Here is a 72,089-nt window from a genome sequence, read left to right on the forward strand (position 1 = left end):
ATATGACTTCTCCTGAAGAGGTTAGTGACACACCTAAAGTGGTGGAATGGGTTGGTGATAGTGGTGCTTTTGCCCATATGACCAAGTAGGCCCATATCTTGGAGGACTACCAGATTCTCTCTTCTTCAGTTTAAATCGGTGACAACTCTTCACTTCTCATCACCGGTGTTGGTAATGTTTTTTTGGGTTCCTCTACCACCTCACATGATGTTCTACATGTCCCATGGATTTCTAAAATTCTATTTTCAATATACAAATTTTCTCCAAAGGGACTTGGTGTGTACTTTGATGATGAGGTTATCGAAGTAATCGATAGGAAGACTCTCTCAGTTGTTGGGTTGCCAATAGAGTCCATGATGGGGGTATCTACAAGATCACCAAATTTTCTTCCCAGATCCCTCACACGGATTCCCATATTCATTAGTTTTTCTCCCCCTTGATGGGTTTGGCTTTTGAGGCAGATACTTCTCTATGGCATTCTCGCTTCGGTCATGTACCCATTGCTACCTTACAGAAGTTCCATTCTAAGCAGGTTGTAAGCGGACTACCTTAACTTAGGTCTCTCTCTCACATCTGTTCATCCTAAATGATGGGCAAGCATGGAGGCCACTTATCGAGCAACCCGAAGACTGGAGCTTATATATGCAGACCTTGTAGGACCTATGGAGGTTGAGTCTCTTGGAGGGGCTTGATATTTTCTTCTTCTTGTGGATGATTTCACTCGCAAAGTTTGGGTATGTTTTCTAGCTCGCAAGTAAGATGCTTTTGCCAGTTTTAGGACTTGAATCGCGATGGTGGAAAATCAATCTGTGGGTAGAGTTTCATTCCTCCGGACTGATAATGGTGGCGAGTTTTTATCATTTGATGACTTCCTCGCTTCGAAGGGCATTCATTGATAGACTACAGTTCCTCCTACTGCCCATGCCAAATATTTCTTAACTGGCACATAATCCAGTGCCCATTTATCAAAACCCTATACTGAGGTATATAAAAACCACCACCACTGCCATTTATCATTTTAACTGGTCCCTTCTCAAAGCCCATCATTACAATAGTACTTGGTGACTTTTCCTATGGACTCCGAGAATCTAGAACATGAGAGATATGAGTCATATGAGTAGTACGATTCATATAGATATCCAGAATAATTCCCATCCATTGACTATGCAAAATAGTTCCCCTTATGGGCCATCACAAGGATCTAGACCAAGACCAAGGTAGGTTTCAAGGCAGCTAAGAAGTATAAAGCTTAGGCTTTAACCTTGAAGCCAGTATAGCCAAAGAGCCTGAGGTGCATGCTCCAAAGGCTACAACAGTACCCCTTGAAAAGGCTTAAGGTCCGGAACTAGAGGTCTAGAGAAGAAGAAAAAGTGCACATAGAAATGAAATGCATGATAATTTGCAAAGGGAAACGACATCGTTCGTGACCCCATTGAAATTGGTTTAACGACAGCTCTAAATTTACCTCCCTCTCTGGGAGAAAATGAGCGATCTCCCACTCAAACTAACTCCCAAAGAGAAGAAACCCATTGACTACACAAACCTTCCGACAAAACTTAGAGTACCCCCAACCCATGTGGAGAAGGAGCGAATGAAACAAGATCAAGAGCTTATAAGGAAGGTGCATGGTGGAGGTGCAAGTTGACCTTCCATGGATCATCATAGTCACCACAATAACCCCATCAGAGGCATCACCTCCTAGGGAAGGATGTAGACTATTTATCCATTGTCACAAGTGACAACTTCGACCCCATCAGAGGCACCGCCTCTCCAAGCCCACCTTCGAGTGAGTACCAACAACAAGTGAACGTGCATATTGCATGAGGGACAGAGAAGGCCTTACAAACTTCTCGATTAGTTCTTTTAAATAAGGAAATTCTCAACGTTGGAGAGATTTATCTGACTGGATGATTGGGAACTTAAGAGTCCACACTTTTGAACTTGAAGAGGAGGAGGATGAGCCATGCCACATTGAGTACTCTTCTTCCATACCCAAGGCAAAATGACAACTAAAAGTGCCCATGAACAAGTTGAGGCACTACTTTGAAAATGATGAAATGAATGTCGCACTACGTGTCATTTATAGAGGCACGACAATTCCAACAATCTTGGATGGTGGCACTGATGTCAGCATAATCACTAAGGATTACTGAGATATGGGAAAGCCAAACACTTGTATAGGCACAAGCCTCGTTGGTCAAGATTACTGAAGGAAACACATCTAAACCTTTGGGCATCCTTTAGGGTGAAAAGATTAAGACCTTCAGGCTAAGTTTCCCACCACACATTCATGGTGATGGACTTTCAAAGAGAAAAGGGCCATACACCATGATCCTCGAAAAGCCTTACATAAGAGATGCAAGGCTGGTTCATGATTGGAAAACCAACCACATTGCATACGTAAAGGTAACCATTCCTTGAAAATAAACTTAAAAACATGGAAGACTCATCCCATGGGTCAAGGCATTCTTGCCAAAGAATCTAACACAACCACTTGGACCATGTTAATTGATATCTATAGAGCTTGTAAAACAAGAATGTTGGATGGTGGCTTTTGACTTCCACACATGATTGGATTCACGTTTTGGTGACCATGTACACTCTTCTATAGAATTTTGGGACAAGGTTTGCATGATTGAACGGTGCCAAAATCACATCCCTATTTGTGCTCGGATGCCTTTGAAATGGAACCAGTGGTGGATGAACATGCTCGCCTTGAGCTAGAGTTCCCTTAGAAAGACCAGCTAGCTACATGGCCCACCTTGGTTGACATCGGGGCTACCCATGACATATTTTCTTGGGAGATGTGGACCTCATACCCACTTGTCGCACCATCCACATTAAACCACTACCACGGTAAAGAATTCCTAATCCATGATCGTCGGTTTTTTTGAAGCTAAATTTTATGTTGGAACTAAACTTTGCATCTTGAAAGTTTTATGTGATCCCCATAGGTACAATATAAGAGAGCATCATCCTTGGGAGGGAATGGATTGCAACCACTAATTGTGTAGTCAGTTGACAGAAAAGAACCGTAACACTTGAGCTCCCCCATGGAATGGTTACCGTACCCTTGGTGGTTGATGCTTGGTGGATGAGGGCACCCCACACCTATCACAACATACCAAGCCTCGTTAACTTATAAACACGATCACCTCACACGTAACCCCTAACACTCAACACTCCTCTCGCCTCGTTGTGTCGACCAACCCCTCAACCGATTGTGGGAAGATGAAGGCCACCCCCTAAACAAAACCACAATAACCCTTTAGGGAGGTCACTAAGAAGGAGTGGGTACCTAAGAGTACCCTGGCTACCCTTGGTGAATGCTTGGTGGATGAGGGCTATCACAACAAAACCTCGCCCATGAAGACTAAGACCACGCCCTAAACGACGACTGCAAGAACCCTTTAAGGAGGTCACCAAGAAGGAGTGGGTAGCTAAGAGTGCCCTAGCTATCCTTGGTGTGGATGCTTGGTGGATGAGGGCACCCCGCACCTATCACAACATCCCAAGCAACTTATTACAAGTGATCACCTCAAGTAACCTCTCATATTCAACACTCCTCTAGCCTCGTCATGTGACCACCCCCTCAACCCATTATGAAGATCTTAAAACTCACCAACGAAGACGAAGACCACCCCCTTAAAGGACAATCGTAAGAACCCTTTAGGAAGGTCTCACTAAGAAGGAGTGGTCACCTAGGGAAACACTGGCTAGCCAAGGAAAGTTTGATGCTTAAGAAAAGACCTCTACTAGCCACCATTTGGCAAGAGGCCTACTCATAAGCAGAGATCTGCCAAGCGGCAACCCCATCATGCAATCGAGTTTTACCCAAACCTGGAGTCCCATTCGATCCCTATCAAGATGTTAGAGGCTCAAGGCTTCTATAATGGAAACCCTTCCGTTTGGGTTTCAAAAACCTTGTGGGACAACACCCTAATCTCCACAACTTAAAGAGAGTCAGTAGGTGGTGGCCTTGAATGCCTGTTTGAGCCTCATAACTGACATTGCATTGGGTCCCAACCAAGATACTAGAAGCTCAAGGGTTCTATGAAGGAAACCCATACATTTGGGGTCTAAAGTCAAGAAAATCCATGCCATAAGCATCTCTGACCATGCTATCAAATGAAGGGAAAACCTACATTTGGGGTCTAAAGTCAAGAAAACCAACACCACAAGCCTTTGAACCGTGCCATCAAATGCTAAAAGCCATGCCTTCGATGCCAACCCAAAGCTTTGATAGAAATGGAGGGCAGTTGGGTTCCACCTCAACTCATATAATGCTGACACCAACTTCAAAGAAGTCGAAGGAGTTTGTGGATGCCAAGCAATAAGAGGCAATACCTTGTCTATGTGTGCAGTGGCCTAAAATGGAGGGCAGTGGGTTCCACTTCGACTCATGCCGACACCAAATTTAGAGAAGTCGGAGGAGTTTATGGATGCCAAGAAATAAGAGGCAATACCTTGTCCATGTGCAGTGGCCTTACCCATCTATGTTCCCATTAAAGAAGAGTGATTAAAAAAGAGCCACCTATGGTGCCAAACGCCAAAGAAAACCATGCACGTACTTTCGTGGCACCGCCAAGGCTCAAACAGTTCACCACGACCCCACAACACCCATGTGTGTGCCATGTCGTAACACCAACTCGCTAAATGAAACTGGAAAGACAAATCTCTCAAGTACACCAACAAAGCTGGTGGTAGTGATGTGAAGGCTTTCATTGTGGATGGGTAAAACGACTCTCCACCCTCACTCAATGAAGCCACACGATAAGTGAAAACCTTAAAACCATGTTGTACACATGTAGCGTAGCACTTCCTATTAATTGTACATACACATAATTGGTAACAGATTAAAAACACCTACATGCACCTTTGTGACACACACCCACGCCCGTATGTGCACACAAACGCACACCCACGCCTGTACGTGCATACATATGGTAACATACACACATACATGCACGCACACATACCTCCCTCTACCACACACCCCCCCACACGCCCCCACACGCCCCCATAAAAGTGTCCCATCATGTAGGCTCTTTAAATTTCCTCACCCTAAAGTTTTGAAACATATCTTCCCTTGGAAAAAATCTCCACACACACACACACACACACACACACACAAAACATACATACATAAAAAAAACTTGAAAATAAAGGTTAAAAACTTGAAAAAAACAAAAACTTAGATAAAAAATATTGGAAAAAAATTAGAGTTACGTGTGCTACATGGCAACATAGGTGCACATGTGCCACGTGGCACATCACCCAAAAAAAAAACTTGAAAGGAAAAAGTGCCACATAGTAATGCAAGCCAACGGGTGCCATGTAGCATCGGGTGCTATGTCACTCAAAAAAAGTTAATTTCTTTAAGGGTTACAAGTGCCATGTGGCAACGTAGGCCCACAAGTGCCACATCACCCAAAAAATGATATTTTTAAAATTATTTATTAATATATTTTAGAGGAGAAATAAAGAAAGAAAGTTATATTGAATGTCTTCAAAAGACCCAATAAGACCATATTAGGGAGTTTGGGAAATCCCAATTCCCATTTTGCAAGATCAAAAGGGGGGGGGGGGCTCTCGGTGAATCCTTTTAAGATTTTATCATATCAAAACTCCCTCATGTGACACATCGTTGGAACGCTCTTGAAGATTAGGTTTTAAATCCACATTTTTTGACAAGTTTATGCTCAAGATACACCAAAAAGTAGATTGAAAAGAAAATTCCCAAAGTAATGGGATTTTTGCAACTCCCTAATATGGTCTTCAATTGGTCTATGAGACCAAAGCTGATAGAATAGTGTCCATGTAATCTTATCATGGTACAAAAGAAAACAAAGACCAGAGCTATGAGTTGGGAATGTCAAATTCGAGCCATATGTTATAGCCTATGAAGCTAACTCCCTAGTAGGAGGAGGGGTCCATCAAGGATATCAAGCATGGGGTAGCTTGTAGAAGGCTCTATAGATCCACCATATGAGAGTGCAATCTCCTCCTCCCCAATAGGAGGAGGGGTCCATCAAGGATATCAAGCATGGGGGTAGCCTATAGAAGGCTCTATAGATCCGCCATATGAGTGTGCAATCTCCACTTGGCTACCCATGTAGGTGAAACTCAATCAAGATATGAAAAGAGGGGATGTGTTGAAGACCATGGGATCTCTAGCTTTATGGATGGGTGTTATGATATGGGCTATCCAAGTGGGTGGGAAGTCGTCTGAAAGAACTACATTGAACATATGCACTAGGAGGGGTGTTGAGTTTCTCCCGCATAAAAAATGTGTTCTGCAAAGAGGCTCTTGTGGTCCTATGATATACTATTTTTGAGTCTCCGGATGGCTCAAGCCACCTTGGCGGCTGTGAAAATGGTGGATTTGATGGTGGGATGGGGGGTTGATCTGGTACTTCATACGGGGATCATGCATATGCCATTATGGATGGTGATGTGATGGGTGTAGGTGCACATTTCTTATGGATTTTCATCCAGCCCTCATAACAGTTCTTCACTCTTGGTATAAGTCCTTGTATTGGCCCTTAACATGTGCTCGTTTCTTACGTCTAGTTGTGTATTGGTTAATCCTTTGAGAATCTTGCTCTCGATTTGGCCAGTTGTAACCTTACATAGGAGATGCTCACGTGTTCTGTGGCATTCCTCATCATACCAATCGTTCTAGGGCATGGGGCCGGTAGGGGGTCTGCTAGTGGATGGAAATGTAGCTATGGGCAAAGGTGTGTAAGATTGTGGTGAGCTAAGAGGTGAGGCTGGCTAGTGGGAGACTAGGGTCTACATATGTTAGATGTCGATAGAGATGGTCCGAGTATGTCGAGTCCCCGTCATGGTGGACGTGAATCTACGTCCAAGCTAAGAGGTGAGGTTGGCTACTGGGAGATTAGGGTCTACATATGTTAGATGTCGACAGCAGAGATGGTTCGAGTACGTCGAGTCCCCATCATGGTGGAAGTGAATCTGGGTGTAGTGGGAGGTGGTGGTGAGGATGGTCGAGAAAAGCTAAGGCTAAAGGAGAGATAGGCATGGTCGGCTTTGAGGGGGCACGTGGTAATGGTGGAGCCATGTATGGATGTGGATAAAGCCGGAGATCCCATTAGGGAATCCACTCTACTCAAGCCTCTGCTACCATGTGGAAAGCATGTGAGATGGCTAAGCCGTGTGATCCCCAATAGCAAGAGGAGCTGATGCTGTAATGCCCCTCTATTTTGTGATGCTTGTTGCTAAATGATGCCAATCTCCTCTGAGTCTATCTCCTCCTCATGGTCATATACAAATGCCTACTCGCTCCAAGTCCTCGTATTGAAGTATTGAAGTCCCCTAATTAAAAGGAGAACTTCACCCAAGCATGAGAACTCAATGATATTTGCATGGAGGGGATACAATAGATCTCCCTCCTGCGGAATAGCATATGACTCCCTAGGTGGGAAGTAACATACTGCAATGTATATACATAAGAGAGAGAGACAAAGAGAGAGAGAGAGAGAGAGAGAGAGAGAGAGAGAGAGAGAGAGAGCATGCAAACCTCCCCCACAAAGAGAGAGAAGAGCCGTCACATAACGAAAGCTAACAAAAGCCTAAGAATCAATTGAGCTCTGCCTCTCCCTCAAAGATGAAAACCATTCCTACAACCATGCTAAAATCAAGCAAGGTAGGGATGCCCTAGAGGTTAATGCAAAGCCGCATGTCAAGGTCTGCATTGTTTGAGAGTTTGAAATTTCATGTCAAAGCCGAACAAGCTTTGTAATGCTTCACTTATTTCCCGTGCCATCACCATACTTCAAGCAAGCAGGTTGAGTAGCCACCAATTTTTGAAATATAGAGGGTCAAGAAGTGCCACGATCCATTCGACCATATCTGGCAAGTCACTCATAGCTTTCAGTTTACCAACAAACATTTCATACTGGGTGTCCTAAACATTCCATACTAGGTGTCCTAAATTCTTTCATTCTCATGGAAAACCTGACCTCATTCACACATGCCTTATCGGCTAGCCTCCTTACACATTAACACTCAATTCCCTATCTCAAACAATCTCATAGTCAAAGAGAAAGCAAACAAATAAGTGTCAAAGAATTCCCTATCTTGGAGTTTTCATTGAAAAGGCGTTTCTATACATAGGCACCCCTTTTGTCCAATGCCTAGGAATGACACCTGCAAATACATAGACACGGGCTCTACATCTAGTATACACATCAATAGGCACCAAGATCTCAAGCACCTACACTAAACCTCATTGTCGATAACCATCCAAGTACGTTTTTGGATGGGGGAACCATGGTTGGTGGGCACAAGCCTCGCCCATAGTATGACCTATCGCCCATACATATGCACACCTTTTGTCTAATGCCTAGGCATGACACCTGCAAATACATAGACACGGGCTCTATATCTAGTATACACATCAATAGGCACCAAGATCTCAAGCACCTACACTAAGCCTCATCGTCGATAACCATCCAAGTACGTTTTTGGATGGGGCAACCATGGTTGGTGGGCACAAGCCTCACCCATAGTACGACCTATTGCCTGGACTTCCCTCAAAGAAATAGAAACCTTCCATAGCCTCATCTTTGGCCCCATCACCCATTGATCCCCACATTTCCTCCATTCCCATTACTCATTAATCTCTTGAGGCATAGAGTTCCACCAAGCTCTATTGTAGCTATCGGCAAACTCCCTTGCCAAGCCTCAACAATCTAATAATCTTGACTCCAAAGAAAATGGATGTCAAGTAAATGTTTAAAAAAAGTAGTAAAGAGAGTCGACTAAAATAATTGAGTTGGAGAAATCTTCACGTTGGAGGAGTACACACATAGGAGCACACTTTCGGCCCACCATTTCCCATGCATATCACCTACATATTTCACTTCGGGCATCATAACTTTTTTTCGCATCTCACACCTCATAGTATGCATGCGCACACATGCACCTACTACAAGTAACTGTGTGAATGCCAACCCTCTAGGTACATATCTAGATGGGGAGAACATGGCAGTAGAGGCAAGACTAGCTCATGGTATGACTCATCACCTGGAGAACCATCATCGAGACCTTGTAAATACCTCTAAAGCGCTTCAATGTATGCTACCTTTGTTTCTAGTCCAATTTAACACCAACACAACCTCTCCTTGGTCGACGTGTTTGCCACACGAAGATCTAGGCATCATGCTATGAAGTTCAAAACTACCATCTACCCATGCAAATCATTCCATAGTAGTCCCTGTGCTCATTTTGCCGCAAGGCATGGGTTGCTTTTACCAACCGCTTCTGAATTTCAAGGGCCTAGGCCATTTCTACAACAGAAGGAGGTCTTGCATGACAAACTTCTACTTCGCATCTACCTTCCATGCCGCCTCGACAAGTTGCCTATCTCTAAAAATTTTATCACCAATGTGTCTTGCATCCGTTTATGGATCGTTCCCGAACCATACCACTTAACCTCACATGCCAACTTCATGGCGTATCCTGAACCATCCACACCTTTTTACCCCAGTAGCAACTTCACCACACCGACTTGGTGACGGGAGGATATAGTCACCCCATTAGAAGAAGGGAGATATGTTAACTACTCTCTAGGTTAACATGGTTTTACCCGCCCAACCTACCATGAGGCGTTTTGTCATCTTACCACCACTCGAACGGGCACTATCTTTTATAAGATGGTGCTAAGTGGCCTTACCTTGAGCTTAATGTCAAATAGGAAAAGTCTAAGGACTTCATATACATACTTGTTTAAGACTAGTAATAGAGGCTATACTATTTTTAAGTTTGATAGGCCTGGTGTGAAAACTAGTCACTTGTATGTTAGTCATTTTTGACACTAAACAAGAACATATAGAGTGGCCTTACCTTGAGCAATAGGAAAAGTGTAAGGACTTTATATACATACTTGTTTAAGACTAGTAATAGAGGCCATACTATTTTTAAGTTTGATAGGCCTGGTGTGAAAACTAGTCACTTGTATGTTAGTCATTTTTGACACTAAGCAATATACAATTATTCCCTTGTTATAGAATACTTATGAGCTCCCCTTCTCTACTCTTGCTTGCTTGTATGCTATTGAACATTGCTTGCTTGCTTGATGGATGCATGCTAGATATGCTTGTTTGTAGAATTCCCTCTTGCATTAGCTTCTTCTTTTTTCCCTGCCTTTTGTGAGAGAGAACCACCACAAAAGAAGAATCTCTTTTTGCCTCCATATAAGTATAAAGAGCTCTTTCTTTATCCCATTGGCAAGGAGCATTCTGGTATAAAACTAGAGTGAGGGTGCGACAGATGAGCTAGCATACCTATATTGGGAAGTTGCATTTGCAACGTGAAGGCAGACCAAGGACACATGCTTCGGCAAGGCTAAGGGATAAGCCTTGGCTTGAACAGTGAACTTAATGAAAATTTACACCTTGTGAACGATGTCTTTGTAGTGAATTGGCCTTTAGTATGGGGTTTATAAAATAAGCAGCTGTGATGTCTGGACTGCGATCGCCTTTACGAATTGCTTGTTGTCTTGAACTTCTTCCTCGCTGTTGATAGCATTGATCTTTGCGTGCTTTTTCTTGGTGTTGGTCGCTTCTTTATAAATGCTTGCACCCTGTAGTGTGCATGAAACAATTTGGGCATGAGTTGATTGGATAAGGAAATGGTGGTGTTGCCTGTCATGTGTGATGCATGCTCTCTTCCTCTTCAAATAGAGGGATGGTTATTGTAACTTCATTTTGGGGTTAAATAGGGCTTTCATATCTTGTAGACCAAGATTCTCTCTCGATTAATTGAACATTTTTTTTGTGCATAATGGGATCATAGGCGTAGGACTGGTATAAAATCTAGGTAGTGTGGTTTGTGTCCTATGTGATCCCATGTGTCTTCCGAGAGAGAGAGAGAGAGAGAGAGAGAGAGAGAGAGAGAGTTTAACATCTTCAAAAGACCCAATGGATCTTTGAGACCAAAATTAGTATAACATATCTGAGAAATATTAAGTCACATAAAAGACTTGAAGACGACTTTTAAACAAAGAGCTATTTGTCTATCTTAGCATTATAGTGATCATGTGGATACATGTGAATAAAATATATATGAGTACATAAGACAAACTAATCTTCGACTGATATAGGATAATAGAAGCTAGCTGTAGCAAGGAGACATTCTCCTTATTCATCTAGAATATCTAAAATAGGGGAGAGAGGCTTGCCATGTCCACTACTTGTGTAGGGGCATCCTTGTATCCATAAAAAATCTCCCAAATATCAAGCTACTACGTGGAGGACTATCGTGAACCAAGGGCCATTAAACATCAGGTGTACTACAACTTGTGGCTCTATCTAGGGTGCTCCAAGGGGAAATGATGGGTCGTGTATCGACTTGGTGTGATATATGGTTTTGGGGGGGGGGGGGGGGGGATCCTTAGAATCAGTGCTTCTCAAGGTTGTCATTTGATGCTGCCCTCCAGTACTTGGGAAAAACTCATATGAACAACTATGAGGTCTTAAAGCTTGGATGGAGCTTTGGCTCTGTTTTCTTTGACGAGGGAGTCTCTATGTTTAGAGAGCTCCATCAAGTAATGTATGAGACAATGTTAGTAAAAGAAATTAATAATCTTATATAGTGGACCAAATCCCTCTCTAAAAAGACAACGAAATCTCCCTCGAATCTCGTAGGCATTTGCAAATGTAATGCTTCTTTATGCTTTCCGTACTACTAAGTTTACAAATCATATCTTCCATGTCAATACCCTTTGCTCTCCCTATCTCTACTGCTATATGGATAAATTAAAATGGATAACCCTTTTGAAGAAATTACAAAGGTTAATTGTAAGGTCTTATAAATGTAGTTAATTTCATGCGACATAACATCATTCGCTTAAGCTTCTCAATCCTCATCCCCAAGATCTGATCTCGAGAAAGGGACTCCTTACAACGTTGTTGGAGTAACTAAGGTGTCAAAAAGTTATTCCTTAGTATTGAGTTCCTCTACGTGTTCAGAAGCATTGTCTCTTTAAGAGGGCTAGAGTTACATAGCCCTTAGTCAATTTGGCTTGGACTATCGGATGAAGGGTAAAAATCAAAGAAAAAAAAACAAGGGTAAGATGCAACTATACTTATTGAATCTCATACGTAGGTGAAGCGATGCTTAGAAGTCATTGAATGTGGTGTTAAAAATCATCACCTTGGTTTTGCCAAGGTTTGCTATGATGTCTTGCTGCTCACACAAAACATGTGTAATGTCTCCAGATGTCCTCCACTCAGTCCCAAACAAACACTATCATTTGTATAACAATCAAAGTGCTTGCCCCAAAGGGAAGCTTGTGCCACCTACTTTGTCAATGGCATCAAAGACATCATCAATGTAGAGCCCAAAAAGAGTCTAGGAGAGATGGTATCCTTGTTTCAACCTGATCCTACTAGAGATATATGGCATACCTCTGAAAACTTTGACACGACCAATAATTGACTCATAGAGTACTATGATGGCCCAATCAAATGTGAAGGCATAACTAGATCCTATAAGCGTCTAAGGAGAGGTGTTCAAAGTACAATGTCAAAAGCTTTGAGGAAGTCCACAAAGTAGAGGTATAGGCATTGTTTCTATAGTTTGGGCTTATTAATTATATGATCCAAAGGGCAATATGTCCTCCATAAACTTGCTTACCTATGACCTTGTATCCATGTCTCTTAGTGTGGGAGATAAGTTCCAACTCCAATACATCCATAAAGTTTGCCCAACATAGTGATAGCTCTATAGTTGTTTGGACCCAATGGGTCCTTGACCTTGTGTATAGGAGTAATGGTGTTATTGAACAATAATTTGATCCAATGGATCCTCAACCCCGTAGATAGAAGTATTGGTGTTATTGGACAATGTGGTAGAGAGTACTAACACGAGAACTTAGAAATATGAGTATGCCACATTTGTGATATGGATGAGATGAGGGCAAATTATCATTATCCTTTTGTATTTCTAGCTTTCATTGAATTCAATTTTAGGAAAGTATAATCTCTCCTCTCCCTCCATGAATAAAAAAGTAAGAGGTTTTCTAGATCAAGACACCACCCATTCTTGTTTTTAATTCCCAAATTATTTTTTCATGCACCAACTGCAAGTGTGTTTCATTCAAGAGAGTTCAATTTGCAAATGTTGAGCAACTCTTACTCAAAAACGTGCTGAAATTCCCATGGGCTTGATACATCATTAGGAGAGATTGAGGTTAGGGAAGTGTGTTTCATTCACGAGAGTATCAACTCTGCAATTTGCAAATGTTGAGCAACTCTTACTCAAAAACTTGCTGAAATTCCCATGGGCTTGATACATCATTAAGAGAGATTGAGGTTAGGGATGGTCGTGACGGTGTGTATGGGTATAAGAGAGAGAGAGCGCGTGCGAACGCGGGCGTGCATGTGTGCGTGTGTGTGTGTGTGTGTGTGTGTGAGAGAGAGAGAGAGAGAGAGAGAGAGAGAGAGAGATTAATGTCTCAAAAAAACCCAATGGGTCTATGAGACCAAACAAAATTACAATCTAGCTGAATCATGGATAGATTTTAAAAAAAGAAACTAGCTGCCTATGCTATAAACATGTGTAAACATATTCAATGAGAGTACATACAAGTAGCCACGTGGATGATACAAGGTACCAATGTGTAATAAGATCATCCACCAGCCTCCTCTAGAACAAAGCGTATGTCACCATGCTGTGATGGGGGCTCTCCACAGCATAAAAGGATGTGCTGATGGTGGAGGGTGCTCTGGTAACACCTTGGGTATGTGTGGCCAGAGGATTGTGTGCTTGTGTATGTGGCCAGTGGCCTGCTTGATCCCGCTGCTCCTGTCGAACCTGAGTAACCACCCCTATGGTGGGTAAAATGAGTGAGTGAGAGAGAGAGAGAAAGCAAGCAAGAAATATTACTGTCTACAAAAGACCCCAAGGTCTACGAGGAGGAGTAGGCTTAACATCATAGCAAAGCTAGTGGACCATATATGATCCATATGACAGCACTGAAGATCTCTCGATTGAGAGGCTGATACGTAAACTGCTACACCAGCACGAGAGAGAGAGAGAGAGAGAGAGAGAGAGAGAGAGAGAGAGAGAACACTATGTGGCTCTAAAAACTTTCATAATTGAAGGCTTGTATTTTTATGATCATAATCCCCCAGGAACAAGCTTCCGTATGTACGCATCGTCTCACTGCTCAAATGGCAAAGATCCTAAATGGCTACAACTCTCCAGAAGACATGCTCTGAGCTTATTGTTGTTCCTTAGCAGAAGGGAGTGGCATATGAGAAGAGTTAGTTTGGGGTATCCACCTCACATGAATTGTCTCTTGGCCATGTGATGGTTGGCTTACTGAGACAAATGATGACCTCCCCACCTATCAACCATATTTGTCAACCCCTCATTTCTATCCTTCACCCTGATCTGGGCAGCATAGCTCAGAGTTTTGAGAATCGAAATCGAGACCTGCCACAACAAGGGGTTGGTCAAGGAAGTGAGAGTTCCGTGCTAAGTAGGAGGGCTAGTGATTTGTTAGTATCAAGGTGGATAGTTGAGGGAGTAGAAGCAGGGTGTGCAAGCCATTCCTCTTAATAGCACTAGTGATAAGAACACAATATATACAGGAGGAAAACCTCCACTTCGTAGTGATTAGCCTGGACAACAGGGGTTTTCTATGTAAAAAGATAAGATCAGGTTATAATACACTCCCTTGAATTGATTTGCTCATCTTCTTCGTCTTCATCTGACCCTTCATCAGCACCCCTGTAAAGAACCATCAAGTAGTCATCAACTACACTCTCATCGTTGTCACTAGCGTCGTTAGCTTCTTCACCAGAATGCACATTCCTTTCACTCTCTCTGCGTGAATACCATCTAGCCAGCGCAGGCTGCACATGCCGTCTTTGAAGTCGCAAGACATGCATAATATCTGATAGATATGGAGAGCCTTCTTCTCTACCCCATTGGTTCGACTTCATGATCTGCATCAACCCACTGTGTTACAAACTGAAGCTTCGCAAATCGATCTCGCCCCCTACACGTTTATTTTTATTTTTTTAAAAATTACCTTGTCAGCATCCTCTGGAAGGGGCACATAATCCTCAGCAATGGGAGCCCAAACCTTTGCAGTATTCTCAATTCCACTTGTCGCAAGGACTGTGGCGTGTGGATGTGGTTCTAGACAATTTACCACTTGGGCATCACCTTTGAAAAGAGCGACCAGCTCTGCCCCCTTCTTCTTCCAAATGAAGATATTTCCACAGTCAGATCCACTCACAACATATTCCGAGTTGGGACCAAGAAAGCTTACACCCTTCACAGTACGTGTATTCCGATGCCCTTTATAAACTTGCAGCTCATTTGCTGGTATACCCTCCCTTTCATCCTCTGCTGATTTGCGAGTTGACCCCAACTCCATGTGCTTTTCAAAGAGATATATTTGTTCGTTATTATAGGAGACGAGCAGCTCTTCCTGATGCGAATAATCAAGCGCAGTCACATGCATGGGACCTTTGCCTTTCAGGTGTGCCGGAAAAAAGGTATCAACCGGAGTATCATTACCATTTTGCTCACCCCAATGAACTTTTCTGATATCGTAGACCCTTGCATACTTGTCTGAGCCACCGACAGCAAAGTAATTGGCATTTCTCGAGTTTATCACTATGGCTTTGAGACGAACTGGCTGCCTTCTGATCTTTGAAGAGCCTGCCAATGTGTAGCACTGAAAAGTTGTCTTGTTGCTTCCATCTCGCAAATCAAACTGCATAACAACAAAGCTGCAATTTACTCTCTCTCTCTCTCTCTCTCTCTCTCTCTCTCTCTCTCTCTCGTTGGGTTCTTTCAGATGACTGGGCCACGTAGGCAAAGCCCTGCCTAGCCATCCAGCTCCTCTCCCTTCATGCCTCAGAAAATAGATGCCTGCTGGATGGAGGGAGCAAGCTTACTTTCAATTCATACTTGGGTAGAGTACTTTCATCTTTGCATACGTGATTATTATCCCTTTTGTACGTGTCTTTCCAAGCACTCATGGCACACATAAGGGGTGAGGACACTGCTCCAACACTCCTCTTTGGTCGAAACCCAGAATTAACTTGGTCAGGCCTTTTTGTTAGTACTATGGCTGCCGATGACACACACTGGTCCCCACTGGAATAATTTTTTTGTTGCCCATGACACACATGGAGCCATGTGTCTTGACCATCATCATTACGGAAAGGAGGGGATTAAGGAACTTTAGTGGCCAAGACACCTGTATAGAAGGTTAAAATGTTTCTTCAAGATGAGGATGCCTAATACATGAGGAAATTTCAGCGCATATCATCACGGAAAGGCAATGGTGCATGCATATTGAGCATGAGCATGTTTCAGTTTCTAGAACAAAAATCAGCATGCTTCTTTGAAGACTCAAATCATCTGGAAGCCACATTGAGGCACTCTTCCATATACAAACCAGCCCCTAGTTATCTCTTCAATATCCCACCTCCTATTACTTTCTGTTTCTCCAACCATGACATGATTATCCTTGGGAGAAGGAAACCCATTGAACCCACATAATACCCCACTAACACAGTTGAGTCAAGATCTATAGAGCTCCACTAAAAGCCATATTTGAATGATTGGGACAAGAGCAAATAGTCGGTCAGGCAAAAAGACCACTCCACACTGGACCATATTTCTAGCCAAATACAGGGGGCAGAGGGCAGAAGTGTAGCCAGAGGTTAAGGGCTGTGAGTCAGGGAGCGGAGGCCCCGAGTAGTTGTAACTCCTTCAGGCAGTAAGACCAAGCTGCCTCTGGGTGGGTGCCAACTTGGGACCACAGAAGGATCTAGATCCTACTCAAGGGCAGAAATCATATCGCTGCTTTGTTCATTTCAGTAAAGCCTTTCCCATGAGCTGGATTACTCATAGAGCGAGGAGCTACTAACATGGCTTCTTCCTTCCCGGGACCCGGGACAACAGCCCACAAGACCACCTACTCATTGAGACCAACCCACAGTGGGATTTGTCTCGAAACATCTCCCAAAATTACAGCATCACAATTAATGAAACTACAACCATTATCCAAAGGATATCAGGATAATCCAGAGGATGTAAGGATGAATTATGGACAAGTGGGCTCTTTAAACTAATTTGAAGCACAAAACAAAGAATAAACAGAGATGAGGAAGAGAGGAAACAAAAATAGGCACCAAGGACTCGATTCTCTCAAGCTTCTCCATTGCATATTGCTGAACCAAATAAAGTTTTCAAACTTTAACAGAGTTGTCACGAACCTGTGTTTTTCTCTGGACAGTATGCAGGTGTGCACGGGGACATGGTGGATAGTGTGAATGGCATTAGTTTGGAATTAAAAAGGAAACCCATGTGTGGACAACCCCAGTGTGAAGGGGACAAAGAGATTTTAATTTAAAAGGTTTTAAAACCTTTGGTGGCCCTTGGAGGGGTTACGCTATTTTTGGGGGAGACCCTTTTTATGAGGAAGTTGGGCTGCAGCATGGAGGTGGCTTTTCCTGGTGGGCAGGGCACGCGTGTGCTTTTTTTGAAGGAGGGCTGGCGGGCTGAAGCGACAGCACATGTTCTCTCTCTCTCTCCCTCTTTCGCTTCGCACACAGAGGACTGGACTGCATGCTGAGGCGGCACACATGCCTATGGAGGGGCTGGCGGCTGAAAAGACACACCTCCTTCTGAACAGCACATGGGGCTTTCTTTCTCTGGCCAGAGTCGACTATACGCTGGGGGCCTCCACACGCCTTTGGAAGGCTGGTCGGGGAGTTTACAGGCGGCTGGCTGCAAAAAAACGGGGGGGAGCAGGGAGCGTTGTGTCCAGCTGGAAAGCAGCAGGCAAGGGCTGGACTGTAGGCGCAGGACCTTTTTTTTATTATCTCCCTCTCTCTCTCCCATAGAAGGCGGCCAGGACTGCAGGCCGTCTCAGGAGGGGAGGTGCTGGGCTGAACACAGGAGGCGCAGGACTGTTTTATCTCCCTTTTTCTCTCCCATAGAAGGCGGCCAGGACTGCAGACCATTGCAGGAAAGAGGCGCAGGCTGAGCAGGTCTCTCTCTTGGAAGGAGCGGGCTGAAGGAGGCGCACAGCCAGGACTGTTTTGAGATTGTTTATGGGATGTTTTGGTTGGCTGCAAGTACAGGTCACTTGAATGTGTTCCTTGGCATGGGAGTGATGCAAGCTCGCACGGCTGCATGCTCATGGAGCAGATTGTTTTCTTCCTGCTGGAAAGGAATAGAGGGACCTACAGTCATGGGCATCTCTATGTTTCCAGATGTTTCATGAGGGAACAGGTAACTAGATGTATGTCGTTGTTGGCACTGTTGTTGAATGGTGCTGTGAATGGTTCTGTATGGAAACAGGACAAAGGTTTCAAAGGGAAACAGGCCTAAGGGTTTCGCGGGAAACAGGTCGTAAGTTTTTCGAGGAAACATGTTTATGGTTCTCTAGGAGATAGGTCACATGCAGGCAGAAGGTACAAGAATGGACACATGTTTGGTACACCTTGCTACTGATTGGACAGGGGGACAGGGAATCCATGACAGAGATGGATAGTACCCTTGTAAGGTAGGTAGGGTTGGTACAAGTGTGTCGACTGTATGGTATGCTGTGTTGCATAGTTGCCTCCGGTTCACGAACCACCACATAAATTCGATTCGAACAGTTCGGTTCAATTCAGTTTGATCTGGTTCGTTCAGTTCGGTTTAGAGGTTATCGTTTTTTTTTCACCATTTTTGCCCGTTTTTTCCGCCGTTTTCTAGCCGTTTTATCGGCGTTTTTTGGGGCTCTTGCTTGCTTGCCTTGGCCCTTGAGGCTTGAGGCTTCGCAAGTTGGCAACTTGGCCCTTTGGTTGCCAACTTGCCTTTGCTTGAGGCTTGAGTCTCTTAGCTCTAGGCTCTCCCTATTATCTAGATTCTATATAATAGGCCCTCCCCAACCCCATCCTCACAAGTTCTAAGTCTATGATCTATCCTCTCCCTTGAGTCCCGTCTAGGCTCTCTCCCTCTTCCTCAAGGGCCAAGGCTCAAGCCTCCCCCTCAAGGCTCAAGCCTCTCCCTCTTCCTCAACTTTCAAGCCTCTAGGCTCTCCCTCTTGAGTCTTGCGTCTTCCTCAAGCCTCTCCCTCTCTCTCCCTCTTCCTCTTCCTCTTCCTCTTCCTCAAGCCTCTCCCTACCTCTCCCTTTCCTTTTCCCGGGACCCTTCTCTCCTCTTTCACCATGAGAGAAAAGCATGAAGCCTTTACTTTGCATGCCCTTACCCATGAGAAGAACGAGGGGAAGTCAGGGGCATGGAAGTGGACTGGCAAGGCCTACACTAGTAGTGCCACTAGGCTTCTTGCACATCTCTCCAAGATGGGGGGGCAAATTGCACCTTGCAAGATGATCCCTCAAGACATTTCCAATAGCATTGTCAAGAAGTACTCCTTGCTTGGCAAAGCAAGTGATAGTGGAAGATGTCGAAGTGCGCAGCGGAATATGAGACACACAACTGAGAGCAAACACGTGCAGGACTCCACACTAACCAGAGGCCCACATAGAAGACAAGCGCAAGCCTGCAACAAACTGAACTGGGAGCAGGAGGAGGAAAAAAAGCAGACAAGAGAGTGGCTGGGTATGAACTCTGTATATACGCAGGAAGACACATATAGAGACTATATATAAAAGCCAAAATCATGACTAAGTGTCAGTGTAAAGCCAAGGACTTGTATATGAATGATACAATGACATGGGGGCTATGGGGCCATTTTATATGGCCCCAAGTCGGCCAAGGCTGAAGGCACCTGACTGCCTCATGATTAGTGTCATCCAGCCGGCCAACATGAGTGGGGTACACGACTTGTATAAGCCAGTCGGCCAACCTCTATCAAAGGTCACATCCACATGTGTGATAGTCGGCCTGAACCTGGAGCATCCTGCCAGCATAGGGCAGCCACCCAAGCCATGGAAAAAATGGGAAAAAATATGGAGTGGGGAAAAATGAGAAAACACCTAATAAGGGCGGGCACACCCACAACAGAGGCCCTGGTGTATATGTATAGACAAGAGATGACTTCTAACACCCCCTCTCAGCTCCTGGCTGTGAAACCAACCACAGGGAGCTGGGGTGCCACCTGAGCAAATCCTGAGATAGCGACTTCGTGAAGAGGTCCACCGTACTGTTCTTCGTCCAACAGAACTCTAGCAAGATATCATCAGCAACGATCTGTTCACAAACAAAGTGCCTCTGGATGACCATGGGTTCCTCCAGTGGAAGCCCAATCCTGCAATGCAACCTCTGCAACCTCACCACCTCACAAGCAGCATCACACGGTACTCTGCCTCTGTCAACGACAAGGCAAAAGATGACTACCTCTTACTGCTCCATAAAACTGCTCCTGGGCCTGAAGTAGATCTCCTCGTGTCTGGATCTCCTCCCCAATCTTACTGCTCCATAAAACTGCTCCTGGGCCTGAAGTAGATCTCCTCGTGTCTGGATCTCCTCCCCAATCTGAGTCACTCCAACCATGAAGTCAGACTCCATCCATCAATCCCCCTCCTGTGTAAAGGAGTCCATGATCCTTCGCATGCCGCAGAAACCACAGGATATGCAATCCTGCCTCCCAAAGAGTCATCTGCAACCATGAGCTCAACTGCCTCATCCGAGAGCTCACGTCCAATCTGGTGTCCATCAACTAAATCAATGAACCATTCTGCTTCCGAGTCAAAAGAGGCATCAAATTGCTCACAAGGATCAACACCTGTTACGGTGCAAAGCCAAGCCTTGGAAACTTGCTCAAGACCACGCAAGGCCTTCTAAAACCTATCAACCACCCCCTCTGAATCCGGAACCACACAGCCTAGAGTATGCACCTCCTTCTATAAGTAATCAACTGCCACCTGCCTGGCTTTCCGAGAGGTACCCTGTGGAAAGAACATCCTCATCTACAAGAGTTTCTTTGTCCCGAATATTGCGAGACATCAGAGCATAAGTTACCTGTTTAGTTTCCTCTAACTGACGAACACAAGAACCACCAACTTCAGTACTGAAAAGTTCCTGCCAACTGCTGCCATCAACTGGCAAGCTATCCACCATCTGGTCTTGGAAAGCCTGCACTTGCAGCGTATCCACACTTAAGTGGCCATTACTAGACTGCCACTCATCACAAAACTAAGGACCTGGGAGAGAGAGTACGGAAAGCTTGTAAACTCCATTCTCCACTCCGTCTTCCCAAACCACCTGGCCTGTTGCTTTGTCCCGGAGAGCAACAAAATGCTCATCAAACTCCACCCGTACGCCAATCTTGCAAACCTGATGCACTGGCAACAGATGAAAACCAAGTGACGGAACATACAACACCTGGGAGGACTGTTTACCCCCTCTTGCCATCGAGAACTATCTCCAACCTACCTTCACTGTGAACTGGGATAGTGGATGTATCCCCAGTAAGAATGTGACCAGAATACCTGCAGAGATCCTGTAAATCTGAACAGGAAGGAGTAATATGCCTGTAAATCTGAACAGGAAGGAGTAATATGCCTGGAAGCACCACTGTCTAGAATCCACTCCCGAGTATCCGTTGTTGCAGAGAATCCTCCAACCTCCTCCTTGCCTGAAGAAAATGAAACATCGGTGTCTATCACCTCCAGGTGCACAAAAGCCGGAGTCTTCATGATTGCTGCTGAGGAATCTTCACCCTTCTCAGTCTTCCGCTTGGAACACTACCTCCAATAGTGGCCTTTCTCGCCACAATCATTACAGGTCCTCTCTGCCTTTAGTTTCTCGCGGTCAACGACGGACTTCTTCTCAGGAGACTTCTCCGATGAAGCCTTCTGTCACTATTTGGGCATTCTCTGCGCTTCAGGCCTATGGACGAGTTCTGTAGGATGGACTGGCATCTTATGGTTGGGGACTTATGTCTACACCGAGAGCCAGTAGGCTGGATATATGGGTTGGGATTGTGTATCTGCGCCCAAATCCAGAGTGTGGTACCACGGACTACAAGCTAAATGAATAGGGAGACTGTTCAATGCATCCTTGCATAACATGTTTGCAAGTTAAAAATCCTGTCTTTGCATGAACTATTTGATTGCATGCAAGATTTGTTTGTGTAGTTCACATGTAGGGGACGCCCTCTTGTGAACCGTGCGAGTGAATCTGTATTCTGACCTCGTTTGTGGGCTGTAGACAGGTGGTAAGTACACCACTTTACTCTTTTATGAGTTAAAGCAATGTATTCTTTGTTTTGCAGGTCCACACTTTAATAAGTGTGTCCGCCCAAGTTATAAGTGAGATTGGGCGTCCACACTTCATTAAAGCTCGGGCGGACAAACTATAAGTAAGAATAGACTAGAATTCCCTTCCGGTCGGCTAGGCGAGTGTCCAGGCACCCTTCCCACTAAATTTGTGTGGAAAAGGGATGGTTATGGACTGGGTGGCAGTATGAGGACCTGCCACCATGCTATTACTCATTTTGAAAATTACCTCTCTCTACACTCTCTCTCTAGAAATAGGCGCCCCCCTTCAAGAGAGCCTATTTTTGTTATTCTCTCTAACTTTTTGCTTGGTGAGAGTGCTGATTTTCATTCCCTCTTGCTCCCAGCTCCAATGGAAAGCTTGAAGATTCTTCCTTTCACAGTTAAGCCTCCAGTTGCTCACCTTTTCACTCTATCTCTCTCTTCTAAATGAATATGGAGTCTCCTAACCATTCTACCGCCCCCAAATTCTGCTGAAACCCTAATTTTCAGAAACCCTAATTCTGCAGAAACCCTAATTTCAGAAACCCTAATTTTGGAGGAAACCATACCAAGCTGTGCCCCTTACTCATAGGCATCTAAAGAGCCCAAAATGCCCAATTTTGGACTCATATAACCTGCTTAAAACCCTAAAAATCAGAAACCCTAATTTCAGCCGGAAGTGGAAAACGGTCACATTCAAGCTGTAGTTCGTCCGCACGGAGGTGGAGCTCGACATTGATCGTCCAATACTTGGTAAGAGCATTTTGCAAGCAACTTTCAATTTGAGATTCGAATGCTTTGTCAATATGGTCTCCTATGTCTCGGTCCTGGCACACACATGTGTATGTGTATGGATGCCAGTGGAGCATAGCTGCGTTTGACAAGCTTCAAGGAATCAAGGAACGAAGCTACTCTCAAGTGAAGCTATGGATTCCATCGTCTACGACAAATTTGTTTGCAATGCTGTTTTCATGATCATGGATGCACTTGAACAGTTTGGCATGTGAATGCCCGTGAGGCTTGTAACAGTTTTTCCTTGATAATAAAATCTATTACAAGGGGGGTCGGCCCTTTCCGGCCCTAGTGCAGTGTGCAAAATAAAATTCAGTTTCTTACTCTATTGTGTTGCGCCCTTTAAAATTGTTTAATTATGTTAATAGCTTAAGTGTTTGCCAAGATTGTGCTCAACCCCGACCGGGGGAATCTCATTGGTATCAGAGCCTAGGATCTTCCTCCTTTCTGTGTGGAAGACGGTCCTAATCTAGCTTACACTAGCTGTTAGCATTCTTAAGCATTATGGCGAGCCAAACAGGTACTTCACGGGATGTAAATCCAAGGAAGAGTACATATGTGAAGCCAAGAGGAGACAATGTGCATGATGATACTCAAATGCATGAACAATACACTGCTGAAAATGTTTTTCTTGGGTCACATGATGGTATTGCACATGCCGGACAGCCATCTTATGTTAGAAGGGAAGGAAATGCAACTCATGTATATATGGGACAGCCATCCCGAGGTAAGGAGAAGGCTATACAGAGTGATGCACATGATGCTATGCAGGCTGAAATTGCAGACCTCAAAAGGCAATTATGTATGATGCAAAAACAACTCAAGGATATGCATGAAGACTCACAGTCAAGGCATGTATCTCGTGTGTCAAAGCATTCTCCTTTTGTGAATGATGCATTGGAAAATGTTGCCATGGAATTGGGGGTTCAACCAAGAGATATGGCTGTCTCTTACCTCATGGGACAAGGTGATGTAGTTACTCGAAAGGAAGGAGGGCTTAGGTTTAAAAAGCCTCCTCTTATGAATCAACATGCAGCTGAAACATCAAAGCTTAAATCTATTGTGCGACCGGAAAGAGAAGAGGCGTCTGCTACCTCTCATCATGCCTCTACCGCACATGTTTCTCCTCCCCACAGGTCATCTATTAAAGCTCATGAAAGTCTTCTCAAGGAACCGACTCATAAATCAGCCCCTCCTCATGATGGAATTGAGCGATATGTTCCTACTAATGAAGCAAATAAGCAACCAATCGAGAGAGATGAAGAGGAAACGCATCAACATAAGAAGAAGAAGACTAAAGAGTTTACTGCAAGTGACAAAACAGTTAAGTTTGAGTATTTTCATGGAGAATATGATTCTACCAAAGCTCTATCTTTTATCTCCCAATTTGAAATTGCTTTTCATGAGGGAGAATTTTCAGAATCATCAAAACTCAGACATGTGGGCATGTACATGAAAGGCACTGCTGCTCATTGGTGGTTGGCCGAGAAGCTTTCCGGCAACACCATTTCTACATGGGCTGAATTCAAACAAAAGTTTTATGATCAATTTTTGCCTCCAAATTTTACTCAAGATATATGCAGGAAGTGGGACAGGTTGGAGCAAAAAGAAGGGCAGTCCATTACCTCTTACGTCTCCAAATTTTGGGAGGTATTAATGGAAGTGTTACCCTTCATGACCGTTACTGAAGAAGAAAAGAAGAGGAAATTTGAGTCAGGATTGCAACCCATCTTCCAAAGAGGACTACAAATCTATCCAAACCAAACTCTTCGTCAACTCATAAACTCGGTCTTGGCTTCCGAAGAGCTTAATGTCAAATGGGTGCAATCTAGAATTGACCAAAGCTTGGGCAAGGGTAAGGAGAAAGCTGGTTTTAATGTACAAAAGGGTGGACAGCCCTTTAGAAGAGATTTCAAAGCCATGCACAAAGCTGAAAATTCAGATTTGAAGGATGTAAAGCCCCCTCAAAGAGCTGAAAATGCAAAAGAAAAGAAACCGTGGCAGAAAAAGGGTGTTTATGGCTTGACTCCTCAACAAAGGGTACAATACATTCGTGAAGGCAAATGCTTTAAATGTGGTAGTAAAGATCACATCTCTCCACAATGCCCTAACAAGAATAAGAAGCCAGAAGAGCCTAAAGTGCATGTCAATATGGTATATGATGTACAGGGCAATACGGGACATGCAAACATGCATAGAATGGTATGCAAAGCATGGGGACAACTAAAAGACCAGCCAGCTTTATTCATGTTTGATGACTGCTCCACTGACAACTTCATCTCCACTGATATGGCTACTGCCTTGGGGATTGAAGTAGGTGACATGGGACCCGAAATTCATGCATGTTCAGCTTTTCTGGAAAAAGATGTGAAGGTTACACCCCTTATTGGAAAGCTGCGAATGCATATCCAAGGATACCTCGACCACGAGAACTTTCTCGTTGCCCCTCTTAGTGGATGTGATGTATTACTGGGAAAACCTTGGCATGCACGCCTTGAGCCTACCAAGAATTACAAGACCAACAAAATCACTTTTATGTATAAAGGTAGAGAGCATCATTTAGATGCAGGTGTGTCGGGTGATACTATCCCCGTTGTATCTCATATACAAATCAATAAAGCAATGAAAAAGAGTGTTTCTTCGTACTTGGTTTTTGTACGTGATAATGTGGAACACAGTAATGTACATGTGGACACTCTTACTAAAGAGAGGCTGAAATTTTTAAGCGAATTCGGGGATTGTTTTGCTGACTCTTTACCTAATGTAATGCCTCCTTCACGGCCAGAAGATCACCGCATTGAATTAGTTCCAGGGAATTCACCTCCAAATAGGCCAACATATCGTGTTAGTGCTTGCCAACAAGAAGAGATTATGAAACAAGTGGGTGAACTACTTGAGAAAGGCTTGGTGCGGCCTAGTTCTTCGCCATTTTGTTCACCCGTTCTTCTTGTACAAAAGAAAGACGGTTCATTCCGTATGTGTGTGGATTACAGGGCATTAAATAAGATTACCATCAAGAATCGGTTTCCCATACCGAGGATTGATGATATCTTGGACAAGCTGGATGGATCATCTTGTTTTAGTCGCATTGATCTTAAAAGCGGCTATCATCAAGTGCGAGTGATGCCACAGGATGTACATAAGACAGCATTTCGCACTTCTTTTGGTCTCTATGAGTATTTGGTTATGCCATTCGGTCTTACAAATGCCCCGGCTACTTTCAATCGCATGATGGACCGAATTTTCAGAAATCATAGAACTTTTACAGGTGTGTTCTTTGATGACATTCTTGTATTCTCCAAGAATGAGGAGGATCACAAAAAGCACTTAAGAGTGGTCTTTGAAGAACTAAGGCAGCATAAGCTTATGATCAACGCCAAAAAGAGTGAATTTTTCCTTTCAGAGATTCACTACTTGGGACACATAGTATCAAAGGATGGTGTACGAATGGATCCTGCAAAGATCCAAACCATCAAAGATTGGCCAGAACTTAAATCTATTCATGAAGTCCGAAGCTTTCTTGGTCTATGTTCATATTACAGGAGATTTATCTTTCACTTTGCAATGATTGCTTCGCCATTGCATGAACTCACCAAGAAACGTACTATGTTTAAATGGACAGAGGTTGAGATTAATGCTTTCAATAAGCTCAAAAATGCCATTATCACAGGGCCAGTCTTAATCATTCCAGACTTGCAAAAGCCATTTGTGGTAGAATGTGATGCTTGTGGCAATTGCATTGGAGCCGTCTTAAATCAAGAAGGACATGCCATTGCATTTGAAAGCAGGAGATTGCAAAATGCTGAACTTACTCTTGATGTTTATCAGAAGGAATTATTGGCCGTCATTCATGCTCTCACAGTATGGAAACATTACTTATTGGGAGCTGAATTTGTTGTCAAAACTGATCACCAAAGTTTGCGGTACTTTCTTACGCAAACTAAACTCTCTGAGAAACAAATGAGAATGGCCAATTTTCTCTCAATGTTTCATTTTCAGATTTTGCATACTCCTGGCAAGAAAAATGTGGTAGCAGATGCATTGTCCAGAAAACCATATGTGGCTGCAATTTCGGTTGCTTCTCATCAAGACTTGTCTACTATGCGAGAAATGTACCATTTGGATGCTGATTTTTCAGATTTATGGGCTGATTTAATTACTGGTCATACACATGCTTCTTATGTGGTCAAAGATGGTTATATCATGAAGGATAACTGCTTATGTGTGGTTTCAAACATGAGACAAAAAGTTTTGCATGAATGTCATGCACCACCCTATGCAGGGCATAGAGGGATACTCCCTACTACTCAAATGATTGAGAGATACTTCTTTTGGCCAGGTATGAGGAAAGATATAGAAGCCTATGTACGTGCATGTGTCACCTGCCAAAAGGTAAAATTTGATAGGCAAAAGACTCCTGGTTTGCTTCAGCCTTTGCCTATTCCGGACCAGCCATGGGAAAGCATTGCAATGGATTTTATTATGGATTTGCCCCGCACCCCAAATGGCAATGATGCAATATGGACAATTGTGGACAGGTTTAGTAAACAAGCACATTTTCTACCTGTCAAAAAGACCATAAAACCAGAACATATGGTCAAAATTTTTGTGTCACAGGTATTTAAACACCATGGTATGCCCAAATCAATTGTGGGAGACAGGGATCCCCGAACAACAAGCCTCTTTTGGAGAGCTCTTTTTGATAACATGGGCACAAAGCTGAATTTTTCTTCAGCTTATCATCCTCAAACGGATGGACAAAGTGAAGCTGCAAATTCAGCTGTGTTGGATTTGCTTAAATGCTATGTGACAGATCAGAAATCTTCTTGGGAAAAGTATCTACCGCTTGTAGAATTTGCATACAATAATACGGTACATGCTTCTACAGGCAAGGCCCCATTTGAGATCATTTATGGCAAAGTGGTATTACCACCTATCTTACGCACAAAAGATGAGATATTTGCTGCTGATGACTTTGTCAGGGACCTTGATATTGCCTTTTCACAAGTTCGGACAGCCATTGCACGCTCTCAAGCAAAGCATAAGAAAGCTGCCGACAAGCATAGAAGGCAATTGGACATTAAAGAGAATGACTTGGTATTGCTAAAATTTGAGAAAGCTAGACTCAGGAAGAGGTCTGGCAAGGAGAGAGCATGCCCAAAACTCTCTACCAGGTATTATGGACCCTTCAAGGTGATCAAGAAGATCAATGATGTGGCTTTTCGACTTGCTTTACCGGATCATTGGAAGATTCATAATGCATTCCATGTCAGCCTCTTGCGCAAATATGTGGGACCGGAACCTTTGGAACCGGTTATGGAAGATCCACCAGAGGTGGAAGAGCTGGAAGAGGTATTGCAGCCAGAGCAAATTGTGTTTCATAAGGAGCGAAAGTTTGCAGATGGCAAACTCCAGAGGCGCTACCTTGTGAAATTCAAGAACTATTCTCCTATGGATGCAAAATGGATGGATGAAACATACTTCCAGGACTATCCGCAGCTCCTTCAAGCATATTTGGAAGCATTTCAGTTGCGGTCAACTGTTTAGAAGCAGGGGAGGATGTCACTATTTGGGCATTCTCTGCGCTTCAGGCCTATGGACGAGTTCTGTAGGATGGACTGGCATCTTATGGTTGGGGACTTATGTCTACACCGAGAGCCAGTAGGCTGGATATATGGGTTGGGATTGTGTATCTGCGCCCAAATCCAGAGTGTGGTACCACGGACTACAAGCTAAATGAATAGGGAGACTGTTCAATGCATCCTTGCATAACATGTTTGCAAGTTAAAAATCCTGTCTTTGCATGAACTATTTGATTGCATGCAAGATTTGTTTGTGTAGTTCACATGTAGGGGACGCCCTCTTGTGAACCGTGCGAGTGAATCTGTATTCTGACCTCGTTTGTGGGCTGTAGACAGGTGGTAAGTACACCACTTTACTCTTTTATGAGTTAAAGCAATGTATTCTTTGTTTTGCAGGTCCACACTTTAATAAGTGTGTCCGCCCAAGTTATAAGTGAGATTGGGCGTCCACACTTCATTAAAGCTCGGGCGGACAAACTATAAGTAAGAATAGACTAGAATTCCCTTCCGGTCGGCTAGGCGAGTGTCCAGGCACCCTTCCCACTAAATTTGTGTGGAAAAGGGATGGTTATGGACTGGGTGGCAGTATGAGGACCTGCCACCATGCTATTACTCATTTTGAAAATTACCTCTCTCTACACTCTCTCTCTAGAAATAGGCGCCCCCCTTCAAGAGAGCCTATTTTTGTTATTCTCTCTAACTTTTTGCTTGGTGAGAGTGCTGATTTTCATTCCCTCTTGCTCCCAGCTCCAATGGAAAGCTTGAAGATTCTTCCTTTCACAGTTAAGCCTCCAGTTGCTCACCTTTTCACTCTATCTCTCTCTTCTAAATGAATATGGAGTCTCCTAACCATTCTACCGCCCCCAAATTCTGCTGAAACCCTAATTTTCAGAAACCCTAATTCTGCAGAAACCCTAATTTCAGAAACCCTAATTTTGGAGGAAACCATACCAAGCTGTGCCCCTTACTCATAGGCATCTAAAGAGCCCAAAATGCCCAATTTTGGACTCATATAACCTGCTTAAAACCCTAAAAATCAGAAACCCTAATTTCAGCCGGAAGTGGAAAACGGTCACATTCAAGCTGTAGTTCGTCCGCACGGAGGTGGAGCTCGACATTGATCGTCCAATACTTGGTAAGAGCATTTTGCAAGCAACTTTCAATTTGAGATTCGAATGCTTTGTCAATATGGTCTCCTATGTCTCGGTCCTGGCACACACATGTGTATGTGTATGGATGCCAGTGGAGCATAGCTGCGTTTGACAAGCTTCAAGGAATCAAGGAACGAAGCTACTCTCAAGTGAAGCTATGGATTCCATCGTCTACGACAAATTTGTTTGCAATGCTGTTTTCATGATCATGGATGCACTTGAACAGTTTGGCATGTGAATGCCCGTGAGGCTTGTAACAGTTTTTCCTTGATAATAAAATCTATTACAAGGGGGGTCGGCTCTTTCCGGCCCTAGTGCAGTGTGCAAAATAAAATTCAGTTTCTTACTCTATTGTGTTGCGCCCTTTAAAATTGTTTAATTATGTTAATAGCTTAAGTGTTTGCCAAGATTGTGCTCAACCCCGACCGGGGGAATCTCACCTTCTCTTTGCCCGTGTTACAGCCTTTAAACCGTTGGCCAGTTAAGGCCTCCGAACCTCCACCCTGAGGAGGGTTCGTGAATCGTTTCTCCTGGTCCAAGACCATGGGCACAAGCTCCTCCCACGTAATGGTGCTGAGCCTACCACTGGTAATCAAATACGAGTAAAATGCTGAGTACTGAGAGGGCAAATGCGACAGCAACGTTATGGCCATGTCCTCTGACGATATCTCCTTCCCAGCCTGAAGAACTTCCTGCTGAACAGCCTGCAGCTTGTTAATATGCTCCCGCATCGTCAACGACTTTGCAGGGCTCATAACCCGCATCTGTACTTCCAAGGAAATCCTCTTCATGGGCAATACCCTGTTGTAAAGAGAAGCCAAATGCTGTCATATACCTCTGGCCAGCGTCATATGCTTTACATGATTGATTACCTGCGGTGTGCAATTGAGGAAGATAAACGAACGGACCCTAGCGTTGACACGATTCCACATCTGTGCTTGTGTCTCCCGGTCCTTTCGGATCGACGGTACCTCCCCTTCCTCTACTTCCGGCCATGAAACCCCAACAACGATGAAATCAGCGAGGTCGTAAGACTCCAGAACAGATTCCATCATAACCTTCCATACGCCGTAGTTGTTCCCGTCCAACTGACGGTCCACCGAGAACGTGGGGAGTGTCGGGATCTTGACATGCCTCTCAGCCATCTCGAACAAATCTGCCACACCTTGACCATGTAGAGATTCAAGGATACGATTCATAGGTAAGACCTAGTCCTATCCCGCAGGGGGAGCGTGATCTTCTAAAAATCAAATCACCCATAGGGTAATTGATCATAAATTGGGCAACTACTAGACTTGATTTCTAGAGGCAACGCTTTTTTCCTCATCCATGCAAGGCATAGCCGTTGGCCTAGTCTTCTAGAATAGAGTTGCCCAAGAACCTATTTATCTAGCGTAGGGCTTTCACTTAATCTGTTGGAACGCTACCTGACTAATCGGGTCCACCCATCCGTAGGATGGTGCCGTCGTCTCCGGGCATTCCATCCTCCCACTTTCCACCCTACTCATGCGTGAACTTTAGTCGTGTGAATGGGGAGGGTGAGTGGGAACAAAACCTGAAGACGAAGCTGGACTTGCTGCTCCCTGCTTCGCCACGTCCCAAACGGCCCACAAGGGTCCCTAAATAGCACTAAAAACACGAACAGTCCCGCTCCTCCGAGAGAGGGGGGGGGGGGGGGGAGTGAACTTGGTCTTCTGAAGGGAGGATGGGTGGGAAACACAATGAAGATGAGGCTTGAAGTGCTTACTCCTCGCTTCTCCACGTCCCGCACGGTCCACCGATGCCTTCAATCAGCACCAATCACGAACAGTCCAGAATCTCCAAGTCTTCCGCAAGCTCTTCCAAGGTCTTCAAGGTCTTCAACAGTCCCGCAAGCTCTCCATGTCTCCAGGATCTTCAAGCAGCCTTGTGCTCTAATACCATGTCGGAGTGCGCAGTGGAATACGAGACACACAACCGAGAGCAAACACGTGCAGGACTCCACGCTGAACAGAGGCCCACGTAGAAGACAAGCGCCAGCTTGCAACAAACTGAACTGGGAGCAGAAGGAGAAAAAAGCGCAGACAAGAGAGTGGCTGGGTATGAACCTGTATATACACAGGAATCCCGAATGAATGATACAATGGCATGGGGGCTATGGAGCCATTTTATATGGCCCCAAATACCCAGTCGGCCAGGGCTGAAGGCACCCGACTGCCTCACGACTAGTGTCATCCAGTCGGCCAACATGAGTGGGGTACACGACTTGTATAAGCCAGTCGGCCAACCTCTATCAAAGGTCACATCCACACATGTGATAGTCGGCCTGAACCTGGAGCATCCTACCAGCACAGGGCAACCACCCAAGCCATGGAAAAAATGGGAAAAAATATGGAGTGGGGAAAAATGAGAAAACACCTAATAAGGGCGGGCACACCCACCCTGGTGTATATGTATAGACAAGAGATGACTTCTAACAGAAGAGCCCCCTCCCCCCTCCCCCTCGCCGTTGGCGCCGCTTAAGACAAAGTCATCCTGTCGGCAAGGGATACATCCTCTTCATCATTCTCCGCATCCTTCTCTCCGTTCACCAACTCCAACCCCTCATCAAAGAGGCCAAGTGAGTTTGAGGTTCCACACGAGGCAAGCCACTCTTGGAGGCTCCATTGGAGCAAACGTGGCCTCTCTCTCTTGGGTCCGAGCAAAGCAACAAGACGCAAATGTGGAGATTGCACGCACGATCGTTGAGTGCAATCTCACATTTCGTGTCCTCAAAACTCCTCAATGGCAAAGGATGGTGAGAGCCATTGCCGAAGTAGGACCATGCCATGGCCCTTGGCATGGTATCACCTACAACGACATGCGCACGAAGGCACTTGATGAAAAGGAGAGAAACAACAAGACCCTCGAGCCCGTCCGAGCAGGATGGGTGAAGTATGGGTGTTCCATCCTCTCCGACGGATGGACCGATAGAAAGAAGAGAGGCATCCTCAACATTCTAGTATCTTGCCTTCTTGGCATGTACTTCTTGCAGGCTATGGATGCCGGAAAGGCAGGGAAGAAAACCTCAAGCAAGGTCATCTATCGCGCCACATTCGACAAGCCGTAATCGAGGTAAGATACAATTTAAATTTTTGAGTTTGAAGCTTGAAAGTTTAGCCTTTTGCCTTTTACTCAACTTGAAAGTTTAGCCTTTGCCTTTTACTCAAGCCGTAATCGAGGTAAGATACAAATTAAATTTTTGAGTTTGAAGCTTGAAAGTTTAGCCTTTGCCTTTTACTCAACTTTCAAGTCTTATTTATTTTCTTTTTTCATGCATCATGCATGATTGCATCCATGATCCATGATTCATCATCCTCGTAGGTTGGCCCCGAAAATGTAGTTCAAGTGGTTACGGACAATGCGTCCAATTGCCGCAAGATGGGCTCCTTGCTTGAGGAGGAATTTAAGTCCATAGTATGGACTCCTTGTGCCTCTCATTGCCTTGACTTGCTTATGGAGGACATAGGCAAGTGGGTGAAGAGTGTGGTGACACAAGCCACTCAAATTGTCACTTTTTTCAGTCAAAAAGTCAAGGCCCTTGCTATCTTCCGCCATCACAGCGACTTGGAGATGAAGAAGCCATCCTCAACGCGCTTTGCCTACATGTGGCTTCTTCTAGAGCGCCTTTATGATGTCATACCTAAGCTCCGAGTAACAATGGTTTCACCGGAGTGGCAGGAATAGATGCAAGGTGAGATACCTTTGCGTGTCGATGAGGCAAAAGCCATTCAACGGCTATGCTTGACAGAGGAGTTCTGGCGCCAGGTCCGCGCCCTAGTCATTGCGGTTACTCCCTTGTATAGGTTTTACGCATGACAGACATGGAGGGGGCTACTATGGAGCTTCTCACTCACTTTATGACAGAGGCCATTGCCGAGATTACCACGGTCCTCTCGATGAGCTTGATCTAGAGTATATGCTAACAAGGTAAATAAGATTCAACTTTTCAAGAATAATTAATAAACTAAAATAGAATGTTGAATCTAAATACTTGTTCTTTCGTTTTTCTCATATAAGATATTCTCCCCTTTATTTTAAAATTCACAGTGATCCCCTTGAGGCTACTCCTCGACGCGATGCTATCTTGGCACTCGTGGAGAAGAGATGGAAGTGGATGAAGAGCCCTATCCATGGCCTTGCTGCTTTGTTGCATCCTGCCTACAAAACACTCCCACTTTTCATTGATCAAGAGTTGCTTTCAGCTAGGGATGCTTTCTTACCGAAAGCATTACCCGATGATGAGAATGGGCAATTTTAGTTCTTACAGGAGCTCATCAACTATAATGATCAGAGAGGCCCAGCATTCGCCAATGTGGTATGTTAGAGGAGGGATTCTATGGTGAAGCCTCTCTTTTGGTGGGAGTCATTTGCTACCAACAACCTCACCTACAAAGAGTGGCTTTGAGGATTCTAGTGCAGGTAACCACTAACCACTTGGCACTAAGTTACTAAATTATGTGTAGATACTAGAATCCTGAACATTGTTTATTTTTATTGTGGATTAGGATTGCTCTTCGGATGCATGTGAGAGGAACTGGAGTTTCTACTCACTTATACACACGAAGTTACGCAATCGACTGAACACGAGACAGTTAGAGCGGCTGGTCTATTGCCGCAATAACTTGCGCATGGTGCGTGCAATGCACAATATGAGTCAAGCTAGACAGGTATATTGTTATGTAACATGTTAAGACTTACATAACTTTCAATGTTTTATTATTTAGCCCCTAATTAATTATAAAACTTGTAGATAAACGTTGACAAATTCAACTTGACGGTGGACACTCTTAAAAGTGTCCACAAGGAGCGTAATGGAGAGGAGGAGGCCATATATATCAAAAGACTGCATGGGAGAAGTATCTTCCACTTGCTGAGTTTGCCTACAACAATACGATCCATGCTTCCACGGGAAAGGCTCCGTTTGAGATTATTTATGGCAGAGTGGTATTGCCACCCATCCTTCGTACTAAGGATGAGATATTTGCAGCTGATGAATATGTTCGTGACTTGGATGTAGCCTTTGGTCAGGTGCGGACAGCCATTGCAAGATCTCAGGATAAGCATAAAATGGCTGCTGACAAGCACAGAAGGGACATGGAAGTCAAAGAAGGTGATTGGGTTTTGCTGAAATTTGAGAAGGCTCGGCTTCGGAAGAGGCCAGGACGAGAAGGATCATATCCTAAGCTTTCTCCTCGCTATTATGGACCCTTCAAGGTGATTCACAAGATCAATGAAGTGTCCTACAGGCTTGCTTTACCTAGTCACTAGAAGATTCACAATGCTTTTCATGTGAGTCTATTTCGGAAATATGTGGGACCAGATCCTGATGAGCCTGTCACAGAAGATCCGCCACAGATTGAAGAGCTTGAGGAGATCCTCCAGCCAGAACAGATTGTTTTTCACAAGGAGCGAAAGCTACCTGCCGGAAAGCTTTCCGGGAGATACCTTGTGAAGTTTAAGAATTATCTGCCTATTGATGCCAAGTGGGTAAATGAGGATTATTTTGTTGATTACCCACAATTGTTGCAGGCATATCTTGAGGCTTTTCAGTTGAGGACAACTCTTTAGAAGCCCGGGGGGATGTCACCAATTGGCCGACCATTTAGTCCATCTCCAGTTTTTGCGTCTCGTTCACTTGAGGCCAGGCCGGTGTCTCATGTGAAGAGACCAGTATTTTGCTGACACTGACGTGTTACTTACTAAGCGGGGACACCTGCCAGTGAGTCGTGAAGTCTGCTCTGTATTCTGACGAGTTTTGGTGCATGTGAACAGGTGGTAAGTATATGGTACATGTTATTTTAATATTTCATATTCTAACCTTTTATTTTATAAGGTCACTTGTTCACACTCACTTAAAAAGTGGGCACCCACTTAGGGGCCAAGGTGGGGAGCCCCACTTAAGTGAGTGTGGGAGTGGGCATGGTCACCTACCACATCCCTTTGGAACTGGCCACCCACATGCAAGCGTGGGGGGACCAGCCAAATCAAAGTGTTAACTCCACCTTAATTTTTATAAAAAAAGGGCTTTCACCTTCAGCGTAGAACAACCCGGCGATTGGCTTCCATCACCTTTCGAAAAAGAGAAACCACGGGCGTTCATCTTTTCGCCTCTTACAGGTTGCGCCAACTTCTCTCCCTCAAGCTGACGGCGGCGCTCACAGTTGTACAGGCTGCGCATGCTTCCTTCTCCATCGTTGCTGGCGACTCCACAGGCTACAGGCTGCTGTGTATCCTCCTATCTATACAGGCTGCGCATCACCACCTGCAGGCGGCTGTGCACACCATCACCACCTGCAGGCGGCTGTGCTCACCATCTCCAGTAAGGCAGGTGGCTGTGCGCTCCATATCCAGCGAGCTACTCATTCTCTCCACGCTGCAGCCAGGCATCTCCTCCCTTGCAAGTGGGTGTTTCTTCTCCCACAGTTGTGCCCTTTGCGGTGGTTCTTGTCTTGGTGGCTGCGCTAAGTTCTCTACAAGGGGCTGTGCCATCCCAACAAGGTGGCTGCTTCTTCAGCAAGGTGTTACCTCTCCTAAGGCTGCCTCTCTATTTCCTTCTTTGAAAGAGGTTGCACGTCTTCTCCACTGGCGACTACAAGAGGACTTCACATCTCCTGGGTGGCTACACCTTCTACACAAATACCACGGGTTTTGGTCCTCTATCTGCCATCCACAAGTAACTGAATTTCAGATTTAAGTAAAGTATTTTGTGTTAAATTTGATAAGGGATTCCCGACTCCCTATACGGCCAACACCTGTTCGGTGCCGGGTAGTCCAAGCTCTATTGGAGAACCTCGGTCCAAAGGTGCTGAGATCGGGAGAGCCAGGCGTTAGTACGAGAGCGCCTGTTTGTGCGTGGTCTCGGAACACCAGTGAGGCGCTCTCCGCGGAGTCCAGTGAAAGCACAGGACCGTAGAGACTGGACCACGCTAGTGGTCGTTCTGCTTCGAGCATCTACATCGAATTTCGACTTCGAGCCTATTTGTTTGGTACTGTTTTCATATGTACATGGACATCATCTGGTTCTTGGAACCCATGGAGCATTGTATTTGTTAAATACTCCCAAAAAATATATCATATATTGAGGGGGGGGTCGGCCAGTGCTGGTGTCCATCTTTCCATTTCATTTTCATTTCAATTTCAAGTTGTATTAAGTTGTCCATTTCAAATTGTGGTTTTAAAGTTGTGCTATTAAGCGTGTGGGTGTCCAACGGAGTCTTCCCACTTGACGGGATCGGTTTCAGGTTCTACTGTGACGGCTTAGTTTCCAGGCTTATTGTAATCAAAGCTCTCTTATAATCAATTAAAGAAATACTACGCCACGGCATTTTTGGGGCCAATGGGTGTCCGTGTACTGTTTGCAAGAGCACTCTAGCTCCCCCTATTTGTTTTCCTTTTCTTGGTCCTCAAAGGTGTTGAAGTGTTTTGTGTGCAAGTTTGTTTTTGCACCGCCCTTTGGTTTTGTATGAAGACCGAGGCTGGTTTACAGAGTACTACTATATCTGTTAAGAACTGGTTACTGAACTATCTACTAAACAAAAAGAGCATGACTGCGAAGCAGAGTCGAAAAAATTCCGTAATCCTTACCAAAATCTTTAATCTGCCATAGTAGGTGTCACACCATAGTATAGCCATCTAGGGCCGACCTAAGCACCCCAAATTTTTACTGTTCCCACAAAAACATCCGCCTGAAAAGGTATCACCACAAAAGCCTATCTCCATGCCCAACACTTGGCCCTAAGGTGAAGGCCCTGGGCATGTCCTCCAATGGGTGACCCCCAATTGCGTGTGATAGAAGTCCTCGTTCAACTGCCAAAAAAGATGGGTCTACTCCCCCTTTCTAAGGATAAAGAGTACCCTAAACAAGAACCAGGTGGAAACGATACTAACATTGATCACAAGAGGGCCTGAATGCCACAATCCCCCTTGTCCACATATCTGCATGACTAGCTCCTTTAAGCACCCCAAATTTTTACTGTTCCCACACAAACATCCACCTAAAAAGGTATCACCGCAAAAGCCTACCTCCGTGCCCAACACTTGGCCCTAAGGTGAACCCCTAATTGCGTGTGATACAAGTCCTCATTCAACTACCAAAACAGATGGGTCTACTCCCCCTTTCAAAGGATAGTAGTACCCTAAAGAAACAAGAACCAGGTGGAAATGATACTAACACTGGTCACAAGAGGGCCTAACATGCCACAATCCCCCTTGTCCACATCTCTGCATGACTAGCTCCTTAAGCACCTCAAATTTTACTGTTCCCACACAAACATCCGCTTGAAAAGGTATCACCATAAAAGCCTACCTCCATGCCCAACACTTTGCCCTAAGGTGAAGCCCCGGGCATGTTTCCGAGTGGGTGACCACCAATTGCGTGTGATACAAGTCCTCGTTCAACCGCCAAAAAAGATGTCTCAACTCTCTTGCACATCAAGGATGTCATCAACATGCCTAACCAATGGCGGCCTGGCCAAATGATGAGGATGGAGTTGGACTACTCTAGTCATAGCACGCTTGATGGCTCCTACCATGTGGAGACAAGGAAGGATCATCTTTGTCACCATTTGGCAACCCAATTGGTCCACCCGTGCTTTCTCATCATGAATGTACACTCGACTGGTGTCCATGGCAGTTGTATATGCCGGGGATTGATGCCACTCATGTGATACTGTGGACTTGGCTTTCCGTTGGGACTTGTGCCTCTGTGTACATGCCGGGAAATGCCTGGTGGATTGGTGTTTCATTGGATCTGATACCTCGTGTACTTGCTTGGAGCACGTCTATTTTGGTTTAGTCTCATGAGCGGGGATTGTCCATACCAATGCTACATTGCATAGCATCTTTATGTGCTTGCTTGGAATTGAAATTGCATGTTGTTTTCATGCTTGCTTGACCAATGTGTAGTTCCGGGTAAGGAGACGTCCGCCCGTGAACTATGCGTGTGAAACTGTCTGTTGACATGGTTATGTGGCATGTGACAGGTGGTAAGTATTGGTCATAAACCTAGCCTTAGGAGTTAACACTAATTTATAAGTGAGTGTGTCCACACTTCATTAAGTTTTGGGCAACCAAAACTCACTTATAAATTATGACCAACCTGATGTTCACACACACTGATGTCCCGAGGTGAACAAAACCCAATTCCCAACGCCCAGACCTTATCCCCTTTGTACAAAGGGAGTAACCAGCCATGTGTCCTTTCTAGCTTGCTCCACAAAGCACCTGCCTGCCACCTAGAGTGGGCAACTCACCACCTCACTCTTCCCTCTCTCTCTAGAAGAAGGTGCCTCCTTCATGAGGGCTTTTGGGCTGTATTTTCTATACTTCTCCTTCCCAACTCCATATCCAAGCTTGCTAAGGTGTTTCCCAAGCTTCCAAGAGTGGTTCTGGATACTAATCACTCTCCTACACACTCCCAATGACTGAAATTCAACAAAACAACTCTCTTTCTTCCTGTGATTTTTGGTCTTTTTGCTGAAAACCCTAATTTCAGCCCTCCTTTCTCAAGTTGAACAATAGGGGAAGCTTTCCCAAGGTTCCCTTTATCCTCTTGAAGACTTTTGTCGTGAAGAATTGCGACAAATCGAAGATTTCATCACTCCAAGCACTTCCATCGCAAAGACTTCCGCTGTCATCGACTCTACTTGCAATTGGTAAGCTTTTATGCTTAAATATGGAAGCAAGTAACAGGAGGGAGGAACCGGATTACAAGATCACATACCCTGTGTAGTGTGCTCTTGTCCTACGTGCTCTCTTGCAAATTGTTGCTACCATGTGTTGGTGGAACAATAGAGAGCAGATGATATGAAACATGGCCACTTGAGAGGGTAGTGTGAGTTGCAAGTCTACACCGACAACCACTTGTTTGCAATACTATATTCATATGCATTGGTATGGAAATCTGGTCAAAAATTCCCATGACACTATGTACTTGATTCTCCCAAGATCAATATACTTTATTTGAGGGAGGAGTCGGCCGTTCCAGCTCATTGTGTGTCTCTTGTCAATTCAGCAAATTACTTCTTATATTGAGCATGTGTCCATTAAATCTTAGTGTATTTAAGTATATTAATTAGCATTGTATTCAACCAAGTTACATTGGTATCAAAGCATACGGTTCTCTTTCACTTCTATCGTGAAAGACGATTACCGTGAACACTAGCTATCTCTACACTTAGAATACTATGGACAGCCATACAGTGAATGTTGGAGATGCTAACACAAGAGATGTTGGAGATGCTAACACAAGAGGCGGGGACAATGAAATGCATGCCTCCAATGCTTTACAGGATAAGCAAACTCATGTAGTGCACAATGGGGAACATGATTATGTGGGACAGCCGTGCCGTGGCAAAGAGAAGATGCAAGAAGAAGAGTCCATAGTCTTGAGGGTTGAACTTACTCGTATGCAGGCTCTTCTCCATGCACAACAAGAAGAATTAAATCTTTACTGCCGTGAGAATCTATTGGTACGTGACCGTTTGAAAGCTGAATCTTATATGGATCATGCAATGGCAATGATTGCTCAAGAGTTGCACATGCAACCGAGGGATGTAGCACGTGCATACTTGGCTCGTACCGAGGATGCCTATGCAAAAAAGGCAACCATCCCATATGTCTTGGAATCCCTACAGGTGCCCGAACAAGAACTATGCCTAAGAGGATGAATCTCCATGCTATGGGAGAGGAACCATTGGCGACTTCACGCCATGCAAGAGTACCTTATGTAGCCCGTGAAGGATACAATGTTTACGGCAGTGGTCAAAATATATGTCAAATGCCATTGTCGGTTGAAAATGTGCATGCACAACACATGCAACATGGGCTGCAAGTTTCTGTTGGTGCAAGTATTCTATGTATCTCTCATGCCACTCATGCCTTCGAGTGTGCTCGTGAGGGAGAAGCTATGGCTGAAAATGCACCAATGCATGTTGAGGAGCCAGCCATGCCTCATGCTTACAAGACACATGTATCTATGCCTTATGCATCACCTTTTGCTCCTAAAATGATGCCAGTCTCATAGGGACTGTCCCAATGGACAAACATGGGGGAAAACATGTTGAGATGCAGGCACATGCATCAAAGTCTCGTGACTTCAAAGCCGAAGACAAATCTGTGAAGTTTGACGCATATCATGGAGAATATGATGCATCAAAGGCACTTCCTTTTATTGCCCAGTTTGATATTGCTTTCAGTGATGAGGATTTCACTCAGAAATCTATGATCCAACATGTAAGCATGTTCATGAAAGACACTGCTGCCCATTGGTGGCTCATGGAGAAGCTCTCACCGAATCTTGTTAGATCATGGGAAGAGTTCATGGAGAGATTCTATACTCGATTCTTGTCTCCCAATGCATTGAATGAGATAGCAATGAAGCGGGATTGGGTGAAGCAAAATGAGAGGGAAACAGTGAATGCAGATATACAAAAGTTCTAGAAAGTGCTTTTGGAGGTGTCTCCATTTATGCATGTCACTGAGGCGGAAAGGAAGAGAAGGTTTCTATCGGGATTGCAACCCATGTACAAAGCGAGACTACAAATGTATCCTCGTCATGCCTTACACCAACTAATCGCAGCCACCACTGCCACCGAGCAATTGGAACTCAAATTGAGTCGATCCAATAAGGCTAAACCCTCATTTCAAGGCAAAGAGAGGGTTATCCAAAACCTGTAAAATAATGGACAGCCATCTAAAAAGGACCAAAACCAAGATAAAAATGGTCCAAAGGCTGAAAATAACACTACCAAGAAGCGTCCCTTCAAAGTGAGAGACTATGGTCTCACTCCGGAGAAGAAAAAGCAATATATGAGTAAGGGGAAATGCTTTACTTGTGGTGGCACCGAGCATATTACAAATGCATGCCCAAACAAGAAGAAGCATGATAATGCAAATGCATCAAAGCCCAATGTACATATGGTCCCAGATGTGCAGGGCAATACTTCACATCATAGCAAAGACAAGGTTGTATGTAAAGCTTGGGAACAGCTTAAGGATCAACCCGATTTGTTCATGTTTGATGACTGTGCAACCGAGAACTTCATATCTACACAAATGGCACCTGCTTTGGGTATTGAAGTGGAGGACATGGGTCCTCAAATTGAAGCAGGGGCTGCCTTCATTGGTAAAGAAGTGCAGGTCATGCCTGTTATTGGCAAGTTACGCATACACATTCAAGGTTATGTGGATCATGAGGATTTTCTTGTGGTGCCTTTGAATGGCTTGGAAAGCCTTGGCATACACGCATTGATCCGTGCAAGGCTTACAAGACCAATTCGATCACCTTCATGCATAAAGGCTGAGAGCATGTAATTGATGTTGGTGAAGAAGGTGATACCATTAGTACAAATTACGAAAGTAATGAAAAAGAGTGTTTTTGCGTACTTGATTTTTGTACGGGATCATGTTGAAGAACATATTGTACATGTAAACACTCTTAGTAATGATAAGCTGAAATTCTTGCAAGAGTACAACGATTGTTTTGCTGATGAGTTACCAAATGAGTTGCCACCCGTACCACCGGAAGATCATCACATTGATCTTGTGCCGGGTAGCTCACCACCTAATAGGCCAACCTATCGTGTAAGTGCATCCCAAAAAGAGAAGATCATGAAGCAAGTAAATGAGCTTCTTGAGAAGGGTTTGGTTCAGCCAAGCTCTTCCCCATATTGTTCACCCGTCCTCTTGGTTCAAAAGAAGGATGGATCCTTTCATATGCATGTGGATTATAGAGCTTTGAATAAGCTTGCCATCAAGAATCGGTTTCTGATTCCACGCATAGACGACATCCTTGACAAGTTGGATGGATCGGCATGCTTTAGCCGAATTGATCTCAAGAGTGGGTATCATCAAGTGCGTGGTGTGCCTGAGGATGTACACAAAATTGCTTTCAGGACAGCATTTGGACTTTATGAGTATCTTGTTATGCCCTTTGGTCTTACGAATGCTCCGGCTACATTCAATAGAATGATGGATCACATATTCCGTGGGTACAGGAAATTTACAGGTGTCTTCTTTGATGATATCCTAGTCTTTTCGAAGACCAAAGAAGAGCATAGAGCTCATTTGGCTATTGTTTTTGAAGAACTCCGTAAGCATAAACTCTTCATAAATGTAAAGAAGAGTGAGTTCTTCTTGTCAGAGATACATTATCTTGGACATATTGTGTCCAAAGATGGAGTGCGGATGGATCCTGCAAAGATTGATGCAATTCGAAATTGGCCCGAATTGAGTTTAGTGCATGAGATTCGTAGTTTTCTTGGATTATGCTCTTTCTACCGTAGGTTCATTCGGCACTTTACATAGATTGCTTCTCCTTTGCATGATTTGACAAAGAAGGCGGCCACATTCAGATGGACTATTGTAGAGAGGCATGCATTCCTCAAATTGAAAGATGCAACTACTCATGGTCCAGTGTTGATCATTCCGGAATTGCAAAAGCCTTTTAGTGTGGAATGTGATGCATCTAGAAATTGCATAGGAGCTGTCCTAAATCAAGGACATGTTGTGGCTTTTGAGAGTCGTAGATTGCATGATGCAAAGCTATCTCTTGGCATGTATGAGAAAGAGCTCTTGGCAGTAATACATGCACTTACTATATGGAAACATTACCTTCTTAGGGCTGATTTCACTGTGAAAACAGATCATCAGAGTTTGAGGTATTTTCTTACCCAAACTAAATTGTCAGAGAAGCATATGAGGATGGCCAATTTCCTCTCTATGTTTCATTTTCAGAACTTGCACACCCCAGGAAAGAAGAATGTAGTGACAAATGCATTGTCACGAAAGCCGTATGTAGCAGCTATCTCGGTTGCCTCTCATGGGGACTTGTCTACCATGCGTGATTTGTATCATACGGATACTGATTTTGCCACTATTTGGGCTGATTTGATGGCTGGTCATGCACATGCCTCTTATGTGATTCAAAAGGGTTATCTTATGAAAGATAATTGCCTATGTGTGGTGTCTCACATGAGGCAAAAGATTTTGGATGAGTACCATGCTCCTCCATATGCTGGTCATAGAGACATAATGCCTACTACACACATGATTGAGCGGTATTTCTTTTGGCCAAGTTTACGGAAGGACATAGAGGCACATGTACGTGCATGTATCACCTGTCAAAAGGTGAAATTTGATAGGCAAAAGGCACCAAGTTTGCTTCGGCCATTGCCTATTCCCACACAGCCATGGAAAAGTATTACAATGGATTTCATTATGGACTTGTCACAGACCCAACAGGGTAATGATGCAATTTGGACAATTGTGGACTGGTTTAGCAAGCAAGCTCACTTCTTGCCGGTCAAAAAGACCATCAAAGCTGAGCATATGGTTAAAATATATCTTGCAGAAGTGTTCAAGCATCATGGAATGCCGAAGTCCATTGTGGGGAATAGAGATCCCAGGACTACAAGTCTCTTTTGGCGGGTCTTATTTCAGCTTATCACCCTCAAACGGATGGGTAAAGTGAGGCTGCAAATTCAGCCGTGTTGGATCTCTTAAAATGTTGTGGTGGCAGATCAGAAGTCTTCTTGGGAGAAGTACTTACCGCTTGTCGAATTTACATACAACAACACGGTGCATGTATCTACGGGAAAGGCCGGGTTTGAGATTGTTTATGGTAAGGTGTAACATGCAACGGAAGTATTCGTAATTGAGGATCCTGTCACACAAATACTCACACCGTCTTTTGTATCTTGAGTTTCGCGAGTTTAGCAATCCACTTTAAGACTTCAAACTTTAAGAGATTGAGAGAGAGAGAGAGAGAAGAAGAAGAAGAAGAAGAAGAAGATATTATTGTCCTCGGAAGGCCGAAAAACGGCCCATGGGACCCCCACGAAGTAAGTACAAAAGCTGTAAACAAAGCCTCCTCCTTTCATGGGAGGGAAAAAAAAAAGACTAGTGTGTGGCCAATTGCGTTACAAGGTAGTCACGGTGCTTGAGAATTTTGATGAAGTATATGCCAAGGGCAGCAAGTTGGCCATGCGAGAGCAAATTCACTAAGTCGGTGTATCCTTCTAAAGTGGTGCTTAAATCTCTCCTTATGTGCTGATATTGTAGGCATGTTAAAAGAACATGCTCCTCTGTCTCCACTGCTCCCAGAGAGAGAGAGAGATGGAAACTGTACACCGTATGGGGTCCTGAATTACCCATTGAAAGGCCCTCTATCCCGTTATGGGAATAGTATTTGCTTTATACTTTGAAGAGACTGACGATAAGCCAAACGCAAGATCTCTGAAGACCAAGAGTTGGGCTGAACTGTACACGGCTGTAGAAACACCAATGATGTCCAATCTCGAGCCTATGCACTCTTCCCAATGGAATGAAGGCAGGCTGCAAATCTGAGACTGAGATAGGGGCTGTTTAGGACTGTTCTAGGCTATGTATGGATGTTGTAAATGAATATGAATGCTTAAAAATGTCTGAATGAGAAAGGAGATCTACCAACCGAGGGACTGAAGAAGTTGAGACAGCGGTTATTGATGAGATAGAAGTTGTCTGAGCATAAATCAATGCTCCTTCCGCTCCCTTGCGGATAGCTCGTTTGGCCTGGAGATGAGAAATCATAGGAATGCCAAGAATGCTCCTATCCCCCCGAATCATGACAAGCTCAGGCAAACCTTTAGAGATAATAAAGGTGTCCTGCCCTCAATTGGGAATAGGTTCATACTGATGAAACCACTCGATTCCTAAGATCACGTCACATCCCAAAAGAGGAGAGAGAATGAAATCTTGCTGGAATGAGGCCTTTTGAACTTGAAAAGAAAACTGCTATGCCCGTTGAGATATGTGGGTGTGGAGACCAGGTGTAAACCGGTCTATCTCCAAATGATAGGGCACTAAGGTACAGCTCATGTGGTAGCCAACTGGGTAGAGATGGCGTCCTCAGAACTGCCCACGTCAAAAAGGGTTATGAACTGGCGGCCCTTGGCAGAGCCATAAGCTCGGATCAAGCTTTTCTGTGTGATTGTTGCCTCACCCTCCTTCTTAGCATCAAGTACCACGGATGGCATGGGATGCATAGAAGGTAAGATTTGAACCGCATTGGTGGTAGCAGACGGGTTTGGAGGAGCGGGGGATACTACGACAACTATGGCAGAAGGCTCTTTGGAGGCTTGATCCGCTTGCCTTTTTGGACAATCCTTCTTACCATGCCCAATGGTATGAAAAAAAAAACATCGGTTTTCTGATTGATATTGTCTTTGCTCCTCTGGAGGAAGATAGCCTCCAGTGATGCCTACTTGAGCTTTTTCCTCAAGGGTTTTCTTAGGCTTGGATTCCTTACCCCCTGAACTAGAGCTAGGACTGTTGTCTGTCTTAGTGTCTTTATAAGACGAATTACCCTTCCCCGGTTGGGGTTTGGTATTGGACTGGGAAGACTACTTAGGCTTGCCTCCATTCATCTTCATCTCTTCATTCTGAGCGAGAGTCAAAGCCCGGTCATATGTGCTGGGTTCAAAGTTACGAACTGTGAACCGGATGTTAGGATCTAATCCACGAATGAATTGATCCATCTTGACCTACGCAGATAGCCCTAACTACTGTGCTAAAGTGATAACCTTTCCGGAAAACTGAAGCACTGGAAACCCATTCTGTCTGAATCCATAGAATTCATATGCCAGACTGATCATGTACTGGGGCGGGCCTTCTGTATCCTGAGTTTTGTGAGTTTAGCAATCCACTTTAATGCCCCCTATCCCGTTACCAGAATAGTATTTGCTTTATTACTTTAGAGAGAATGATTGTGGACTGTAGATAAGCCAAACGCAAGATCTCGGAGGATCGGAAGCCTGGCTGACCTGAACACGGCTGTAGAAACACCACAATAAACTGGTCTTGAGCCTATGCACTCTTCCCAAGGGTATGAGGAAGGGCTGCACACCTGAGGCTGAGAAGGGACTATAGTGGACTGTTCTAAGCTATGAATGAATGCTGAAAATGCTTATGAATGCTGTGTTACCTTCACCAAATGGCTGGGGCAGATGTGGATGATGAATGGAATGCTGAGAACTGAGGTAGAACTGAAAACGCAGGACTGAAGGGTACTGTGCACAGGCCGGTTACTGTATATGCAGAAAACACAGGAGATCTTGCTAGAAACTGGCCCGGGGCATGCACTGCTGCATTTAGGTACTGTAGACTGCTGTAGGCTGAATGCTGATGCCCAGGGGTGCTGAAGGGGCAAAATGCAAGCCTGTTGTGAAGGGGGAGGACTGCTGGCTGCAGGCGGGTATGCTCCTAGGGCTGAGGAAGAAGGCGCCTGAATCTGAATGCTCTACTAAGCACAAAGGCTTGCCTATTTATAGTGGTTGAGAGTTGGTCAAAGTTGGCTGACTGGACATAAAGTTATTAAACTTTGTCATAAAAATGGCATTAAATGCTAGTAAAATACTATAAAATATTGGAAAAATACCAGATAAATCCTAGTTAATTTCCTAAGGCTTCTGTGATGTTCTAAGTGATGCACAGGCATATGAATGCATGTTATGCAAAATGCAGAGTGCTTTCTGATGCAAACCCTAAGGCTTCTACTGACTCTACATGCATGAATGATTCTCTCCAAGTGGGTTAAGGGACTTAACTGACTGACTGACCTGCTAAGGCTGAGGAATGACCTACGTAGCTCGTGCCTGACTTATTCTGGACTGAGGATATACAATGGGGTCACGGCATACGACAAATAGCATCCTACTGGGTTCTAATAATGTACAGATGTTGCACTGCTGATGATGAGCCATCTTGTCACCATGCACTGAGTGCAGAGTGCATGTGATAGAGATGTAGTCCCCCCTAGGTGCCCGATTCGAAAGGTTTGCTTATGTGGGACACCACTTAGGCCTTTAGCACTGTGGTGTCACCTTCAGGTGTAGAACTTATACATAGGAAAGAGACACTTGGGTTAGTTTTGCTCATAAGCCTTTAAAAGTCTTTCTTCAATTTTTACTTCTTCTTCATTGGTTTGGATGGATGGCTGTGATTTGTTCTTGTGTGAACAAGGGCATAATTTGTCTAGTGGATAAGTGTGAATAGACTTTCAATACCTTAGTGTTCTAAAAAACCTTTATCTCTATATGATGAGTGGCTCTCATATCTCCTTCTCCAACATTAGTTGCACCTGCTCCGCTCTCTGATGCGCTTTGGGGCCGTTGTGGGTGGCCAATATCTTCTCTTCTTCTGCTCTGTGGTGACTCTGCCCGCCATGATGATGAAGGCCGTCTGGTTCTCTCTACTCTCTCCCGTTCGTCTGCGCCTAGTGCTCTGATGACGGCCACCTTACGTGTGTGAGCTGCTCTTCTCTACATCAATCTTTCTTTGCTTGGGCCGTGCTGAATATGCGTTCCTTCTCTTCTATCCAATCCACAGGTGATTGTCAGGCATCTCTACTGCAGGCTTGTCATCCGCATAGCTGTAGGCCAAGCGCTCAAAAAGAGGGAACCCCCTGAGCACGTCCGATTTCAAAAGCAATGTCTCATTTCTTGTGCTAAGGAACGCGGGCTACTACTCAACTGCTTTGTTGTGGAGGCATCCTGAGAGATGTTGGCGTTGCAACCCATGCTAGCTCTCTTTCTTTGACCGTTGTCAAAACAGCTTGCTGCCCTACTTTCTTCTCTGGTTGGAGCTCCTCAGCTCCATCTTCTTCAAGATCTTTTGAGCTTTAATTGCAATCTTCCCTTCTCTCTAGACCTCCTGTTGACGGCCACCCCCCTGGTTCTTTCAATAACACTTTGAGCTGTCTCTTATGTTGATTGCGATTTGCCTCAACTGTGCAAGTCCCTCATTGAGAACAATAACTCTATTCTGAGCATGCTAAGGCTCCTTATGCCTTCAAAAACTTGGTTGCATTCTCATTAGTCCTTTCATGGACAAGGCTTCACAAGCCTTCAAAGCCATCTTAAGGCTTCTTCATTTTGCTGGTCAAATTGAGGGCATTCCCTCTTCTTCATGCTTGCTTTCCAAGATTTCAAACAGTGTACCTTGTGCACCACATTGTGCTTCCCTCCTCGAAGCACTCAAGTCTCATCAACCATCATGTTTTCTACCAGGCATACATGGGCAACAGTACAAGATTGTACTCAAAGCATAGCACGTGCTATGGGTGGCCCATACACATTTCCCCATTGATCTATGGGTAGAGTTGGCAGCCCTAGGGCACTAGGCAGCAGGCCAATAGCAGCATAAGGGCATCGTGGGCATGGTCTATGGGTGCCTAGGTCTGCCCGACCTGCATAGAGGCTTGGCTGAACAAATGGAAAGGGCTTTTACATGGATTCATGTGTCCAAAGCAGGCCGACCAGCATATTTTTGGATTATTTTCATGTTTGCTTTGTCCAAAGGACTGGCCGACTTGCTGCACATACAAGTATATAAGCAACCCAGCCTCATCAAATCAGAATTTATCACCAGTCAAGTCTACCAAGCAGATTTCAGTCATCAAATTAGCAACCAGTTTCCTTCTCCAGGCAATCATTGAAGCTCCTCTTCAGCATTCAGCCAGCCGACGTGCAGTCCTATAGCTATACTGGACTTGCATAAGTGGCCCAAAAGAGTCTTCCACAGTGCCTTTGGATTGGTGGATTCTCAGCCGACATACGGTCTTCCTCGTACTCGCGTTGGGCAGTCTTAGATCTTGTTCTAAAGCATTGTACAACAGTTCTCCAAAGAAATAATATAAGCAAATACTCTTGCTTGCAAGGGGGGCCCTTCAGTGGGTATTTGGGACACAATACTATGTCGTCTACTTTCTCTTCTATTCTCTTCTCTCTCTACTCAATGAATGGATGCTAAAGATCTCACCAAAGTAAAGGTTTAAAGAAGGCTTGTTGTGCGTTACCACGATCAATCTTGGTGCATGTAACAAAGGGGGCCAAGGGGCATGCTTGATGAACAGATTGGGGGATCTAGAAGCGCTCTCCTCTATCACCACATGCCAGTTTATGGCTATAAGCCCCAATCAACTCTATCATACACTTTCTCAAAGTCAAGCAGTAGAATGACTAAAGGGCTGGTTGCTCACTTTGGCCCATTCCACGGCCTTCCCAAAGGAGAGTATATTGCCAAAAATATGCTCCTCCCTTGAAGGAACCCAATGTGAGTGTCATGAATCACATCCTGCAAGATCTGCTGCAACCTTACACTAACTGCTTTTGCCAAGATTTTATAAGCAATCCCAAGCAAGTGTAATCAGACGCCATTGCCTTCTGTTTTTCTTATCCCCTCCTTTTAGGATGAGATGAATAAGACCCTCCCTGAAGAAAGAGTGCATATTTCCTCTGTTACAAATACCCTGAAAGGCCATATTGATTTTGTTCCCCAAATTCATTCGAAAAAGCCAAGAAACAGGAGGGCGATAAACCATCTTCTCCTAAGCACTTACCATGGGGTAGTGCAAGGAGTGCATGTACCACCTCATCAACAGAAAACAAAGCATCAAGGTATATCCTCATCTCTTTCGTGATTAGCTTTGTATGGTGGCCCAACCTTCTCCTGTGCTCTATCTCTCAAAGGAGAATGAGGCTCAGCAGAGAGTAGCTGACAATAAAGTCGAAGCACACCATAGTAGGATCTGATTGAATAGTACCGCGCGATGGATTAGCTTTTAAAGGTCCATGAATGCATGATCATTTGCATGGAAAATCATCCAATATACCAACACTATACTCTTTGAATGTTTTCATCTCTCAATTGGAATTGGATAATGCAAATGAGCTAGTGAAGGTAGCTTTGCCGTGGTACAGTTCCTACTCACATTAGCAAGTTCTTGCCTCCTGTTCAGCCTTGATTCACATGTCATCGCTCAGCCCAGCAAGAAGGAAGAAATTCTCATGTCAAGGATTACATCTGTGCATTGTACTCATTTAAGCTTGATAATATAAAAAATACATCACAAAGTATGGGCCCTTCAAGGGTTACTGGGACCCAATCGGATCTCTAGAGTATTATCTTTCCTCTCTTCAACATTGAAATTAACCCAAAGTAAGGTAGGGGCCCGTCAAGGGTTACTGGGACCCAATTTGGATGTCTAGAGCATTATCTTTCCTTTCTTCAACATTAAAATTGACACGCCAAAGTAGTTAATTTGCACGCCTTAACTATGCATCTACCACTAGCCCATTTACAACAGTCTCTAGGTGGGTTGGTGAGTTGTATCGATTGATTTCCTTGTGTTCTCTATGCTGTGTGGATGTGTGTGTGTGTGTGGCAGTCTAGATGCGTGTTAGTCACAGAGGTCCATATATAGAATTCCTGTATCCCTGTTCTTCTATAAATCTTTTGGAATACCCATATAATGGAGAGAAGACCAATCTTGAAGAGCATCAGACTATCTTGAGTAGCACCACTCAGATTTGTCCAAGCCTTCCTTACTGTAACATAATACAAGTTGAAGACTTTCCAATTGTTGCAGTTGCACCAATCCAATCCACCCAAATCCAAATCCAGATTTAGATTGAGGCAGAGCATTGGGAATGATTGCCCTATTCCCTTCCAAGATGAGCAGGGGTGATGTGATAACATCAGCTTTAACACATAGATTCATGTGTTATGCTAGGGTTACTGGTAAGGGCTAGGGTTTAGCAGAGTAATCAGCCCATGTGGGCACAAATCTATAAAGGGACAGAGGAGGTGTGAGGCAAGAACACTCAACAATAGGCTGCTTACGAACACAAATGTCAATGCAATCCATGCAAAGCACAAATTGATCATGTAGGCCTACTTTTTGGAACTAGTATGGAATCTGGCTCTGGGTTTCTTTCTTAAAAAATTCCTAGTATTCTTCACAAAAACTGGTCCTTTGTTGCTCCCAAAACAAGAGTGATACTGGGTTTCTTTCTGAAAAAATTCCTACTATTCTTGCCAATATCTGGTCCTTTATTGCTTCCAAAACAAGAGTGATAATGACCTCTTTTTCACTGCACCTACACAAATCGCCACAATGAATCCATTTGAAGAAAACATGAAGGTGTATCACTGTGAATGACTACTCTCATGTGTTGAAACACAAGGCAAAAAAACACAAGAACACCAAAAATGCATACGAAACAATGAATACAAGGCCTCCCACGACACTTATAGCAAAATGGAGATAAGTAAAGAGTACTCACACGACGAACAACACCATCTTCACCACAACTCATAAATATGCGTGAACTCCCTGGCTCGATGGCAAGTTTGTGAACTCGGCCTCGATGTTGAGCAAGCTTCATTGTCTCAATCGAGCCAGCCTCCAATATTTCTGCATGCCGCACCTAATAATAAGATCAGCCACAGCACTCTAGGTTTAAGAATAAAGGATTGGTTACTGCAAACAAGTACTGTTGCTGGTTAAATAGCAGCTATCTCTCATACAGCAAATATAACACATGCTTATTATCGGCCCAAAGGTAGACCAATAGGACTAACACTCATGAAGGCTGTTAGGATGTAACATGTTCTCATGCATTCATCTGCTTTTATATTTCTGGTCGATAATAAACCCTACAGTTAAAATTCAGGTCAGACTTTAAAAAGTCCATGTTATTATCCAAAATTAGGCTTATTATCAACTCCATCATATGTAACCTGCGCCATCCCTATAAAAGCCAGTAGTTGACGTAATTAGGAGAAAATATAGATTCTATGTAATATGCCGTTGTACTCACATCCCCATGCATAAACCGAGCATGCTATGTTTCTATGACTCTTACCCATGATGAACGCTAGCACTAAATCCCAACCAATACAGTATATGCATAGCCATCCCTCTTCACCCTGAAAAAGCAGTGAACTTAGACATCAATTCAGCTCTCTGCTAGGAGGTCGTAGCAGGCTGGGCAAATAAACCACCTACAACATAGACTAATGCTGTGACTTCCATACTCGTGCTATGAATGCCCAATGTACTGCAAAAGAAAGTGTAGAAACATTCATTTCATGGCCCATGGGTTGTGTAGGAACCATGGACATCACTCATAGTTGTCAAAACTCGGTATTGGCAAGGTCCCAACCTGGTTCTCACATCTTTGTCCAAAGGGGTGGTTGCCACCCCATTAAGACATCTGCATCCCGACTTGCCACCATGCTTTTCAATGCCATTGATAACAATGTTAAAACTGATGATGGGTTAGAAAGCCATGTCCCATTAAGCTTGGCCTTGTGAAGATAATATCCTACTTAGTTGTCACATGAAGAGATGGCCATTCAGCCAGCCAGGCCATTGTTGTTGTAGTGCGCCTTATGCCAACTCTTCCTCATGCTGCAAACTTGTGTGCGCTTGTGCCCCTTCCTATTAAGTGTAACCAAGCTCATGACGTGGCATGATGACATGTAAATCTTCTATACAATATCCAAGGTCCCTTTCAATCCTATTCCATACTTACTGATATTGGTTGGGTTGGGCAGCAGCTCCAAGACCACCCAGAATAGAATAAAATGCCATTGCATGAGATCTCGATGCTTCAGGAGTTATAACAAGAACCGATTATGGATCCTTGTACAGATTTTGGACATTAAAGAAAAGTAAAATGCCATTGATCCATTTTCATTTCATTTTCTGCCATTTTCAAATATCGGCTTCATTCATGACTACCCTCCACTTGTCTATGAGCAATTGATAAGAATCTGCCACCTTTGCTAAAACTGCATTTAGCAGTCAACATACTTGAATCAGATTTCCAAAATTGAACCATGTGTTCGTGGTCCAATTTTCACTCAATCAGTCACTAGTGAAAACCCTGAACCACGAGTAAGATAAAAGTAGGCAAAAATATACCTGGCCATCTGCAGCACAACTAATGATGGTACGATCATCAGAAAACGGCATGATTCTTGCTTGAAAGACATTGTCTTCGTGTCCAGAGGCAAATGACAACCTCTTTGACTTGGCTGCCCAATCCCATAGCGCTATTTCTCTGTCATCAGATCCGGAAACCAATATCTCACCACTGGGATTGAAATTCACCGTATTTACACAGCCCGTATGCCCATCCAGCTCAGCATACAGGTGGAAACGCCGAATCAGATCCTGTTACACCACAAGTCCCAAACAAATGAGATGAAAAGGTCCATTCAAGTGTAACAGAAGACACACTTGTGAAACATAGCATATCCCTTTACAAGGAAATGCGAATCAATGCCAATCGCCTGAAGTTTGAACACTCGAATCATGCATTCAAATTATGAAAAGTCACAAAAAAACAGCATCCGTAGTACAAGTGAATGGGTCTCACATAAAGATCAGAATACAGCAGGAAAATAAGGGTAGATGATAGGAGAAATCAATTATTAAGAACTGGACTAGACGGAAAATATGATTTTTACCTTAGTGTTTTCAACACGCTGGACTTGGCGTTGCCTATCACTAAACACGGGAGAGCGTGCGCGCACACACACACACATCAGATGGGCGCACACACACATACACACATCAGATGGGAGGGAGAATTGGGTTATAGAAAAACACATCATATTACAAAAGGATGAAATTGGATCATAGAAAAGCATCAAATTACAGAAAGATGAAAAAGGTATAGCTGATCAAAGAAATGGGACGCTTTAAAGCTTCAAAATACATTATGAAGAGGGTAGAGGGGGCAACTGCGTTCACACACACACAAACACACAAAAATGGATCATACCTCACAGGGAAGATAGGCAACATGGGAGGTTGAAAAGGGTAGAAAAATGGGAACAATGGGTGACCAAAACAATATCAAATTACAAAAGGATAAAAAAGGTTAGACAAGAGAAATGGGTCACAGAGATGCATCAGAAAGCATTTTTAAAAAAGCAGGATTAGGTTGAAGGATGGAAAGGGTTAGATCAGAGAAATGGAACGCATAAAGGCATCAAAAAGCATCAAATTACGACACGACTAGGCTAAGGAAGGGCAAATGGCAAGCATCAAATTTCCGGCAGGATTAAGCTGAATTGTGCTAAAAAGGGGGGGGAATTGAGCAAGCAAGGGCTTTAGGCATACCTCACAGCCGCCCACACTGCGTGCAAAAGCGAGGGGTTGGACATCTCCAATCTCTCGCCGCCAGTGCTCCTGTAAATTCCAGCGGTACACATCCGAACCCTTCATCGTCATAGGCATATGGGTTGCGTGGTGTAGTGAACAACCAAATCCACAGCCACTGCGTTATGCGTAGTGAACAACCAAATCCACAGCTACTGCTTTATGCGTGTGTGTGTATATATAAAATCAAACACCCCTAGGGTGGTGTGTGTATGTGTGTGTGTGTTAGCTTTGATGAAAACAAAGTCGTAAATCAATGTTCATCGATCAAAGAGAACAAGGGGGAGAGAGAGAGCATAGAAGACTAGTTCATTAGGAGCAAGAGCTCAAGATACACAAAATGAACAGCAAGCTTAAAAACTGAGGATAAGGTTGCTTTATACTGACTAATCTTAAGGTGCCCCTTCATACCTAGATGGCCATGGGGAAAAACTTATTGGAACAAAAGTGCCCATGGCATAAATGCATGACCTCATAGGTAGTACTATCAAATATCTAACAAACCCTGATGTACTACTATCAAATGTCTCGCAAACCCTCTTATAGTATAAATGAGAGGTTTACAGAGATTGCAAGATTAGTCTCTGAAAAGAAAGAGGCCCAAAGCTTTGCGTCGAAAGGCCTTAAACTTTTTACAGAATAAGGCTTTAGTGAATAGATCTGCCACATTGTCATGTGTACTGCAAAAGATCACATTGATCTCTCCTGCTGCATGGAGTCTCTCTCTAACATAGTGATAATGCACTTCAATGTGCTTAGTCCTGGCATGAAAGACACGATTCTTTGCAACTTCCATGGTGCTTTGATTGTCAGTGAGAATAGGAGTAGGGGTGTCTAAAGGGACACAAAAATCCTCCATCAATCTTCTTAACCATACATATTAAACTGTCACATTGAATGTTGCTCTGTATTCAGCTTTACACGATGATGTTGCCACAATTGGTTGTTTCTATTGGTATAGAAATTGATTTGCAACTTTCCATATTGAACCTCTTAAGCATTACTTTGATGTACTTTGACTACTTAATGACTATACCATCAGTATAAACTGTATACCTAACTAGTAGTGCAAAAGAGCAAGATCTGACTTCACAATTTGAGGGTCAACCTTGAAGGTTATAATGAAATCTTCATTGGTGCATGTCACTAGCATGTCATCTATATAGAGAATGACAAAACAAGCAAATCCTACTTGTCCTTTTTCACATATGAAGTGCTTTCTGTAGGACTCTTTTGAAATCCCTATCCAATCAAATACGCATGAATATTTTGGTTCTAAGCTTTGGATGCTTGTCTTTTGTTCTTGACTAAGTTGGGCAAATGTAGCCGGTTGACTCACATAAACTTCTTCTTGCAAGTCACCATTCAAAAATGTTATTTTGATGTCCAATTGGTGCACTTTCCATCCATTATGGGTTGCCAAAGTAATAACAAATCGGATAGTGGTTATATGGGAAGTGACAGTAAAAGTTTCATCATAATCAATCCCTTTTTACTGGTCATAACCTTTTATGACAAGTATGGCCTTGAATCTGTTAATAGATCCATCTAGCTTTCACTTGACTTTGAAAACCCACTTAATACCAATAACTTTCTTAGACAAGAACTCTTGCATGGCTTCCACCTAATTTAGATCTTCTTGAGCCTCTTTAAAAGACTCAAGTTCATCTACATCATATAGAGAACTAAGAAATGTAAACTCAGCAATATCTACTGAAGAATTAGTTCGAGCACCGGATCTGGTTCACTCTGTAAAGGAGCAGACAATTTGCTATCCTAGCTTCTAATCCATCTAGGCACAACCCTAAATTCATTGATTAATGATCTTTCAACATTTACTGCATCTTCTAACTAATATGAAGTAGCCCTAGATTCATTGATTGATGATCTTTTGGCATTTTCTACATCTTCTAGCTGTGTCAATTCCTTAAACATTCCCCCCTATAGTAAATGTTGGTCTTTACTATATCTTCTAGCTACATCAATTCCTTGAACATTCTCCCCTTGCAACACAAACAAGGATTAATAGGCAAAATCTTCTGAGAATCAATAGATATTGGCACAGATAATAACCCGTTAAACATATTTGGAGAATTGTCATATGTATGCTTATTAAATTCCATCATTGGATAGACAAAATCCACTATAAAATGATATCCATTCTAACAATAATCTTCTTAGTGAGAGGATTATAGAAACAATAACCTTTGCTTTCATCATTTTGAAGTTTAAAGAAATCTTCAATTGTATGGGTGGGCTTTTTGCAATATCAACAAAATAACCTTCTTTGGCTTTTCAAAATCACCCTTAGCCTCATAATTTTTGTTGGAATCGATCTTCTACTGACATTTCTTACCCTTATCCTTGGATGTTAGAGCATGATCATTGTTTTGCTAGAACTCTTGAAAACATTATTTTTAGACTGGTCCTCCTATATAACAGTAGTAAGCTAACGAGCTCTTGATATGTGAGAGGGGTTGCATTGCAACTTAAAGAAAGAGAGAGGGAAGTATTGAAACCTAGATAAGATTTAGGCAAATAATTAAGAGTAATGTTTATCATGTCCTTTTCAGGAATGACCTCATTAATATTGAGAAGTTGTTCTCTCAAGTCTTGTAATTTTGGTAATTGTTCATTCATAGACCCATTTTCTTGCATATTTTACCGAGTTGCCTTCTAAGAAAGGCAATCGTTGTATCATATTTTCATTATCAAGTTGCCTTTTGAGAAAAGCAATCCTTGAATCATGTTTTCATTATCAAATTGCGTTATGAGAAAGACAACCCTTGTATCATTTTTAGCATGATACATAATTTCTAGAGTGTTCCAAGAAAGCATGGATGTTTTACCAGAGTGAATGTGTGAAATAATAGACCTTTTAACTTATAAGGAAATGCTAGGGTGACATAACCCCCAACAAGGACATTTCTGACAATAAAACTCCATATGGAGTAATTTGACCCATCTAATTTATTCTCTTTAGAAACAAACCATTTGTAGAGTTGTTGGCCATACCTGATTGTGCTGGAGAATTTAAGAAGAAAAGATGCTAAAATAAGCTTGAATTGATGTCAACATTTGTTTGCTGTTGAACTCTTTGGAAATCTACTAGAAATTGATCGTCTATTGGAATCTTCGATTAGATGATTGGAGGTTTCGATTGGATGATTGGAGGTGAAGAATTAGACAATTGGAGATGAGGAATTCAGACTGTGGGACAAATCGCCGATTGAACTCTTGGATCATTGATTAGACAAGGCGAAATCAAATGATTCCACAATTGGGCGATTGGAGAAGTAGGATCAGATAATTGAAAAACCATTGAGACGACTGATTGGACGATTTAAAAAAGGAATCGATCAAAAAATGCAATTGGGCGATTGGTCCTAATGATTGTGATCGGATGATTGGAGATGACCGATCTGTTGAAATTTGAGCTAAATGATGAGCTATGGTGGATCATACACTAGAATCAACATGATTAACAAAGTGATTAAGAAATGATTAAGATGTAATTAGTGAATAATTAGCAGATAGATTAATGTAGGCATGGATACTCAAAAACCAGCAAATTCTCATTAGGGCTATGCCTCAATTTATAGAGTTTACATCAAGCATCAAATCCCATTGATTTCTCCATGATTCACTCCCAGAATATCTCCACCTTTTGCCTGATTCTCTCCACCTCTTCTCTTTTCCCTGAATATCTCCCAGAATAACTCCACACTCCTAAATTCCCTCATGCTACCCATTATTCTCTCCCAGTAGATTCTTCTCACCTTTTCACAGGTTCTTTCACAATTACATCTCCTCTTTTACAGCCTCTATCCAAGAGCTTGTTCCCACACACACCCTATTCACTTGTATATTTCAACACCTCCCCTCAAGTGAATAATCCTAGTACACCTAGACCCTATACCAAGTTTGCCTCCCTTTACTTGGTAGTCCGCGACCATTGTCTACTCCTCCCCTCAAGTTATCTCAGCACACCTGGACCCTGTATCAAGTTTCTTTCTTACTTGACAGTCCGCGACCAGTGCCTCAAGTCCCTAAACTCCATAGTCCTTGACACTCTCTCTCTCTATGTGTCCAAGGCTACTATAAGTGCCCGCGACCTTGACTAAAGTGCTCACACATACATCTACCACGTGGCCTACATCATCGGTGGCTCAGAGGTGGTTTTACTTTATTGGGGCAGGTTACATTGGGTTGTGGGGTCTCTCTCTCTTTCTCTCTCAGAGATTTTCACATGGCTCCTCACTCTTTGGAGCCTCACATCTTCTCTTCTCTTCAGTCTTCTTGTCGTGGCAGCTTCTCTCCACGCGTCCGTCTCTTCTTTCAGTCTTCTCTGGGCAGCTTCTCTTCTTGTGGCAGCTTCTCTTCTCGTGTCCATGTCTTCCTTCAGGTCTTCTTCTCGGTGTGGATCCTCTTCTTGGGAAGAGATATTCTTCTTCTTTCATGGCTGGGGCCATGAGCTCGTCCGTCAGGTCTTTTTGCTCCATGTGAGCAACATGTTTCAATGTTTTGCTGACAGTTTCTTTGGGCTTTTTATGTTCATCTTGTGTCATTATGCAATGCAAACCCAAATTTATGCGGGAGGTCTTACCTCTTGCCTTAATCTGGACAAGGGCAGTGTCTGTTCCCATTTTTATACTAATAAAATGTGCCCAATACATAATGCGTATAGCATTCATTCTCATGCACATTCCAAATGCAACTCTGGCTGTGAATAATCTTGAATTTGAGTGAGATTTACAGGCATTAACCAAGGGTTGAATACAAAATGATGATCTTCACAAATTTATCAGCACAATTTTTCCAGAAATTACATTAAATTAAGGGTAACCAATTTGTACGGGATGGTTGGAGTATCAAACCAACTCCGATTTGCAATCTGAAGTTATAGGGATCTGTATCAGATACCTAATGGTTAATTTGAACCCTCAATTGCACCAAAATACAGTGATTAGCACTGATTAATCACTGATTAGCAAATTAATGCTCTGGTTTGTGTGCAAAAAACAGAGTATGCGGGGAGCCCAGATCTGGTGCCTTCCACTTCAAATGAGCTCAAATGCTTTCAAAGGCATCAATAGCAATGAGTCTAGTAGAGGATTAAGCCAAGAAACACAAGATTTGACCAAATAATGAAAGCTTAATCTCTGTTTTACCAAAGTCACCTGTAGATTTGATGAAGAGCTTGGATCTCTCTGTAGACTTGATGAAATTGATTTCTGTCTTCACCAGCTTGTAGAGCATGCTTGATTACCCTTTGTGCTAAGAGGAATTAGCTCAATTTGATTTGATGAGCTCAAGATCTGCAAATTACTCAGAAAATTCAGCGCTGGAAAAAACGCCGATTTCTCCTAAACGCTTTCGCGTTTTGCTGCGCCGTTTGATGTGCTTGTAGCTAGATGTGTTAGCTAGCTTGTGTTAAGAGGGCATAGCCTAATATTGACTGTGCATGGAGAATAGAGTCCTCCACTGGCTGGGGGTGAAGGGGAAGAGTGAAAACTCACTAAAAACTGATTTTTTTGCTAATTACTTACTAATCTTGATTAATTCACTAATGGGCTCATAAATCTGGTTGATTCTAGGCATGGCTCTGATACCATGTTGAAATTTGAGCTAAATGATGAGCTATGGTGGATCATACACTAGAATCAACATGATTAACAAAGTGATTAAGAAATGATTAAGACGTAATTAGTGAATAATTAGCAGATAGATTAATGTAGGCATGGATACTCAAAAACCAGCAAATTCTCATTAGGGCTATGCCTCAATTTATAGAGTTTACATCAAGCATCAAATCCCATTGATTTCTCCATGATTCACTCCCAGAATATCTCCACCTTTTGCCTGATTCTCTCCACCTCTTCTCTTTTCCCTGAATATCTCCCAGAATAACTCCACACTCCTAAATTCCCTCATGCTACCCATTATTCTCTCCCAGTAGATTCTTTTCACCTTTTCACAGGTTCTTTCACAACTACATCTCCTCTTTTACATCCTCTATCCAAGAGCTTGTTCCCACACACACCCTATTCACTTGTATATTTCAACACGATCAAAAAAGTACAATTATCGATTGAAAAAGATGAATCAGAGATTGGAAAAGTAAAATAGGGCGATTCGACCAGCCAATTGGAAAATTAGAGTGATGTTGTGAGTAGTGATTAGAGAAGTTGAGATAGTGTAGAAGGCTAGTTCACTAGGAGCAAGAGCTCAAGGTAAAATAAAGTACAAATGAACAGTAAGCCTAAATTGAGGATGACATTGCTTATATACTAGCTAACCCTAAGGTGCCGTTCACACCTGGATGGCCATGGGGAAAAACCTATTGAGAGACAAAAGTGTCCATGTCATACGTGCACGTGCATGACCTCACAGGTAATACAACCAAATATCTAACAAGGGGTGTTCTCAAACTCATGCACACATAGTAGTGCTATAACACTCTACCTACTAGGCTGATCCTCCTACTCTTTACATGTCACACGTTTAATAAATTCTCATGAATCATAGTGCAAGGCATGTCTCTTTCGATACTATTAAAAATGCATCCTAGAGTTTGTATGCATGTGTGCATGCCATTCACATATAGTAAATAGCTTTTCGAGCTCTTGTATCACTTATTAACCACTAGTTTATAAGGCCGACCACCTAGTTATCCAATAAGGTCTCTTAAATAGCCTAATAATATAGTAATATCTCTTAAAGTTTAGTATGCTACTTACACCTTGTAGAGTAGAACTTCTTGTTAGTTTAGTTTCACCTAGAGGTCCAACCGCCTCCGCCCCTTTGGGCCTCCTTCTTCTCATCCACTTCTCTCTCTCTCTCTCTCTCTCTCTCTCTCTCTCTCTCTCTCTCTCTCTCTCTATGTTTGTGTGTGTGTGCATGCGTGCACCTACATTCTCATGTATATGTGCCATGTACTTATGCACCACTAGCCTATATGCATGTTAAGCAGGCTAACCAGGGAGAGGTAGACAATATTATGTTATTGAAAATTCATACAAAGATTGTAGCATTGTTGAAATTGCAAATTGCGCTGAATATATATATTTTTCTTACACATCATTATATTGTATTTATCGACGATTAAGTAACATAGAGTTTTCTTTGTGTTTCTTATATAGAGAAGCTTGTTGATAGTTTCTTTCTCTTTTTTGAGAGAGAAATTGGTTTATATATTAGTAAGAAAATTGCCTACATAACATGATCATTGATAACCCTCTAAAACACCAAAACATAAATACCCCATTATAGCTAACTAGTAGGGCCATGGTTGTACCATAAGAGTGTGTACACACGCTCAGGGAAAAAATCCTCCTAAGGAGGAAAAAAGTGCCTCGGCCCATTATTAGCCCCTGCATCCACACATTACTATCATATAAATGGCTACAAATCTCCCTTGTAGTGATAATGTGAACATGTACATGAATCATGTAGCTAATCAATCCCCAAATGAAATAAGCCCGAAGCTTTGAAAGGAAAAGCTTTGAACTTCTCTCATGAGAGAGCATTTATAAAGATGTCTACCACATTATCGTGTGTAAGACATAAGCTAAGCTAATATATCCTACAATGAGACTCTTCCTGTTGACATAATGATTTGCAAGGAAACATTGGGTTCCTCACACTGGGTGGCTAATGCACTGTGGCTATAAGTGAAGATGGAGGTACGGGACACTTATCCACCAACACCAAGATCTACCAAAAGGTGTATGAGCCATGTACACTCCACAGTCATTATTATAAAATATGATGTACTTAAAATGGCCATTGTCGAGCCATAATATACAAGAATCACTAAGATGAAAGCAAAATTCACTAGTGGACACTCTCATGTCATAACATCTAGCCCAATCAGAATCACTAAAAGCATGCAGCTAAATATCAACCCCCTTAGCATGGAATAAGCCAAGGGATTGAGTGCTCTGTAAGTATTAAAATACTCACTTGGCAACAACCGATGAATGCTTACTTTCGGGACTATGCATAAACTTGTTCAGCTCAAAGACCCTAAACTGAATGTCTAGCCTCGTATTACATAAATAGATGAGGCACCCAACAGCCTACTGATAAAGTGATGCATCAAATGGTTCACCTATATCCTAAAGATTGAGTTTAGCACCTATCTTTGATGGTGTAGCAACAAGCTTATTATCTTTAAGACCATGTAAGTAGTCTTTGTATGTACTTTGATTGTAATATCACAATACCAACATCATGTTGCATAAAGTGTATACCCAAATACTAATGCAATAAGCTCAAATATGTTATCTTAAATGACACATGTAAGTCAGCCCCTTGAAGGCTAAAATCTTATCCTCGTTAGGGCGTGTGAGCACCATGTTATCAATGAATAAAATGATGACCAAAAAACAATGTTTACTCCTCTTTGCATAGGGAGGTTACTCTAAGTTGGATAATTGTAAAAGCCATTTGCAGCCAAGTATGTATTTATCTTGTCATAACATGCTCTAGGAGCCTTAATGCCATATAAATCTTTTCTTGACCTGCATGCTTTAGATTCTTGTCCCTTCTCAATAAAACTACCAGGTTGAGATACATAAACCTCCTCATGTAAATCACCATTCAAGAAGATAGTCTTGATATCCAAATGATGAATATCCCAAGCATGATGTACTTCCAATGTAATAATAAACCTAATTGTAGTCATATGAGGCATGGGTGCAAAGGTCTCATCATAATCTATGCCTTTCTCCTGAGTATAACCCTTTTCCCCACAAGCCTTGCCTTATAGCGGTCCTACCATTAGCTTTACACTTAAGCTTATAAACTAACTTTGTACAAATGGCCTTTTTACCTAACCCTTTGTGACAAGCCTTTCCTTGTAGAGTAGTCTCATTAACGCTATAAGGCAAGGCTTTATGCTTAAGCCTTGTCTTGTAGCAGTCAATGCTACCATCAGCATATAAATCAACTTTCTCAACTGGCCTTAGGCATAAGATCCTCCCATAGTTACAAATTTTTCACCACCCGTAGTGGGTGCTTAATTATCCATCAATAGGCGATGCTGCCAAGGAAGCACCAAGTGGGGTTTTAAACCCAAGACCTCTTGGTCCTAAGCAAACACCTTCACCACTTGAGCTGTCAACTCATTGGACCATAAAGCAAATTTTAAAAAAACCAAGTGTCATTTTTAAGGATTAAGTCATACTCATCCTACAGACGTAGAGAAGCTCCAAAAGAACTTGATTTCTATGAGAGCCAATATCCCTTTATATACAACTTATGAAAACTTAAGATTATAAAAATAACAAAAAACACTTTAGTGAGAAAAAAATTACAATAAAATACCCAACCTTGATTTGCCCCCCCTAAAGCTCTCACTGCTGTTGTTATCTTTGAAATGGGCGATAGAGCAAGACACAAGAGAGATATGGATGGCTGAATTTTCTTCTATCTGTTTCGCTTCTCTATAACCATAAACAAAAGAGATAAGCGTACATATTATAAGGGGAAGTTATAACATACAATGGTCAGTCCATAGTATGAACTTGACTATATGAGTTGGCCTATAACTATGCCATACTCTAGAATATGGCTATCACATAGCCTGTCATCCACTCGCGGCATATTAACCATAACCTCACCAACCGTGGTAGTGGCATAAGTGTGGAGGTTATCACCCAGGCACGTCATCGATATTCATAGGACTGGTTGAGAGCTCGATATCTCAACACTCCCCCTCAAGATCAACTCCACACATTGTACTCCAAGTAAGCTCCTAAACTTGTGGAGCTTCTCTATAATAAGTGCCGTTGTGAAGATGTCAGCCACATGATCCTCTATGTTGACATATATCACATCTACATCACACCTGCTAGAACCTTCTCTCTTATAAAGTGATAATGTACCTTAATGTGCTTTGTTCTAGCATGGTATACTAGGTTTTTGGCCATGCTACGTATGTTGTCACAATAAATGTCAACGGCTCTATCCCACGAGCTCACCCATATCCCCAAGTAGCTTCTCAAGCCAAGCTGCCATAGCAGCACACCTGTATACTCTACCTTTGTACTTGATAAGGTAATTGTCGAGTTGTTTCTTACTACTCCAACTTACAGCACTACCAAAAGAAAACATAAAGCCATTGTGGTAGATCTCCTCTCTACGTGACACTACCAGCCCAATTAGCATCTAAATCCATGTAGCTATATCTTTGTGCTAGCCTCATAGAAAAGATAATAGTCAATTGTGGCCTTTATGTACTTGAAAAATAGTCAATTGTGGACTTTATGTACTTGAGTATATGACTAGCCACATCCAATGTGGCTTCCTAAGGGGCCCTGCATAAATTGATTCACAAGTCCAACAATTGACATCTAGCCTAGTAATGGTCATGTAGATCAATTTGCCCACTATGCACTTGTACATAGTGGGGTCCTCTTAAAGCTCACATGTGTATTTATGAAAAGCTTTGTGTTTAGCTCCAATGGCATTAAAATAGGCTTATAGCCTGTCATACCATAGTTGGACAACATGTCTAAGCCATACTATCTCTATAACAACAAAATGCTATAAGTTGATCTCACCAGCTCTACATCCAAGAAATAATACAGCTCACGCAAATCCTTCATCTCAAACTTCTGTTTCAAAAGCATCCTGACATCATGTATGTTTGCATCACTATCACCCCAGTGATAATCAAGTCATCCACATAATTGGCTAATAGCATGATCCATCTATCTGTCTTTTTCACATCAAGTGATAATCAAGTCATCCACATAATTGGCTAATAGCATGATCCCTCTATTTGTCTTTTTCACATCAAGTGAAAAATCTGCTTTGCTGGATATCTGAAATCCAATGGTAACAAAATACTCCCCCATCTTGTTTGATCATGCTCTGGGTGCCTACTTCAAACCATATAAGCTTAACATAACCTACACACATAAAATCTGGGTGTGTATCACCCGCTATATGCCTACTTCATAATTGGCTAATAGCATGATCCCTCTGTTTGTCTTTTTCACATCAAGTGAAAAATCTACTTCGGTGGATATCTGAAATCTAATGGTAACAAAATACTCCCCCATCTTGTTTGATCATGCTCTGGGTGCCTACTTCAAACCATATAAGGCTTTACATAACCTACACATAAAATCTGGGTGTGTATCACCCGCTATATGCCTACTTCATAATTGGCTAATAGCATGATCCCTCTATTTGTCTTTTTCACATCAAGTGAAAAATCTACTTTGATGGATATCTAAAATCTAATGGTAACAAAATACTCCCCCATCTTGTCTGATCATTCTTTGGGTGCCTACTTCAACCCATATAAGGCTTTACATGACCTACACATAAAATCTAGGTGTGCATCACCCGCTATATACCTACTTCACTCTCTAAATGCCTACTTCAAGACATATAAGGCTTTACATAACCTACACATAACATCTGGGTCTGTATCACTCTCTATATGCCTACTTCAAGCCATATAAGGCTTTACATAACCTATACATAAAATTTGGGTGTGTATCACTCTCATAAAACTCGATGGCTACATCATGTATACTTCTTCTTGCAAATCACTATACAAGAAAGCATTCTTTACATCCATTGTTATGGGCTACTACACCTCCAAGAGGAAACTCAATGCATTCACCTAAGGGAAGAGCAATAGAGCATAACTGTCATAGGGCACTTACGAATGCTTCGAACTTGTGTCCCTTGAGGCCTCAAAGCTCACTTGAGAAGCTCCTATCCTCCAAGCTCCACCTCCACGTTGTCACCGTAGAGTCGTCCACACCATCACATAAGGCAATCACTTTCTCTCACTCTTTAACACAAGCATGCAATATACAAGTATAGAAGAGGCACAAGTGCTAGAATGCTCTCTCAATCTCTCTCTCAAGACACAAACAAGAGATCTCAATAGCACAAAGGGGGATTGTGTCCATTCATTATGAGAAAATGTCATATACAATTGGCCCTTATTCACACTTGGGTGCCCAAAATTTACTTAACTAAGGCCTTGGGTGGCCATTATCTCATAATGTACAACTTTTATAGTGCCTTTGCATGACACTTATTAATGTCCTTAAATGGAGGAGCATACTTGTTCATCCAAAATGGGATTAACATCCCCCCCTACCTGATGTAGGTTCTGTCCTCAGAACCTCTTACCGAGGTCAAAAAACATGGTTGCCGAACTCATGAACGGTAGAAGTTATAGCGTGATTTAAGGTTTTTTAGGGTTCTTTGGAATGCCAAGTGTGATCACCAGAACCCAGTGTCGACCATGTCCTCAAATTAATGTGACATGCATATAGGCAGGAAGACACCATAGGTGATGATAATACAACATCATGTCTCTGTCAGAGGGTCTTTGATTCATGTCAAACTATAGGTTGTCAGCATCATACCCATCATAGTGTTCCTTGGGTTGATCGATCAGACCATGAGCAATTTTAAGAATCAAAGGCTGGCAACTATTATCGGGTCCAGGATACGACGCCATGCCTGTATCCAATTTAGCATTTGCTTCCTTTGTTCTCTCATGTCGTTAAATGTGGTTGGCATGAAGATGGGAAAGTTATAACAATAGACATGTGAATCCTACTACTTGGCCTCATGAAACTCCAAAGGGCTTCTCTTTAGTTGCATGTACAAGGGATCAACTCGTTGAGTTAGTGGGACATACATATATTCATGGCTGTATTCTGGGATTGTGAGGAACTCCTTTCTCCAGTTTGGTTGTATGCCGAAATCTTCTAGCTTGGGCTTGCATCATCTGTGATAATTGTTGTATACCCCCCTCTTGTGTGGAACTTGGTGAGCCTTCCTCCACCCGCGGAAGCAATAACTGATCATAAATGTCACCATCATGATTTCCAACAGGTTAGCCAATTGTGGATTTGCTAACTTGGTGTGCCATGCCATGTTAGACCATAAAGTGCCCTCTCCAACCAAAGGTAGCAGTTCTTCTAATTTCGGGCGACGTGCTTGGAGAGGGTACAGTGCATACGGTTTCTTTGTTGGTGTGACATTTGAGTATGCCTCTGGTAAAATCCATCGAGTTGGTTCAAATGGTGTTATTTGCATTAACACCTTAAACATCAGTTTTGGCTTTAGCAGAGTGGATTACTAGCTCTTATGAATCCTTCATACTTTGCACTAGATAAGGACTCCAGAATAGTATCATCAATAAAAGATTCAATGGTATTGTTATCTCCTGAGTTTGCTGTGGGGGAGATGGAGGTGCTGGTACCTCCTCGGGGGCGAGTGTTAGTGGGAAATTCTAAAGGTTGAGAAAGGAGAGTAGAAAAAAATGTAGTCTGCCTGAGACTTGTCAGTAGGAAGAGCATTAGGATACGATTAAGTAATTTACTGGCTACATTAGAATACACGGGGTAAGTAGGGCTAAATGATGAACTTGATGTCTCTTCCTAACCATGGCTTGAGTTTGGGGTGGGTGGCTAGGATTGTGTAGTTTCATAAAGTCTTGGAGCTCAGTTATATCCTCACGACTTATGTTAGGATATTCAATATGTGTTTTATCCAACGTGTAAAGCACGTTTGTTAACATTGTCTCTAGATGCTTGTAGATGTTATGATAGAGTTTTAGAATACCAAAAGGGTGATATAAAGAAGATTCACAAAGGTTTAAGTGCTGGTTGAGTATTGTATACTTCTAGCCACCTATGGCTTATGATCCATTAATAACTCTGGGCTACAACCTCGTAGTTGGCCGATGTGTCAGGAATATCATCTGACACAAACAGCTCTAACTTTTTGACGCTGTTGTCCAGGATTTCAGAGTTCTAGAGCACCCGACATGAACTACAAAGGTTTAGCACAATTGGGTACAAGGGATAAAAGTAAATATCCTGAGGATTAGTTAATACTATGTCCCCCCGAAACATTCCCATAATGATTGTGGGATCAGCATCACATCCGGTATTTTGCTTAATGAGTGTTAGTTCTCCTAGGCTTAGGTCCTCAAACAGGTTTATATTATATTGAAGCAATGAGAGGGTTAGTGTAGACAAAAAGAGAGTAAGAGTTTGAGGAGGGGCTTGAGGAGTTACTGGCAATTGACCTATCTCCGAGGCTCACTCAAGGAGTAGGCACATCTCATTTGTTGGTTCTTGTCATTGACTTCGTTCTTGTCATTGACTTCGTTCTTGGATGGTCAGTTGACGTTCCAATTCTTGGATACATGAGTCCTTGGTGCTGAGGAGGTTTGATACAGCTGTTCCTCTGACCATCTTGATAGTATCCAACTCCTCGAAGCGCCTTGTTGCTTCTTCTTGCGCTCGTCTCGCGGTAGCCTCTCTTCCCTGAGCCTCAGTGATAGAGAGAGATGGGACCTCTAGAGGAAGATAAAGAGAGAATTCAACTAGAATGCTTGGTTGGGCACATGTTCCTAATAATTCTTTGAAGTCTTTTTGTAACCAATTTTTGATTGTCTTATAGCTATTGGGTGACTTGCGCCATTGGTTCTTGGTGTGCAATAATCATTCTTTGCATTTCTATGAGACTGACTGGTGTTGATGGTGTCATTAAGTGCTCTAATCTTCTCCGCCTTGGCTTTTGTTTTGTTCGCTTTCTTGTTGCTCGATTGTTGCATTTGTGCACATGTCGACCGGCGATTGTAAAATGACAAAAAAGGAAAGAATTTCAAATTTATGGCGCAACTATCGGACTGGGCGGCTGCCTTAATGAAGAATGCCACATGTCTTCCTACGATTGGTCCAAAAAAAGTAACCGTTTCATGGCATGAAGCACTTTGGACTAGTTCACGGAGTGAACTGTTTTGCACTAGTTCACGGCGTGAATTGTTTTGGGTTAGTTCACGGCGTGAATTGTTTTGTGTCAGTTCACGGCATGAACCTTTTTGGATCATGTGTGTACAAGATTGACCCTATATTTCTTTTCGTGCTTAGACACTCAAACATGCATTTAAAGAAGTGAATGATACCCAGTTTTACCTTGTATCCATTTTGTGATGAATGGATACCTTCATCTTTTCATTGCCATGGAAACCAAGGTGGTACTTTGGCACTTCTGGGTAGGTGTTGTTGTAGACGTTTTAACTCCGTGTGAGAGTGCTTGATTCTTCCCTCCACCCAACTGAACAGTGTTTCTACTAAGTCCTGTGGATTGAGGCTTGAGTCAATGTCCATTTGTTGCACCTTCTTTTTCCTCTTTTTTTTCAAGGTCCTTGTCCAGCTCCTTGATCGAGGTGGTTATTGGTTTGGCTATATTTAACCCATCTTGTTGGGTTGGCTTCTTCCTCCACACTAGTGTTTGTGCACTCTTGGCATTGGTTTTAGTTGGGAGTTGGTTCTAAATGCTTTTACTACCCTTTCCTTTATATTCGGAGGTGTTTGCAAACGATGGCCACTTGGTGGAATTTGGGAACCCATACTGTTGTATTGCCTTTGGTAGTAACCTTGTGCCATTAGCAAGTCCTTTCGGCGGACCCATTGCTTACAAATGCTTTGTGGAGTGTTGTTTTGTTTGGAGTACCGCCAACTTACCTGTGAAGACCATTTATGTCCCTTGTCTCCCTTTTGAACCCTTCTTGTTGATTCCTTATTGACCCCCTTCTCATCCTTGTAGATCTGGTTTTTTCTAAGTTGACCCTTAGGCACCCAATGTTGTAAACATTGTGACTTGGGATGCTTTTTGCATAGGGATTGCAAAATTGCTACGTTTTTTGCTTCATGGGCTGATGTCACTGTGCTTGGTGTTTCTATATCCTCAATCATGGCTTCTTCCCTGTGTTTATCGGGCTCCATAAGGGTACAAAAATGATATTGTTTCCCTCATTCAGTAGTGTTGTCCTCTTCTCACATATTGGATATCACAGCTGCTAGTGCAAATCCAGGATCGTCCTAGGATCATTTCCTCCTCCATGGAACCTGTAGGCGCATGACAAACACCATAGTCCATTTGACTTGCTTCTAATGTTTTCGTCAAGATAGTATACAAAATCTTGTTTGTACTCTCTGCTTGACCCTTAGCATGTGGATAATAAGGTGATGACTTTCGGTGGACTACTAGGAATCCAGCAAGTAAGTGATCAATCACCTCATTAATGAAATGTGAACTGTGATCTCTAACTAATTCTAATGGGTAGCCAAATCTCAAGATAATTTGCTCATATAAGATTTTTTCTGTTGTTCATGCATCAGCTCGCTTTAAGGCTCTACTTCTACCCATTTTGTGAAATAGTCCATGGTCACGATTACATATTGGGCTTGTGATTGATGCACCGCTAGATTAATAGGTCCAACAAAATCAATCTCCCATTTCTCGAAAGGTTGTCTAACGAACTCATCTTCTCTGAATGAGCTTCATCCAATATCGGACGAACTCATCTTCTCTCACGCATCTTCTTAGAACGTTGTCCTTACCTAGCTTATATAGTTCTCCCGCAATTCATTGATAAGGTGCAGCAAGCTTGATAAGCCGCTGCATTTTATCTTTGTTCAAGGCTCGTTCTTGCAAAAACCATAAGCTAGATAATCTGATGTTTCCTCGCTCCATTCGGGCACCATGTCCAGTAGTTTCAACAAACAAGCATCAGGGAGGTCATCATCAATACCAGTTGCCAGTTCCCCATTTGGAATTCTTGACATATGATCGGCCAACACATGTTGTGTCCCCTTTCTCACCGTAACTGTAAAGTAAAATTCCAATAGTAATAGCAACCAACGTGTGATTCTTCTCGTGGTGCAAGGCTTGTTCACCAAATATAATAAGGCCTGATGGTCCACGAAGAACACGAATTTGTTGATCGATAGGTAATGTCGATACTTCTTGATTGCATAAACCATGGCCAACCCTTCTCGCTCTATGGTAGTGTAATTCACCTTTGCATCATTTAATTAACGCCGTCGACTAGCAAAGCAGACTGGATAGTCCAATTTGAACTCACCAAGCTGTGTTAGTACGCATCCAATAGCAAAGTTTGATGCATCGATATGCACATAAAATATAAGGTCCCAATTGGGTGGTCTTAGAATTAGCGCGCTAGCAATGCTTGCTTCAGTCGATCATATGCTTCCTGGCATTCCTCAGTCCATTTAAAGACAATGAGTAGCTTGTATAATGGCCTAGCGATTTTAGCATAGAAGATTATGAAGCGGCGGTAATACCCAAAGTAGCCCATAAATCTTTACACACCTTTGTAATTAGTGGGTGGTGGCAGTTCCAAGATCAACTTGACCTTGCTGTCATCCATGGATATACCGTTCTTAGAGACATTGTGTCCCAATATCACACCGTGTTTGACCAAAAATTGGCACTTTAAAGGGTTTAGGGATATACGATATAATTGACATTACTT

The 72,089-nt window shown here is 43.0% G+C and overlaps 2 protein-coding genes and 1 pseudogene across 3 annotated transcripts; 1 reads left to right on the plus strand and 2 right to left on the minus strand.

Moving 5' to 3' along the window:
- Positions 1-14,571: 14,571 nt before the first annotated feature.
- LOC147608773 (uncharacterized) lies at positions 14,572-54,925 on the minus strand. 2 transcript variants are annotated; one of them, XM_086788150.1, is made up of 6 exons: positions 54,713-54,925; positions 53,507-53,758; positions 51,861-52,004; positions 15,068-15,760; positions 14,872-14,981; positions 14,572-14,763 (listed from the first exon to the last, which is right to left on the minus strand). In XM_086788150.1, exons 1-6 carry the CDS (start codon positions 54,827-54,829, stop codon positions 14,691-14,693), a joined length of 1,389 nt encoding a protein of 462 aa, XP_086644276.1. In that variant the 5' UTR covers positions 54,830-54,925; the 3' UTR covers positions 14,572-14,690. The 2 variants fall into 2 exon arrangements, with proteins under 2 accessions (XP_086644276.1, XP_086644274.1); XM_086788148.1 differs by having other exon boundaries at positions 14,572-14,981.
- Positions 19,614-32,247, minus strand: LOC147608774 (uncharacterized). Its single transcript, XM_086788151.1, has 2 exons — positions 30,180-32,247; positions 19,614-21,806 (listed from the first exon to the last, which is right to left on the minus strand). Exons 1-2 carry the CDS (start codon positions 30,528-30,530, stop codon positions 21,699-21,701), a joined length of 459 nt encoding a protein of 152 aa, XP_086644277.1. The 5' UTR covers positions 30,531-32,247; the 3' UTR covers positions 19,614-21,698.
- LOC147608775 (uncharacterized) lies at positions 32,778-34,848 on the plus strand (annotated as a pseudogene).
- Positions 54,926-72,089: the final 17,164 nt, after the last annotated feature.

This window comes from Cibotium barometz, chromosome 52 (assembly GCF_041138505.1).
Source record: "Cibotium barometz isolate CiBa-2024 chromosome 52, ASM4113850v1, whole genome shotgun sequence".
Classification (NCBI taxonomy): Eukaryota; Viridiplantae; Streptophyta; class Polypodiopsida; order Cyatheales; family Cibotiaceae; genus Cibotium; species Cibotium barometz.

Excerpts from the sequence above, each read along its gene's own strand:
- LOC147608774 (XM_086788151.1), bottom strand. The coding sequence starts at position 30,530 with ATGAAGAGGATTTCCTTGGAAGTACAGATGCGGGTTATGAGCCCTGCA. Across the intron at positions 21,807-30,179 it reads GTAACACGGGCAAAGAGAAG|GCTTCATCGGAGAAGTCTCC; the intron begins GTGAGATTCCCC and ends TAGTGACAGAAG.
- LOC147608773 (XM_086788148.1), bottom strand. The coding sequence starts at position 54,829 with ATGCCTATGACGATGAAGGGTTCGGATGTGTACCGCTGGAATTTACAG. Across the intron at positions 53,759-54,712 it reads GCAGTGTGGGCGGCTGTGAG|GATCTGATTCGGCGTTTCCA; the intron begins GTATGCCTAAAG and ends GTGGTGTAACAG. Across the intron at positions 52,005-53,506 it reads GTTGTGCTGCAGATGGCCAG|GTGCGGCATGCAGAAATATT; the intron begins GTATATTTTTGC and ends TCTTATTATTAG.